This window comes from Nicotiana tabacum, chromosome 5 (assembly GCF_000715075.1).
Source record: "Nicotiana tabacum cultivar K326 chromosome 5, ASM71507v2, whole genome shotgun sequence".
NCBI lineage: Eukaryota > Viridiplantae > Streptophyta > Magnoliopsida > Solanales > Solanaceae > Nicotiana > Nicotiana tabacum.
The window spans coordinates 17,853,304-17,925,392 of NC_134084.1; the positions used below are offsets into that span (position 1 = coordinate 17,853,304).

The following is a 72,089-nucleotide window of genomic DNA, read 5'->3' on the forward strand; positions in this document are numbered from 1 at the left end:
GGGTCCTTAATCACAATAAGTAAAAGCGGTAGAAAAGTCACGTAACAAAAAGTATTTAATAAAAATCAAGATAATTAAGACAATAATAAAAACAGTTAAGCGACCGTGCTAGAACCACGGAATTCGGAAATGCCTAACACCTTCTTCCGGATTAACAGAATTCCTTACTCAGGATTTCTGGTTCGCAGAATAATAAACAGAGTCATATTCTCCTCGATTCAGGGATTAAAATTGGTGACTTGGGACGCCTTAAAATTCCCAGGTGGCGACTCTGAAACAAATAAACAAATCCCGTTTCGACTGTCCTTCAATTGGAGAAAACTCCCCACGCGCCCCGCGGGCGCGGAAAAAGGAGGTGCGACAACTCTGGCGACTCTGCTGGGGAAATTTAACCAGTGTTATTGTAACCCAGAACCATTGGTTCAGGGTTTAAAGAATTCGAGCTTAAAATATCTGTGTTAATTGACTTTATTTACTATATGATTTTCAACTGTTTATATGCTAATATGCTAAATGTTGTTTTTTACCGCTTTAATATTATTTGAATTGTGAATATATACAACTGCTACGAAACCCCCTTCTTTCTGAGTCTTCTGAATTTATGGTGTACACGTGCGCGTGACCCACCTTTCTGTTAAAGTCATACCAAATAAGATGGAGTTGGGACAAGTAACTAGGCCGGGCAGACTTTCGTGCTCCCGGTACGTTGCCCCCGCTTCGGCTCAAATTGTCCGTTTGGGTAAGCCAGGTTTAGAACAATCAACCTAAGGTTTTACACTTAGAATAACTCAGCCATGTACCGGATCCCTAGTAGGAACGAATATTTGCATCATATGCATTTGGCCTTGGAGACTCAACACAGGGGTTGGGTCTGTCTAGGACAGGTGAACCCAAAATAAAAAGACCATCATGATGCATCCTACTTGTTACTTGTGCATTCATTTGCCTCGAACATGCTTGTTGACCAGCTTAAATAAAATCATGGTAAGAAGAAAGAAATAAAATGGGTTGTTTTAAAAATTTCGAAAAAAAAAATATAGTTTTAAATTTTGAAATAAAGGTATTTAATAAATAAAAAAAATTTCGAAAATGATTTTTTTTAGTATAAATTTTCAAATGAATTTTGACTTTATCAAAATTAAATTTCAGATACAAAATGAGCACTACACAAAGCCCCTCATCCACAAGTACGGAAGAATTTCTATGTCAGCTTTAAATGTGGTGGTATGATTTAGGCGAAGATGGTCAAAAATGGGTCGTCAAGCATTTGGGAAATCTCACGGACATTATGAAAGTTAAACCCCGTGATGATCTGATTACGGCGTTAGTAACTTTCTGGGATCCTGTTCACAATGTTTTTTGTCCGTATATATTCGTGTCATTTCCGGTTAGTTTGATTTTGAGTTTTATTTTGTCCGTATTTTGTTTTGATATTCTCGAATCTAAAATCGGCAAATGTTTGTTTTGTTCATGTCTATCGTTTGAATTAATTTTTTAGTTTGTTCATGTGCTTTGTTAAATTAATTTTTCAGATTTCAAATGAAAGATTAATTAGTTGTTTTTCATGTTTGTATTATTGTTTAAATATTTGTTAGTTTGTTAGATTCAAATTGAAATTTAATTAATTATTTCTTCAATTTGTTTCATGTGTTGTTATGTATTTTCCAGAAATTATTAATGTTGTTTGAATCGTTTTAATCCGTCATGTTTGTTGTTTAAAAAAATAGATTTAGTTCATGTTCATCTTTGCTTAAAGTTCATGTTTAATACAGTGATTTAATGTGAGTTTATGTTTGTTTTTGATTTGTTGATTTAGTTTGAATCATGTATTTTGTTGTTTGTTTGCTCATTCATTTTTGGTCTAAGTTAATCTGGATTGGCTCCCGATATGGTTAATTTACTTCCATTAATTTTGAGTTGTGTTGTTCATCGTGTTCATATGATTTGTTGTTGAAGATTGTTGAGAAATTGGTCATCTTGGCTATATTTTGGTTAAGTTTTGATTAATTGATTGTTTAAAGCTGATGGGGGTAGTTTGGTAAATTGCAGTATCGTTCAGGGGTAAAATGGTAATTGCAATAAGGTCGGAGGGGTAGTTTGGTAATTGAACATTATTATAATTGTTTATGTAGGCATTGGGGACAAAATATAATGGGGTGATGTTTGATATAATTGTTTAACATAATGGGGGACAAGACAAAACATAATGGGGAAGAATATTGTATTTATTTAATGTAGGCATGGGAGACAAATTATAATGGGATTGGGTGGAGGTATTTATTTAATGTAGGCATGGGGGACAAAGTTTAAAATAAAGAAAACATTAAATAGTGGGGACAAAGCATGCCTTGGGAGAATAATTTAGGGTTGGGAATTGAAGACTTGTCTTGCTATATATATAGGGTCATTTGACACATTTTAGAGACTTGAAGATTAAGAGGGAAGAGGACCCGATTTGAACATTAAAAAAAAACAAATTTTTACACTCGAGAGCGGATAGACCTGAAACATTTTGAGAGTAAAAGAGAAATGCAATTTGAACTTTCACTCGAATAATTTCCGTTTGCTTTTCTCGAGTGTTATTCAAAAATCATTAAACTACTGCATCTTGTGTCGTTTGCTCTTCTGCTTTGACTACGATTGCACTTTGGTATTGCTGAGTTTTCAATCTGTTACTGGGTTATTCTACTGGTTGTTACTGGTTTGCGGTGTTGCTGTGGTATTATTGTTGCTGACTTCTCCTTCTTTTGTTCTTGTACTGCTGTTTCCAGGTACACATTTGTATACTCTCGGATTGATGAGAAATGAAATATTAATCAGGCGTCGTTCCTGTTGAATTCCTCCTGTTTAGATTTGTGGTTGAATATAATTTTTCTTTCTTTGTATAAAGATGTAGTTGAATGACTAATGAGTAATGAGGTTGCATATGTATAACTTCTTCATCTAATAATGTTAGTTTAAATTAATCGAAGAATAGTTAATCTGTTTTTGATATTATTGTGCGTCAATCTCATGTTCCAGTGTTATTAAAAATAGAATATAGAACGGAAGCAATCTCTCTTTGTACAAACTCGATTGCAATTTTCCATTTGCATTAGCCGTAAGTTAATAACTAATAAGTTACGTATTTTTCAGCATGTAATTAATTGAGGGATTTTTTTTATTTTTAGAGACAAACTTAATAGAAGAAATGTAGTCACTATAGGTTTATCCTTTTAAATAAAATGAGACGAGCCTCGACAAACAAAAATGCACAAGCTGTGGGGCCCTCTAAATGTATATATTAAAATACTTAGAATTCGGGACAGGCCGTTTAGCGAATTTTTATGGCCTTCCCAAAATAACAATACGCTAGTTGCTTTAGGACGCGCCTTAATAAACCTTACCTTCTTAAACTTGGGTGCACATTTATGTGACCCAAATCCAAATCTCAACGGAGTCTAAATGTGTCTCTAATCACGGGTACGTTGATTGTGACGTGGTTCGGGATGCGTGTCCATGACGTTGCAAATTCCTTTTAAAAAATAAGAATGAGATGAGCCTCGCCGAATAAAAATACAAAATTGCGGGGCCCTCAGTAAATATTTGCTTTAAAATTGCTTAGACTTCGGGATGGATCGTTTAGCAAAATTCCACGGCCCTACCCAAAGTAAATGATACGCTAGTCGCTTTAGGCGCGCCTTTAATAATTTAATTTTCCTAATCTCGGGTGCACATTGATGTGACCCAAATTCAAATCTCAACGGAGTCAAAGTGTGTCGACAACCACGTGTACATTGATTGTAACGCGGTTCGAGATACATTTTCACAACGTTGCAATTTCTTGTAAAAATAATAATAATAATAATTATGAAAGCGGTAAAAAGTTAAAATTTGCACATAAGTTCATATTTGTATAAAACCAGATAATCAAGCCGAATATAACAGTTGAGCGACCGTGCTAGAACCACGGAACTCGGGAATGCCTAACACCTTCTCCCGGGTTAACAGAATTCCTTATCCGGATTTCTGGTACGCAGACCGTAATATGGAGTCATTCTTTTCCTCTATTGGGGATTAAAATTGGTGACTTGGGACACCCTAAATCTCCCAAGTGGCGACTCTGAAATAAATAAACAAATCTCATTTCGATTGTCCTTTAATTGGAAAAAACTCCCTTGTACCCTCTCGGGTACGGAAAAAGGAGGTGTGACAAGCCTCAGACGGACGGACAGTCCGAGCGCACTATTCAGATATTGGAAGACATGTTGCGTGTGCGTGTCATTGATTTCGGAGGGTCGTGGGATCAGTTTCTACCGCTTGCAGAGTCTGCTTATAATAACAACTACTAGTCGAGTATTCAGATGGCTCCATATGAGGCTTTGTATGAGAGGCGGTGTAAATCTCTAGTTGGTTGGTTTGAGCCGGGTGAGGCTAGGCTATTGGGTACAGACTTGGTGTAGGATGCTTTATACAATGTGAATGTGATTCAGGAGAGGCTTCGTACAGTGCAGTCGATACAGAAGAGTTATGCTGACAGGAAGGCTTGAGATGTGTCCTACATGGTTGACGAGAAGGTTCTGTTGAATGTTTCACCCATGAAGGGTGTTATGAGATTTTGGAAGAAAGGGAAATTGAATCCTCGGTTCATTGGGCATTTTGAGGTGCTTCGGAGGATTGGGGAGGTAGCTTATGAGCTTGCCTTTCCACCCAGCTTGTCGAGTGTGCACCCGATATTTCATGTTTCTATGCTCCGGAAGTATATTGGGGATCCGTCTCATGTTCTAGATTTTAGCACGGTTCAGTTAGATGATGATTTGACTTATGATGTGGAGCCAGTAGCTATTTTGGGTAGTAAGGTTCGAAAGTTGAGATCAAAGGATATAGCTTCAGTGAAAGTGCGGTGGAGAGTTTGGCCCATGGAGGAGGCTACCTGGGAGACCGAGCGGGAGATGCGTAGCAGATATCCTCACCCATTTGAGGCTTCAGATATGTTTCTTGACTCGTTCGAGGACGAACGTTTGTTTAAGAGGGGGAGGATGTGACGACCCAACCAGCCGTCTCATGAGTTACCGCGTCGTTTTCCCCATTTCTGCTTCTTACTGCTTTGTCTATCGATTTTATATATGATCGGGCTGGTTGGCTCGGGTTCAGAAAGGATTTGGTAAGGTTTGAGACACTTAGTCTCTTTTGAGGAAGCTTAAGTTGGAAAAGTCCACTGGACATTGACTTCTGTGTTAGAGAGCTCGGATGTGAGTTCTGATGGTTCGGATAGCTTTGGAAGGTGATTTGGGACTTAGGAGCGTGATTGGAATGTGTTTTGGAGGTCCGGAGTAGATTTAGGCTTGAGTTGGTGAAATTGGATTTTTGACATTTTCCGGTTGATAGATGAAATTTTGATTTAGGGGCCGGAATGGAATTCCGAGAGTTGCAGTGGTAACGTTGTGTTATTTGGGATGTGTGTGCAAAATTTCAGGTCATTCGGGCGTGGTTTGGTTGGGTTTTTGATCAAAAGCTTAATTTAGAAGATTTTGGAATTCTTAGGCTTGAATCCGATGCGAATTTGGTGTTTTGATGTTGTTTTAAGTGTTCCGAAGGTTGGAACAAGTTTAAATGATGTTATGGGATATGTTGGCATGTTTGGTTAAGGTCCTGGGGGCCTCGGGTGACTTTTGGGTGGTCAATCAGACCATTTCATATTGTTGAGAATTGCAGAAAAACTGTTGAGTGTTGCAGAGAAATTTGACCTTCGCGTTCGCGAGCAGGTCCTCGCGTTCGCGAAGGATTAGCTGGTGAAGGCTGAAATTTTAGCCTTCACGTTCGCGAGGAAGGCTCCGCGTTCGCGAAGGGCTGGGTGATTATGCATCGCATTCGCGGGAAGAAGGAATTGAGGCCTGGCCAGAATGTTTAAATAGTCGTCCTGTATGCGATTTTGGGGTTTATTTTCACCATTTTTGAGCGATTTTGGAGTTTTTTGAAGAGGATTGAAGAGGTATTCAAGGGGAAACACTTGGAGGTAAGATTCATGGACTTAATACTCGATTTTAATGTGAAATTCTACCTAATTAATCATGGAAATTTAAGCCAAAAAATTGAAGAACCAGGGCTTGAAATTGAATACCTAGAATTTGGAATTTGAGGGGTCGTTTGTGGTTGGATTTTGATGCTTTTGCTATGAATGAACTCGGGGAGTGAAAAGGAATCCATTGATGCAATTTTTATCGGAATCCAAGACGTGGGCTCGGGGGTCGGGTTTGGCCAATTTCGGGATTTGTGTTATAATTTGATTATTTTCGCTTGGACTTCAATCCTTTAGCGTATTCTAATGTTATGATTTTGATTTTGGGTAGATTCGGCACGAGTTGAGGCCGAGGAGAGAGGCAAAGGGATCGCGGAGCAGTATTTTCATCCAATTTGAGGTAAGTAACCATTATAAATCTAGAAATGAGGGTACAAACCCCGGCATTTCGAATTATTTTGATAAATGAGTGACGCACATGCTAGGTGATGAGCGTGTGGGCGTGTACCGGTAGGGATTGTATCTTGGTCCGTCCCGTAGCGACTATTATGCCACGTATTTGATTTAAAATCTTATAATATTCTGTATTTTAGACATTTACACTGTATTATGGGTTGTATGCCATGTTTGGGGCCTTGTGCCAACTTGTTGAGATCCTTAGGGGCATTTTTACTGTGTTTCCTCACTTTATTTGTTTTAAAGCATATCCTCAGTCATGTTTTACCTGTTTATTGTTTAAAAACTAGTTTTATCACTGTACTTCTTAAAATGTGAGAAATGTTCGGATTGAGTTCCCTGATTTCTACTGTTATGCCCGAGCGGCTGTGAGGTTAATAACTGAGAGAGGTTGAGGACCTAATGGTGATATATATATATATATATATATATATATATATATATATATATATATATATATATATATATATATATATATATATATATATATATATATATATATATATATGTATATGTATATGTATATGTATATAGATGGAAACTTTTAAGTGCTTGGCGTATAATTAGTAACAGATCAACATGCTTAATTGCTTGATATACAAGTACTTGGTATAACATAGTAAATTAGAACGATGGGGTGACAAAACATGTTACTTTAGGTCCTGTAGATATATTATGGATTGGGCTGCCTGTTGAGACCCTTAGGGGCGATTTTAGAGCTTTTTGAAGAGGATTGAAGAGGGATTCAAGGGAAAACACTTGGAGGTAAGATTCATGGACTTAGTACTCGATTCTAATGTGAATTCTACCTAATTAATCATGGAAATTTAAGCCGAAAAATTGAAGAACTAGGGCTTGAAATTGGAGACCTAGAATTTGGGATTTGAGGGGTCGTTTGTGGTTGGATTTTGATGCTTTTGGTATGAATAAACTCGGGAAGTGATAAGGAATTCATTGATGTGATTTTTATTGGAATCCAAGACGCGGGCCCGGGGGTCGGGTTTGGCTAATTTCGGGATTTGTGTTATAATTTGATTATTTTCGTTTGGACTTCGATCCTTTAGCGTATTCTAATGTTATGATTCTAATTTTGGGTAGATTCGGCGCGAGTTGAGGCCGAGGAGAGAGGCAAAGACATCGCGGAGTAGTATTTTCATCCGGTTTGAGGTAAGTAACCATTGTAAATCTAGAACTGAGGGTACAAACCCCAGTATTTCGAATTATTTTGATAAATGAGGTGACGCACATGCTAGGTGACGAGCGTATGGGCTGCACCAGTAGGGATTGTGACTTGGTCCGTCCCGTAGCGACTATTACGCCGCGTATTTGATTTGAAATCTTATAATATTTCGTATTTTAGTTTACACTGTATTGTGGGATGTATGCCATGCTTGGGGCCTTGTGCCGACCTGTTGAGACCCTTAGAGACATTTTTACTGTGTTTCCTCACTCTATTTGTTTGAAAGCATATCCTCAGTCATGTTTTACCTATTTATTATTTAAAAACTAGTTTTATCACTGTACTTCTTAAAATGTGAGAAATGTTCGGACTGAGTTCCCTGATTCCTACTGTTATGCTCGAGCGGCTGTGAGGTTAATGACTGAGAGAGATTGAGGACCTAATGGTGAGGATATATATATATTGGATCAGGCTATGCGCCACAGCGATATGATGCTTGGGCTGTAGGAGCCCCTCCGAAGTTTGTACACCCCCAATGAGCGTAGTCGACTATAAACTATGGATCAGGCTGCACGCCGTAGCGGTTACTATGATTATTAATATTATGAGATATTAGTGAGCCTGAGTGCCGAGAGTGAGTATTGAGTGACTGAGAGGCTGCCCGAGAGGCCATATTCTGAGTGATACCTTGCCCGAGGGGCCTATTTATGATATTTCACTCTTCTTTTAAAATGAAGCCTCTGTTAAAAAATTGCTAAGTAAATGATTTCAAGTATTCCAATTGAAACTGAAGATTTTATGACGAGACTAGTTTTAAACTGTGGAGCTTGATCTGTTCTTCTGTTGTTTCCTCCTTTATATGATTTTAACTGCTCGTCACTACTTTCAAACCTTATTTACTTTAGTTACTTACTAAGTTGGCGCACTCACGTTACTCCCTGCACCTTGTGTGCAGGTCCAGGTGCCCGAGCGGCAGCGTGAGGGTCCTCAGCATTATCAGAGTTTGCCGGAGATTGCAAGGTAGCTGCATGACGTCCGCAGCCTTGGTTTCCTCCTTCCTATCTTGTTCTTTTCTGCATTTTAGACTTATGATGTATTAGACAGTTAGTTGTATATTTAGAGGCTCTAGACTCGTGACACCAGATGTTTGGGTCTTGTTGTTTTAATATTTTATTGATTTCCGCATATTTTTAGCTGTTTTAAGCACTTCTTATGAAAATTGGTATTTAAACCCGTGTTAGAAAAATGGTTTTATAAAAGGAATTCGTTGTGGTTATATGGTTAGGTTGGCTTGCCTAGTAATGTGATAGGCGCCATCACGACTAGGCATTTGGGGTCGTGACATACACACCAGCAATATGAAGAATAAACTTGCAATAATATAAAGGAAAATTATGATACATGATTAAATTATTATATAAAAAGGTAGGATAAATGATAAAATAAAATTATTTAATAATAATGAAGGGTGAGATCGAGAGAAAAAGATAAGGTAACAACGCGTTCCCACCAAATCGGTCGTTACATAAAGTGTCACATTTTGTTGTTATGTAATGACGAATTTAACGATACGATATAGTAAAATTTAAGTAACAATCAAAACAAATATCGTATTTAATGTAACAATATGATACAATACAATGGGTAACGACCATCCAAACAAACGGTAGTTAAAAAATCTAGCAACTCAGAAGTACGGGTCTACAAAGGCGAATTTGAATCTTTTTCCTTTTGTTTTTATAAAAGGGAATAGGGGAGAAAATAACGACTAGTATATATATCTTTCATCATACTTTGGAGTCATCTATATTCTTGCCATTACCAATCGTCTTGTATTTGTCAATAGAGGGTAATATTAAATCATTGTGAAAAGCAGAGGGATAAATTTAGATCCTTTTCTCAAGTATTTTGACACATGGAATCTACTCTGTCCAGAGCTCTATTAAAGTTAGAGGCAAATACATGATTTGCTAAAAGCAAGGGTTTCAATCGTAACAAAGGATAAAATTTAAGATATTTCCTATAGCACATCATACATGACTAAGATTAGATAATGAGGCAGTTGGTGATGAGCAAGATAACGATCACTGAAGCATGTGAATGTATTTTTGGATCTAGTAAATATTCTAATACATGGAAATCCATATATAATAAGTGTTGGATTTTGTTGTTTAATAACAAAAGAAGTGTGAATGGAAAATAGTGGGAAAAGAAATGGAGTAAAGTAAAATTTTGAATGAGTTCATTTCACTAATGCAATTTGTCCCTCATTGATAGAAGGAAAGAAAATATTTGTGTATATATAGAGAAGCTCATCTTTTAGCTCTTAAAGAGTTAAGAAGAAGGCAAGCCTCGCGTCGTCGTCGCTCGCTTCAGATTCGGATTTGGTCATTGATTGATTAATCTTTTTGGACAAAATTCTTTTCAAATATTTAATTAATTAGTTAAATTAATTAACAAAAATTCAATCCGAAATAACCCATGACCCGCTACCCTGTCCGGTTTAGCCCGTTTTTCTTTCCCGGATTATTTTAAATCCGTTTTACATTTCCCGCAATATTTTCAACAGTTATGGCTGTTCTGAAACAGCATCACACCTGTTCCAACAGCTATGGCTGTTTTGAAAGGTTGCAAACCTTTTCAGAAACAGTAACAAATTGGCTATAAATATTCCTTTAAATCCCAGAATATTTACTTACGAAATATATGTCCTTAGTATCTAAGAGCCAAGTAAGGCATAAAGCAGTATATCACGGAATTCTACAAACACAAATATAACATAATTCACCCCCGAGCATGATTAACCCTGGCACATACATATACGCTCGTTGCCTCATATATGTATTACCTCTGCATGTAGCAAACAATGATAAATAGGAGAAAAAATTTCCTCAACAAAGCTAGGCAAAATACTTATCTCGAACAAGAAAATTACAATACCGAGCAAGCCAAGCGATGTTTCAAAAATTCCATCACGCATGTAGTGACCTCTGAACAACTCAAAACTAGCCAAAAGCAACTCAAATACATCAAATAAAGCTCAAGGAAACAACTCCGAATGATAAAGATCGAATCCTGAATCAAATCCCAAATCCGGCAAAAAATCACACCCGAGACCATGCCTCGGAACCCGACAAAAACTCATAATATCCGACAACCCATTCAATTACGAGTCCAACCATACTAGTTTCACTCAATTCTGATTCCAAATAGATGTTCAAAACTCAAAAATTCATATTATAAAACTTTAGGCCAAAATCCCCAATTTCCTCTTTAAAATTAATCAACCAAAAGTTAAAATCGAAGATAGATTCATGGAATATTACCAAAATCGAATAAAACCCAAGCTCCCCAACTCAAAATATGTTAAATAAACAAAATCCACGTTTTAATATTGTTCTGCCTCGTTTCTTGTGTCAAATGATCTCGAAACTCACTTTTGATGCCTCCAATGGATTCCTTGTAAAGGTTTAGTCAAGTTAGGCTCTTGAATCACTCCATTTGACCTTATATTGAAGGAGATATGTTGGTTTCAATATTTGAAAATAGTGCAGATTTTTAAATACGAAGTCACTGGTAATTTCGTAATTAATCTGAAAAATTTGGCAACCCAATTCTTAATAAAATGACATAAACTCCTCATACGATGTCCAAATTCGACGATTCTTTTTGCTATGGATCCAAAATTACGATACAGATCTAATGCTTCAATAAAAACGGAAATTGGAGATCATTTAATGGTGAATTCTTTGAAAGCATCTATCCGTATAAAACTGAATGCTAGTCTTTAAGTGAAAGACCTAAACGACCTCGGGAAGAACCAAAGGAAAATACTCCAAGTATAGAAGATCCAAGGCGTAGCAAACGTCAAAGAATATCTACTTCCTTTGGACCAGATTTTGTGACATTCTTGCTTGAAAATGAGCCTCAAACTTTTAAAGCAGCTATATCGTCTTCTGATTCAGCATTTTGGAAAGAGGTAGTCAATAGTGAGATTCAATCAATTTTGGATAACCATACATGGGAATTGGTTGATCTTCCTCCAGGAAATAAGCCTTTAGGTTCGAAATGGATCTTTAAACGAAAAATTAAAGTTGATGGCACTATTGACAAATATAAGGCAAGACTTGTTGTCAAAGGTTATAGACAAAAGGAAGGCCTTGATTACTTTGACACTTACTCGCCAGTAACAACGATAACATCTATTAGGGTGTTATTGGAACTAGCGGCCGTGTATGGTCTTGAAATCCATCAAATGGATGTTAAAACAACTTTCTTAAATGGAGAATTGGAGGAAGAGATTTACATGGAACAACAAAGAAAGTGTGCAAACTTGTTAAGTCGCTTTATGGACTTAAACAAGCACCCAAACAATGGCATGCAAAATTTGACCAAACAATATTGGCAAATGGAATTAAAATCACCGAGTTTGACAAATGTATTTACATTAAAAATACTCCAGGTCATGAAGTCATTGTTTGTTTATATGTTGATGACATGTTGATAATGAGCAAAAGTATGACAGATATAAATGCTACAAAACGCATGTTGGCTAGCAAATTCGACATGAAAGGCTTAGGAGTTACTGATGTGATCTTAGGAATCAGAATTCACAAGACTTCACAAGGTCTAGCTAGCATTATCACAGTCTCACTACATTGAAAAGGTACTTGACAAGTTCAAGTATTTGGATTACAAAATTGTCAAAACTCCAATTGACGTGAGTTATGCACTTCAAAAGAATGAAGGTGAAAGTGACTCACAACTGGACTATGCAAGAGTATTGGGAAGTTTGATGTATATCATGAATTGTACGCGACCAGATATAGCATGTGCTATTAGCAAACTGAGTCGGTTTACAAGTAATCCTAATCAAATACATTGGATGGCAATGAAACGAGTTTTGGGATATCTGAAACATACCCAAAATTATGCTTTGCATTATAACAAATATCCTTCCGTGATCGAGGGATATAGTGATGCAAATTGGATCACCGGATCATCTGAAGTTAAATCCACGAGTGGATATATTTTCAAAATTGGGGGTGGAGCAGTGTCTTGGAAATCATCCAAACAAACGTGCATCACCCGTTCTACAATGGAATCTGAATTCATAGCTTTAGATAAGGCCGGTGAAGAAGCTGAATGGCTCCGAAATTTCTTGGATGATATTTCATTTTGGCCCAAACCTTTAGCACCTATTTGTATGCATTGTGATAGTCAAGCGGCAGTAGGTAGGGCAGGGAGCGTTATGTATAACGAAAAATCTTGTCATATTCGACGGAGACACAATACCATTAGACAACTACTCTCTAGTGGTGTTATCACAATTGACCACGTAAAGTCAAGAGATAACGTGTCAGATCCACTTACAAAAGGCCTATCTAGAGAGGCAATTGAAAGATCATCAAAGGGAATGGGGTTAAAGGCCTAGGATAAGTTATCATGGCGGTAACTTTACCTAGCAGACTGGAGATCCCAAGAGCTAGGTTCAAAAAGATCAAACAAAGTTATAAATGACGGTTCAACATTGTCAACTAACTCAACCCATTCTTGTGATAAAGACAATGTTCAAAAACGAGGTAAATCATTAAGGTTTTTTGATGAGTCAATAAAACTTAAAGCTTTTTAATGATTTGCTAAGTCTGGCAGGATATGACTAGATAGCGTGTCTTTAGGATTACACGTTTAGGAATCACCTATGTGAGTGTGAAGTGTAAGCCGCTTCAAGGAGAATGAAAGTAAAGGCCCATTCTCTAAGCACTCATGAAACCAGGCGGTATTCATGGTTGAAACGAACACAATCGTGAGAACCATGGATGGTTAAGGATTGATTGTGTGACTTATGTTGTGTAGGTATACAACAAAGCTCGATTTCAAAGATATCAAATCCACCGATTGACCGAGTATATCCGATATAAGTTCACTACGGAAAGTTCAAAGGGAAACTTACTTATCCAGATGTAATTAATTCTTGCATGTGAAACACACACACCCCGTGCATTCCTTTAAGTTTATAACCATTCCCCATTCATGTGGGGGATTGTTGGATTTTGTTGTTTAATAACAAAAGAAGTGTGAATGAAAAATGGTGGGAAAAGAAATGGAGGGAAGTGAAATTTGAATGAGTTTATTTCACTCATGCACTTTGTCCCTCATTGGCAGAAGGAAAGAAAATCTTTGTGTATATATAGAGAAGCTCATCTTTTAGCTCTTAAAGAGCTAAGAAGAAGGCAAGTCTCGCGCCGTCGTAGTCGTCGTCGCTCGACTCGGCTTCGATTTCGGTTTCGGCTTCGGATTTGGTCAAAGATCGATTGATTGATTAATTTTTTTGTACAAAATTCTTTTCAAATATTTAATTAATTAGTTAAATTAATTAACGAAAATTCAATCCGAAATAACCCATGTCCTGCTACCCGGTCCGGTTTGGCCCGTTTTTCTTTCATGGATTATTTTAAATCCGTTTTACATTTCCCACAATATTTGCAATAGCTATGGCTGTTCTGAAACAGAGTCACACCTGTTCCAACAGCTATGGCTATTCTGAAAGGTTGCAAACCTTTTCAGAAACAGTACCAAATTGGCTATAAATATTCTTTCAAATCCTAGAATATTTACTTACGAAATATTCTGATAATCTTCTTCTTCTTCTGCACAAAAATTCCAGTGTGTTTTGCAGTCTTCGAGTGGTTCGCTGTTCATCGGCGTTTTTGGTACCAACACTCCGGTGAGTTAAATCGTTCTATCCTGGGAGGATATATTCCAGAACCTCGGGTACAATTGATAACAGAAATCCTTCTGCGACTGTTGGTGCAACGACGATATCCTCGTCAAGCCGCACTGCTATTCCTCCGGTCGAGAAACCGGGGAGATTTTCTGGAACCAACTTCAAAGGATGGCAGCAAAGGGTGTTCTTCTGGCTTACCACACTTGGTATGCAGAAATTCACTAGTGAAGAGCCTCCAGTGCCTGCTGCGGACATGCCGGACAATGAAAAGTTCAGTGGGCTCGATTTGTTCCTATAACGTTTCAAAATTTATTTTGAAGTTCAAATACTATTTTTCAGAATTTATTTCTACTAATTTTCTGTTTCTGTTTTCAGAAAGATTACTGTTTTATTTATTTACAGCAATACAGATTAATAACAATAAGTTGCTACATCAATAATCTCAATCTTCCATATATAATAAGTTAATAACTATTCTTCTCCCCACTATTTTAGGAGATATACTACGTATGCCTATTCCTTAACCTTGGCAAGATTCTCTTTCATATCTTTCCCTATTCCATAAAAATTCTCTCATAAATAACATATCAAATATTCATAATTTTATCACACAGTATTATCTTCCGTATATGTAATATGTCTGGATCTTCACCAAATTCTTCTTCATTAAACAATTTTACAAAAATAAATAGTATACAACAAGTAAATGTTCTTTAACTAATATTTATCAAGTCAATATTGAGTTCTGACCATATTGATTTGTTGCCACACAATTACTACATATTTTCTTGGCAATCATGAAAGTTTCTCCAAAGAAACCTCACTTTTTTAAACCCATCTTGCCAGGTTTCAAGCACGGAATTGTAAGTAATAATTTCAATTATTTCATCTTTCCTTTGTTTAAGAAATGTTTTTATCCCATTAAAGAAACATGCTAAAGATCAAAACCGTAGTACATATGAATATTCTGTATAGAATCCTTACTTCTATCGAGACAAGGTAGCTACGCCTGAGTCCCAGACAAGTTGGGGTCGGCTATATGAATCCTTACTCTTTTCTTTAATCTCAACTCATATCATCATCATACCAAGTTAGGGACAAGCCTCCTCTAATTGTATGTGATTTCTTACTGCAGAAAATTCCTACAAGTTTCTTGAAGTATCTGAAGGGAAACAACCATATTGAACATGCAATACTAAGAAGGGCTGGTAAGAAGTGGCTGGTGAAGGTGAAGGGGCGACGCCTTGAAGATGGTTGGGAAAAGTTTGCAGAGGAGCATGATTTGCAATATGGGGATATCTTGGTGTTCAGATACGAAGGAGATATGGCGTTTGAAGTTTCCATATTTCATTCAAATCAATGTGAAGACGAACAAAAAGCCCATAATGTTGAAGAGACTTCCAAGAAGTTTGAATTCAAAGGTGAACTTCTTTAATTTTGGGAAAATTTGTTATCAATTTAGTACTCTTTCAACTTTGGAAGTTATTTATTCAAAATGTAGTCCATTATTGTTAGTTTAAGTTACTCATCCGTCCCAATTTATGTGATAGCATCCCGTTTTCCGATCCACAAAAGAATGACACATTTTTATATTTGATAATAATTTAACTTTAGCGAAATATTTAACCACACAAATATGCTCATCAGTTTCAAAAGTCTTTCTTCTTTGTTGAACTTCGTGTTCGATCAATCAACATACATAAATTGTAACAAAAGTTACCGGGGCGGATCCAGTGAATTAGTTAAGGGTTTCCGTAAACCCAGTAATTTATGTCTAGATCCGGTATTTGTATTGAAAAATTCATTAAATGTATACAAATATTTAGCATGAAACCCAATCTAATCCGTTAGTTCAGTTATTATTGTATATTAACTTAAAATTTTTGTAGGAATCCATAAACTTAATATTCTAGAACTGCATGTGCAAAAGGGGTTTTAATAAGCTATTCATATTTACAATAGTTTCTTTTCATTAGTTAAATTTCTTGACACTATACTACTTCTTGACATGAGTTTGTACACAATTAACTATGTACACAGGCAAACCAAACAACAGCATCAAGTCATCAAACAAGGAATTTTCCCATTCAGAAGCTGCTATTCACAAGCCTTTTGGTCATTCTCATTTTGTATGCACTGTTAGACCCTATTGCCTCTCAAAAGATATCTTGGTAAGTCTAAAAAACTCTACCAAGACCTTTTACAACACCATATTTCTAGATATGAAGTCTTTTTGATTATATTTGCAAATGAGTTTTCAGAGTATCCCTAAGCAATTTGCATGGGCAAATGGTCTCATCAACAAGAAATGTGATTTGATTATTAGAGATGAAAGGCAAAGATCGTGGAATTTAATATTACGTTCTTATAGTACTAATGTGTATATTAGCGGTGGATGGAATAAAATCCGTGATACACATTGCTTAAAGGAGGGAGATCGTATAATGTTTGAAGTTGTTGCTAATGAAAAGAAACCAACATGGAAATTTCATGGTAAGTTTTCTCATTTTAATCAACGTGATCTTTTTTTTTTAATTCTTAAAACCATCTTTTATATATATATAGAAGGGGAGCCTTGACGTAACTAGTAAAATTACTGTTATGTGACCAGGAGGTCACAGGTTCGAGTCGTGAAAATAACCACTTGCAAAAATGTAGGGTTTACATACAATAGACCCTTGTGGTCCGACCCTTCCCCGGACCCCGTGCATAACGGGAGTTTAGTGCACCGGATTGCCCTTTTATCTTATATACACATACAGTATGATTCCGTTTGGCTTAAATTTTGGATAAATTAAAGAAAATTATAAATGGAAGAAAGCATTTTGAATTCTAGGAGATTATTGTTGATGTATAATCTCTTATTATTGTTTATAGTTCTTCTTACCAATAGTTTATTTTGGAAAGAATTTACATGCTTTACTTTGAGAATTATATAGCACTATATATTAAAATAAAAATAAAAAAGGTAGTGCGATGCACAAAACATACAGCATTCACGTTGGGTCCGGAGAAGGATGCACCCCTAGGAATGTGACGTAAACAACCTACTCTAGTGCAAGCATTATTGGTTGCTTCCACGGCTCAAACCAGTTATACAACTTTACCATTTGCTCCAAGGCTCCTCTTCATGTAACACTATATAGAATTGTCATAATATATAGTGAACATTTTGAGAACTTAGGCTTCGTAGCAGAGATTTATATTAACTTACATAAACTAATGCATTTTTTGCAGCCAAATCTGGAGAGGATGCTAGCATCATTCAAGAGGTTGACTGAACAATGGAGCAATTGACGAGGGAAAAGGAAAAGCAACACTTAAGCAATTGAATCTTGAAGTTTATGCCTTCGTTTCTTCTATAAACTAGATTACCTTGAATACCTAGAACAAGATGAATTTTATAATTTACAATGTTCCAATGACTATAGATCGAAACTATTTAATTTTTACAGTTTGATGGTTGATCGTTAACAATAGTACTTTTTCTTTCTGGATCAATATCAGCAGTTTGAAGGGGAGCCTGGGAGTAACTGTAAAGTTATCTCCGTGTGACCTATAAGTCACGTGTTCGAGTCGTGAACGCAACAACTAATGCTTCATTACGGTAGACTGTCTACATGGCCTGCATGAATGCAGAATGCTATTTTTTAATCAGCTTATATAGTTCATCTAACATGAAAATTAATCATAATTATAGGGTCAGTGGAAAATTTTCATCATATCCAAATTAACATAAGATCAAGAATTATTGGCAAACTACACATAAAAGATAGAGATCATCCTAAACTTCATCCTCGTTCTTCCTCAAAATATTTCAAATTTAATCATGTACCATAAAATATAATATTTTTTCGGCTTAACCTATTTTCTTGCGAAACTCATTAGCCTGACTAATCTGGATCCATGCCGAGTAGCTCAAGGTAACCGCTATACTTATAATCCATTAATTTATTTAGTCAATCAAAATATTGTCCCATGAAGTACACATCCTTTAGGATTTTTCCCTTTCATATACAAACTTACATGATCCCTAATTTATAAACCAAATTCATGTATTATATTACATATTTTTTCCCATTCTACACAGAGTAATGAAATAGAAAATCACCCCTTTTAAAAAGCTGCAACCATTGAGGCCAAAACAACAAACAAACCAAAGGAAACCTTCAATTTTCCAGCAGATGATCCAGCCGGTGGGGGCGACTGAACATCGGCCGGAGGAGAATCATCGGCCGGTGACGGTGAACTAGCCGGAGAATCGGCATCCTCAGAAGGAGAAGGAGCCTCTGTTTCTTCAACAGGGGACTCTGCTTCTTCTTCTTCAGGGGACTCTGCTTCATCATCAGAAGGTGGTGGTGAACTCTTAGGTGAAGATGGTGCAGTAGCCTTAGGTGGTGGAGCTGAAACTGGTGCAAGTGTTCCATCAAGTCCAGGTGTAACCATTGGCTGAGAAATTCCAAGAATTGAGATGTTATAAGGCTGATTCATTACAGATTTTTCGAGCCTCGAATCGCGTTGAGCGCCTTTAACAGCTGATCCAAATACAAAACTACCATCTTTAGCTGTCACATTCAAGAAACCTTGGTCATATGCTGCTTTACCAGATTGTTGGTACATATTTGTCATTTTTGCTGTTTTTTCCTTCATACTTCTGAGTTTCGGGATATCATAGTAATCTAATATAACATAGGTTGATAATTCTCTCTTGAGAACATCATCTGATTTTGAGGTAAGATCACCAATTGCACCATTTGGAACGGCCAAAATTGTAATTGTGGCCCTTTTGTTAATTTCAGCGGCTAAGCCAGATTTAGAAAGAAGTTCATTGAAGGTGCTGTAATCTGAATATTGGCTTAGAATTTTTGTGATATTAAAGGCCGAGGCCGAGGTGGCGGCCAATAGGAGGAAGGTACAGAGGATTGGAGCAATTGAACGACTCATTTTTGCTGGTTATATTTTTGAGTTTTTTACCAGCAAAAATGAGTTTTAGTATTTGCTTTTTTTTCTTCTTCTTATGTTTCTTCCTTTAGAGAAAAAATAAACCAACTCCGACTTGTTTGTTTGAAGAAATAGAGGATTATATATAGTTGGAGTTATGGAGATGAAGGGTTGTTGAGCTTGTGGATGGGAGTGAACGTTTCTCTCCCATGCAAATGCATGCACGCATAAATAGCACGAGACAATATCGGTCAAAATTTGGATAAGAATGTTTATGTCTCATTACCTTAAAGGTTGGAATGAAGTAAACTTGTCATGAGGATATATCATTAGCTTTTTTCTTGATCACAAGTTTAATGATTAAGATATTATTTCAAAGTTTAAATATTGAATGATTAAGACGTTTTAATTCTTTTGACCGTCTATAATTCATATTTAGTAATAAATATAAAATTCAAAATAATAACAATAATAATAATAATAATAATAAAACACAATATTTAGAAAATATTAGAAAAAAATCTTAATTTACATGATATAAAAATTATTTATTTGTAGTAGTACAAGTTACAAGTTAGCAGTGGAGGTAGTTGGCTATGGTGATAGTTACAGAAAATTGCTAGTGATAGTTGTGATTGGTGAAGGAAGTTGACAATGGTGGTTGTGCAGAAGAGGTGGTGGTGCTCGTGCAGTGGTAGCTGGTGATAAATGTTGTTGGTGGTGATGGCGATTCTCCGATGGAGGTCAATAGTTAGGGGGTTGTTATTGTCGATGGTGATGGTGATGGTGATTCTCCGTTGGAGGTCAATGGTTAGGTGGGATGTGGGTATGTGTCTAGTGGTGATTGCACCATGGAGACACTCGAAAATGGGTGAAATTGTGGTATCTTTCATTATGAATCAGCTATACAATATATAGAAACCCATAGATATAGGAAGATATTTACAATCCCAAAGAATATGCTAGTACAATCCTAGCGAATATGCTAATTGATTTACAATTAAGTTTTGACACCTATTAATTGATTACAAGTCTGCTCTATCAAGGAAAGTCAATCAATTTACATAACTCACTCTAACACTCCCTTCGCATGCTTGTCTGGAAACAGCTTTAGTTAGGACATTGGCCAATTGTTGTAAGGTCTTCACATATGAAACCTCAATTGTTTTATCCTCAAATTTCTCATATATGAAATTACGATCAATCTCCACATGTTTAGTACAATCATGTTGAATTGGATTTTCTCCAATTTTAATCGCTGACTGATTGTCGCAAAATAACTTCATAGGTTCGTCAAACGAAAAACGAAGCTCCTCCATAAGGCATTTCTACCACAAAAGTTCTTGAATACCTTTGACCATTGCCTTGTATTCAGCTTCTGCACTAGACAATGAGATAACCTTTTGTTTTTTACTTTTCCAAGTAACTAAGTTTCTTCCAATGAAAGTGAAATACCCAGTTGTTGAACGTCGTCTTTCTCCTCTTGTACCCCAGTCCGAATCACAATAACTCATAATTTTTGTGTGGTTATGCTTAAAGAACATGATGCCTCTTCCAGGTGCTGACTTCAAGTACTGCAAGATTTTAATAACTGCATTCATATGAACTTCACTCAGATTAGAGTGCGGAACCAAAATGTGGTTTATTTTTACTCAAAATACTCAAATAAGTGTAAAAGAAAAAGTTACCAAACTATATATAACGCCACTAATAGTGGCGCTATACAGTAACGTTAACTGTACCGTTACTGTATAGCGCCACTATTAGTGGCGTTATACTGACAAACCTTACATAGCGCCACTATTAATGGCGCTATACAGTAATTACCTGAAGACATAGCGCCATTAATAGTGGCGCTATACCCCTTAATACAAATCCTCCATCTTCTTCTTCTTCGTTCCATCTCCCTCATTTTCATTTCTGGTCCCCCCACCACCACCACCACCGATTCTGCCCCCATTTTTAAAAAAAAATTTTTTTTTTGGGTCCCCCGTCACATAAAAGTTTAATATTTGTGGTCCCACTGTCGAGTAGAGCTTCGTGTTATTGTGGATTCACTCTTCCGGAGTCAAAATTTCGATCTATCTACATTTCGAAAATTCTAAATCGAGGTATTTCGATTTATTTTAAGTTGAAACTTTTATAACAATGCATATTACTTGATTTGTATGTGTTCTATTTCGGTTTGTGTTTATTTTTTCCGAAACTAGCATGTTAAATTTTATCCGGATTTAATTTTAGTGTTGTATAAAAATATGTAAATTAGTCTAAAAAATGTGTTTGTTAATATCCTCATGTATATTTATGTGTTTTTATGCCGTTTAGTTTAGATTATTTTTTAGCGTAGTAAAATGTATACTTTTTTAGCGTAGTAAAACGTAGACCTTTTTAGCGTAGTAAAACGTAGACCCCTTTAGCGTAGTAAAATGTAGAGCCTTGTAGCGTAGTATTGTGTAGTAATTGTTTAATTATCTTATATTCTAGCACGAAACCCATAATTATATATATATATATATATATAATTCTTACAATTAATTTATTAAAAAATATGAATAAAAATTATAAAAAAACATAAAATTATTAATGATAGTTTGGTACTACTGGGCCTCAGAAAATCTAGCACGAAACCCATAATTATAATATATATATTATTTTTACAATTTAGTTATTAAATAAATATGAATAAAAATTATTAAAAAAACATAAAATTATTAATGATAGTTTGGTACCACTGAGCTTCAGAAAATCTAGCACGAAACCCATAATTATAAAAATATATATATATATATATATATATATATATATATATATATATATATATATATATATATATATATATATAATTTTTACAATTAAGTTATTAAAAAATATGAATAAAAATTATAAAAAAACATAAAATTATTAATGATAGTTTGGTACTACTGGGCCTCAGAAAATCTAGCACGAAACCCATAATTATAATATATATATATATATATATATATATATATATATATATATATATATATATATATATATATATATTATTTTTACAATTTAGTTATTAAATAAATATGAATAAAAATTATTAAAAAAACATAAAATTATTAATGATAGTTTGGTACCACTGAGCTTCAGAAAATCTAGCACGAAACCCATAATTATAAAAATTATATATATATATATATATATATATATATATATATATATATAATTTTTACAATTAAGTTATTAAAAAATATGAATAAAAATTATTAAAAACATAAAATTATTATTGATAGTTTGGTACCACTGGGCCTCAGAAAATCTAGCACGAAACCCATAAGTATATATATAATTTTTACAATTAAGTTGTTAAAAAATATGAATTTAAATTATAAAAAACACACATAAATTTTAATGATAGTTATTAAAAATTATGAATTTGCAGTTGACGACATGGATGCACCTATACATCCCGGCCCTCGGACGTCGGAGCTACTACCCCTACAGCCCCAGCATAGATCCGAGCATATATGGGGGGGAGAGTTGCTTACGCAGACTTTTCGGGGCAGGAGAGTGGATTTATTGTGGGAGTTTTTGACTCCTCCCCGCGTTCTACATCCCCGTGTGGTCCATCACCTGGAGGAGATGGGATTATATAGGATCATTAGCATTGGCCGGATACAGCTCGACTATGCTTTGATCACGGCGTTGATTGGGCGGTGGCGACCGGAGACACACACTTTCCATCTGCCCATCGGCGAAGCCACCATCACACTCCAGGACGTCGAGATTTTATATGGCCTGTCCACCGATGGCTTGCCAGTTTTACTGCCTGGGAACATGAGATATTTTAACCGGGCTTCATATATGGATATGCTGCACAGGCTCACGGGCTTCAGGTCCGAGGACCCAGATGTAGCAATTGGGAGCAGTCGTATGCAGTTGGTCCCCATTAGAGACCACTTGGTGCAGATCCACGATACTATCACCGACGACTCAGCGGAGGTGGATGTGGAGCAATATACGAGGCTGTTGTTGCTCCTTCTATTTGGGGGGGGGTCTTATTCCCGAACACTTCGGGGAACCTAGTGAGCCTTCGTTTTCTGCATCATATTGTGGACTTTGATGATACTGTCAGCTACAACTGGGGTGGTGCTGTCCTATCTTTTTTGTACAGGCAGATGTGCCGGGCATCCATGAGCACATAGAGAGACGTTTCTGGCTTTCTGCCACTTCTACAGGTGACAACTTATTCAAATAATTTGTCGTTTAGTTCCAATTCTACCTAGTTATAGTTAATCTTTACGTCAACTTTCTGTTTTAGGTTTGGGTGTGGGAGCGATTTCTGCAACTTCGGCCACCTCTACCACAGCTACCGGCTAATGTACATATTCCTGATCTCCCTCTAGCTTGTAGGTGGGTATTGCGTCGTAGACTTGCACTAGAGTATCATGGCCATCATAATCTCCCCTTCTGTAGGGATGTGTTGGATTTTCTGGAGGATGCACAGGTGAATATCTAACTAAACTTACCAATTATTTTTTAACTAGGTGTTGCGCATACTAACGGTTTGTGTTATTATTTGATAGTTCATCTGGACGCCGTACAGTGAAGAGTTGATAGGTACCCTGCCAGCGTATTACACGCACGGTCGCCATATTTGGAGGGCTTCCGTCCCTCTCACGTGCCTCGATATTGTTGAGCATCATGCCTCAGAGCAAGTATTTCGTCAGTTTGGATTTCCGCAGTCTATACTGACTCAGCCTGCATGGGACCCTTTACATTATGAGAGGGATGATAGGATGAGAGTAGACGACACATTTATTGAGTGGCTGACAGCGCAGTTGGGTATTTGGGACAGCCGAGGGGACTTGACCCCAGCTCCGCAACACTTTCCTATCGAAGTTTATATGGCATGGTACCGTACTGTTTCCCGACTTTTTATCGGGAACCCAGTTCATCAGGTAGATGGTCGATACGTCTCATACGCCGGGAGACATGAGGCTCTGGTATGTATTCTGTTATTATCAATTACTTTAATAGTAATTTCTAGTCAAATACGTAGTTTATATTAAAAACTTTTGTGCAGGCGATTGGATTGCATACCGTATATCATATGGGGCAGTAGATGCAGAGTTATGTCCACGACCCTGTGATCATGCAGGACTATAGTCGTCGCTTAATGGATGTGGCTGCCCAGACACTGCAGCGAGGCCGATCGGATCAGCGTTTGGCACACCAGCCAGATTATGTTGACCCAGCCACATACCAGCGAGGTCGTGGTATGCCACGGGGTGGTGGCCGACGAGCTGCTGCTGCTCCACGACGACCTGCTGGTGTTGGACGACGTGGTCGTGGGCGGAGAGGAGGTCCCCAGCAAGGGGGCTTTGAGGCTCCTGCTGAAGATGTTGCTGCTGATATAGGAGGTGGCATGCATGAGACCGACATGCCGTCTTACAGCCTTGGCATTTATGACACTCCAGGGACGTCGCAGGTGACCCCATCGGGTCAATTCTTGATCATGGGCTCGGATTTTCAAGGAGTGGAGTTGGGTAGATATTTCCCTGGCCCGTCTACCACTGATGAGTCTCGACCGATCCGAGATTTTGATAGTGGGCACCGACTGAGTTATGGCAGCTCATCACATGCGCAGGTATGAGTTTATTAGTATTAATTTTATTACTGTTTTTACTATAACTTATTTATTTTGTTTTAACTTTATTAATTTACTTTTTTAGGCTTCATGCGATGCTGCGACAGATGACTACATTCAGGATCCAGACACGATTATGGTAAGACAATATAAATTTTTGTGAATTGTTATGTAGTTTTCTATACTAAGTTTGATATTATTATGTAGCCTTCTACTGGACCTGACAGCACCACCGATACATGTCATCCTGTGCCGCATCCGGCCATAAGGAGACGACTTGATGATGATGATCCTGATAGCGTACCCGGGCGGCAGGGGATGCGCCTCAGGCCAAACGGCTACTTTGAGACACACCGGATGCGGGACACATTGATTCGGTCTTCCATATTTTTGTTTTTTTGGTGTAAATAATATTTTTGTGTACATTAACAACAATATTTAGTCGAATATGACAATTACTTTTTTTTAGTTCTCATTTCGTTTTATAGTTTTTGGTATAGTAACACAACAACTTAAACTTAACTTCCACTTAAATTAAAATAAAATTTAGTACAACAAACAAGGAAAACATTACTACAACACAAACACAAACATAACAGGCCAACATAATAAAAATACATGACATATGAAAATGACACTAAACACATACACGTCAATGCTCCATCCTCAGTTGTCATTTATTCTTCGCTCCACCCACTTAAATCGTTCTTCTATTCGTTCTTTTTCTTCTTCTAACTCTTTCACTTTCGCCTTCACCTCCGTAAGTTCCCGTTTATATTTTTCGTTGCATTCCTTGTGTGCTTCACAATTCCATTCTGCTCTCCATTTTTTATCTTCCACCTCCTTCAGTTTCTCCCTCATTTCTGTAATAATTCTATCTCCCTCCTTTTGTATTCTATGCTGGTATAACAACATATTATGAAATTCCTGTAATCTATCCCTGTAGCTTTCCTAATAACATGGTTCCTCAGCCCATTCATCAAATTCACAAGTAGGTTCGTCGGGTTGCTTGTACAACTTGTTCATATAGCACCAATAGCGGCGTCCAACGTTAGCACCTTCCCACCCACAATCCATCATGCATGGTTTTCCACATAAGCAATTTGGTGGACGACCAGGTTGAGCCATTTGTGAACTATTTGCTTATAATAAAAACCTTACTTACTTTTAATGAAATATTTCTTGGGGGAAATTTTTAGCACACAAAATAACTACAATGACCCCATTATTTATAGGCTAAACAAGACACATATAGCGCCATATCTAATGGCGCTATATTAGATAGCGCCATATCTAATGGCGCCATATCATGATGTTGACGAGACGACTTTATGTCAGCCGGTCACACATATCTAATGGCGCCATATCATGATGTTTTCAGCTTTTTCAGTTCGACAAGACAAGACACACATAGCGCCATATGTATATTTTGTGTATTAAATATCGTGATAGCGACAAGACAACACACATAATAAATATACCGATAATTATATTAAATTATTATTTAAATAGGTAAAAAGGGAAAATACAAATCATAATTAACAAATAAGAAAATATTATTTCATAAATACTTAAATCGTATACATAACAACTAATTAATACAACATGAACTCATGGGTAGTTAGGTACAATAGAAGAACACCCGCCCTGACTTGATTATTGTTGCCACCCAAAGGACATTTTCTACGGTCGTGACCTGTTTGCGAGCATATACCACATTTGCGTGCATATACGATATCACTAACATCCATTTGGTTCCGTATACGCGTTCTCTTCTGCACCTGTCTTTTACGCAAATAGGACTCGTTACACACCATTTTAAATGGTTCTGGGGGCCAGTAATGCTCAAAACCCACTGGTTGCAACTGACCACTATATGTGTTTAGGTATTTGGAAACACTATATTGTTGATCAATATAGTTGGTCTCCGCATAACCAACACGTTGAAAACACTTGATGGCATGTGAACAAGGCATGTGGTAGATTGACCATTTCCCACATGAGCATAACCTTGTGGATTCATTTACAGTATGTACATTATTACCCCGATTATTATGGATAGCGGTGCGAACTTCAAAAATACCTCGTTCGTTATCATATTACAAAAAGGAATGCCAATGTGCTCGCCGTCTGTATTTCTCTAATCTCTTCATAGGCACTGGCATAAATTCAACACCCCTTTCCATCAATTCCGTTGCAGCTGCAGACCGTTGTACAAACCTCTCCGCCATCTGCTTGAACGACATACGCACCATGGCTGTGACGGGCAATCCTCTTGCCGACTTTAATAACCCGTTGAAGGATTCTGACACGTTTGTATTAAAAATTCCCCAGCGTCTGCCACCATCTGCATGCAACGTCCACTTTTCAGGATCATGTCGCATTAACCAACGATATGCTACATCGTCTTCTTGCCTGATAGAATCCATATGCCTCCGGAATTTATGTTGTTGGTGGTCTATTGCTGCCATCCACATCAAATCATGTAGATCTTTTTTGGGATGTGCCTTCTTGAAATTGGCCTTAAAGTGCCTCACACAGTAACGGTGGTATGCATAAGGTTCTTGCCAGGCAGGAAGGTTCTCCACAGAACTTAATATACCCCTGTGTCGATCAGATATTAGACAAATACCTGAATGATGTTTGACAACGTGCTCTTTCAAGTGGTTCAAAAACATTGTCCACGTCTCTGTGCTTTCATTTGCACAAATAGCAAAGGCTAGAGGAAATATCTGTCCATTAGCATCCACAGCCACGGCTATCAATAGCTTGATATCGTACTTTCCATAGACATGAGTTCCGTCTATGGATATTACGGGCCGGCAATACGGAAAACCATCAATTGCTAGCTTAAACGCCCAGAACACGTAATTGAATATATATTCTGGTTAACCCGGACTCCGCTCAAGCTTCCATTCAATAACTGTTTCGGGGTTAAAGTGCTGTAGTGCAGCCATGTAGCTAGGCAGATCTGCAAATGACTTATCCCAGTTACCATAGACTATTTCAAACGCTCTTTTGCGCCCAAGATATGCCTTTCTTTTAGTAATTGTGTGGCCATATTCCTGGTAGACTGCTGTAATGCACTCTTTGATTTTATACCTTATGGACGCTTCGATGTTCGGAATAAGTACAAGAGATATCAAGTCAATATCCAAGTTGAAGTGATTCCCGTTGAAAGTGTCCATTTCGCATGTGTGGGTGGGAATGTATTTACCCACTTTCCACATATCTGTTTTTTTCTTCGACGCACGCAACATCCAATTACATGGCCAAAACCACCTGCGGCAAATATCCTTGTATACCGTCGGACTTGACTCCGATACCTGCATCTCACGACACTCTTTAACATTGTGCATTTTATAAGCCCTGCTTACGCGTGCTTTATCAGGAAAAAGCATCCCCTTTGCAAGCACCGTTGGTCTAGACTCATCCCACATTGCTGTCCGGATTTCATCAAAATCCCTTGTGAGAGCTTCCACATCCGGCACGGCTGGAAAGTTATCAATATAAGGAATCTCCCTTGAATGAAACGGCACTTCAGACTCGTTCACTTTTCGTGTATGGGGGGCTCTCTTCAAATCGGATCCTTCCTCCTCGTCCTCTTCATCACCATCCTCACGAGCAAATGGTATCTCGTATCCCGATTCATCGGCATTGTTATCGTAATCGCTGTTCTCTTCCTCACTCTATTCATCTGCCAGATCCTGATGTAATACGTCATTTTCGGGCAATTGAGTGAGTACGGGTAGTTCAACTTGCTCGTTTTCACTGCACATTTCAACAAAAATATAAGCTACTAAATTAATAAATGCTTTATATATGGCTGTAGCTTTTCACTTACAAGTTATAATGTGATGACATTCCATGATGGACGTTTTTAGTTAGGTGATGACTACCGGATGGGCCACTTGTAAAATTCATATCCGGACGGTACCCCCTATTAAATATATGAGCGTTAAAATTAATTCAATACGCAAAAATATACATAATTAACACAAATGAAAATTGAAGTTTACCACTCTTCTTGTGAATTATGGAAAGCAGGGTATAAAATATTTTCTCGCTGCTCATTCGCCGACGTTGATAAATTTAAATCAAGAAAAATTCTTTCATCTGGAACATGTCCGGCAAAAACTGATCCAGAATAACCACCCGATGACTGGGGGTTATCTCTACTACGCACAACCTCATTTTTTGGAACGTCTTCGACCTTCACGTACATCTCCAACATTGTGATTACAAGAAATTCCCGGCATTCGTCCGGAGTCCTCAAGAAATCACTCAAAGTGTCATCATCGTCGATGTTAAACTCTGAGTAAAAAGCAACCCCTTGCGGCGTAACGGAATACGGATATCTTCCGGTTACTTTGAGTATCACTGAACGTTTTCTCACACTCATTTTTTTGCATAACAACGATATCAATGTTTCGTACTCCATTGAAAGTGGCAATTTAACATTACACTTAGCAGGTAAACTGTAGCCCACAGAGTTATTCTCCATCACAACCTCACCCCCCAATATAATGATACTCTTATTCTACGTTCTTCAGACATAATGAAAAAATGCTGGAGAATTTAACAACAATAGAAACCAACAAGAGTTAAAAAAAATTTTGAATGAAGTTGTGGCGATTCTACGATGTTTATATAGAAAATGGCTAGCCGGGTAAAAATTTGTATATAGCGCCACAAAGAGTGGCTTTATACGCATTTAAATTATTGAACCCAGACATTATTGGTGGGGTCAGGTAATTACTGTATAGCGCCATTAATAGTGGCGCTATGGAGGTTTGTCAGTATAACGCCACTAATAGTGGCGCTATACAGTAACGGTACAGTTAACGTTATTGTATAGCGCCATTATTAGTGGCGTTATATATAGTTTGATAACTTTTTTTTACACTTATTTGAGTATTTTAAGTAAAAATAAACCACATTTTGGTTCCGCACTCCTCAGATTATGCATATAATGACTTACCACACTGACGACATAAGAAATATCTGGTCGTGTGTGTGACAAGTATATCAAGCATCCCACTAGTCTTTGATATCTCCCTTTGTTGGTAGGAACTTGATCAGGAAATTCATCTAAGCCATGACTTTGTTCAATCTGTGTATCGATAGGTTAACAACCTAGCATATCAGCTTCTTTTAACAAATCAAGAACATATTTGCGTTGAGATAAGAAAATTTCGTGTTTGGATCTTATAATTTCAATACCCAAGAAATACTTTAATCAGCCCAAATCTTTCATATCAAAGTCCGTAGATAAGAAATTCTTCAATTTAGCCATCTTATCAACATCATCACTAGTGACAATCATGCCATGAACATAGATGATAAGAACAATTATCTTACCATTTTGTTTCTTCAAAAATAAGGTGTGATCTGCATTGCTCTGAGAGTAGCCATATTTCTTCATTGCTAGCCGGAATCTTCCAAACCATGCTCTTGGCGATTGTTTCAAATCATACAATGCCTTCTTTAACTTGCATATCAAATTTGTATGGCCAGAAGTGTCATAACAGGAGGTATGCTCATATAAATTTCTTCAGACAGATCTCCATGTAAAAAGGCGTTCTTCACATCATATTGTTGCAAATGCCAATCAAGATTAGTCGCTATAAATAATTGAAGACGAACAATATTTAACTTTGCCACAGGCGGCAAAGTCTCCTAATAATCAACACCATAAGTTTGTGTATAGCCACGCTCCACTAGCCTTGCTTTGAGCCGATCTATTGAACCATCCGGCTTGTGCTTCACTGAAAAAATCCATTTGCATCTGATGGGTTTTTTCCCTTCTGGTAAAGACACGATATCCTATGTCTGATTTTTCTCTACTGCTCGCATCTCCTCAGTCATGGATTCTGCCCATTTAGGATCACTCAATGCTTCTTCAAACCTTGTTGGGATTTTTAATAGATGACATTTGATTCACAAAGCCTTGAATAGCACTTGGTAAGTGTCTACTAGAAACATTATGAGCAATAGGATATTTGACTTTCTTTGAATTATCAGGGGAGTATCTCTCTGGTGCTTTACCTCGACTGGTCCGAAGAGGTAACTGATATCTGTTATAATCACTGGAAACCACTGGTGTAGTATCATCAATAAAATTACTAGTAGTTTTCTCAAAATTAATACATACCTCAGGAACATCATCAGCATGAGGGTCATTGGTGGGTACTATAGGTACTGGAGAGAGGGGCTCTTCACTTTCTTGTTGTACAACTTGATCAAGAGTACCATGATTTGGAGTTGTTGAGATAATCTCTGTATCAGCTGAAATTGTACGATTATTGTCAGGCAGTAACACCATGCAATTCTGTTCTTCAATAATATTCTCCCCCTGAAGAAAAGAATTAGATATCTCCTGAGAGAAATACATCTCAGTTTCAGAAAAAGTAACATCCGTAGTCATGTATAATCTTCTGGTGGGAGGATGATAACATTTGTAGCCTTTCTTATGAGGCAAATACCCAAGAAAGACACATCATAATGCACACGGATCAAGCTTGGTACGTTGATTTTTAGGGAGATGAACAAAAATAACACACCCAAAAATACATAATTCCAAGTTTAAATTAGATGTGATGTTAACCAAACTGGAGAGATAACTTAGGGGAGTCTTAAAATAGAGAACGCTACTAGGCACGCAATTTATTAAATAAACAACATACAAAATAACATCCCCCAAGATGTAAATTTCATATAAGCACTAAGCAAACATGCACGCGTGACTTCAAATATGTTGATTTTTCCTCTCCACCACGCCATTTTGTTGAGGTGTAAACGAGCATGTTGTTTCATGAATGATGCCATAATTTTGGAGATAAGACTGCAAAACCTAATTAACAAATTCTCCACCATTGTCTGACCTAAGAACTCTTAATTTAGCTGAAAATTGGATTTGTATCATCTTATGGAATGAGCAAAAGCATTCAGAAACATCACTTTTTCTTCATTAGATAAATCCATGTCATACAGCTACAATCGTCAACAATGATTACAAACCAACTGTCACGACCCCAAACCCGGACACGGTCGTGATGGCGCCTCTCGTGAAGACAATGTCAGCCGACACTTCCCATTATCCGATTATTAACAATTAAGCATTTAAGAAACAATCTAAACATGAATAAATAAACAAAAGTTTAAGCAAATGATCGTATAATATGCGAAATACAGCCCAAACACAACCCGAAACCGGGGTATCAGTAATCATGAGCATCTAACAAAACGGAATACTCCAAATATATATAACCACAGAGTTTAAAATAGAAACTAAGAACATGAATAAGATAGGGAAGAGCTTCGGGCTGCGAACGCCAACAGCTACCTAGAAACTCCTCGGATCCACCTGTGCCGGAATGATCAGCACTCGGGAGCGGGACCGGATACGCCTGAATCTGCATACAGGGTGCAGGGAGTAAAGTGAGTACTCCAACTCAGTGAGTAATAATCATAAATAAAGACTGAAAGCAGGAAATTACGTAAGGCACAAAAGCATGTTATAATGAAGCAGTAAAACCATTTTAAACAGTAAACCGGTGAAATATAGGTAAAAATCCTTTAACTCAAATTTAACTTTATGAAAAGCCTTTTTTCAACAATTAAGCATGGCAATTGACAGTAAATTATGAAATAAACACATAAAGATTCGCCGCTCGGGCACAATATCAACAACTCCACCCCTCGGCCAACATCTCAGAACAATACCAACCCCTCGGGAAATCACATAGAACAGCACCAGCCCCTCGGGCTCAATCTCACATCACAATGGGTACCCACGCTCACTGGGGGTGTACAAACTCCTGCAGGGGCCCCTTACGGCCCAAGCGCAATATCAAGCCGTCTCGTAGCATCATCACTAGGCCCTCGACCTCATATCAATCAAGCAACCTCGTTGCGTACATTTCTCAGGCCCTCGGCCTCATAATCAGTATGAAATATTTCGTCACAACATAGGCCATCGGCCTTACTCAGTCAAAATCCTCACAAGCCATTCGGGTAATAGTAAAACATGATTCTCAGCCCAAAATGTCATTTAAAAGATCATGTAAGTTTTAAAACAGAGTAAACCTGGCTGAGTACGAAAAACAATGAAATATAACATGACTGAGATCAGTAAAAGTCAAAATAGTGAGGAAATACCAGTAAAAATCCTTGAAGGGTTCAAATAGTTGGCACGAAGCCTAAATATGGCATTCAACCCAAATAATGATGATAGCAAATAAATTTTAATCAAATACGCGGTAAAATAGTAATTCGGGACGGACCAAGTCACAATCCCCAACAGTGCACGACCCCACGCTCGTCATCTGGCGTGTGCGTCACTTCAATATAGCACAACGATGTGCAATCTGGGGTTTCAAACCCTCAAAACATCATTTACAATCATTACTCACCTCTAACCGGTCAAATCTCTAGCTCGCGACGCCTTTGCCCCTCGAATCAGCCTCCACTCACATCGAATCTATCCAAAAATTAGAACTAGCACGTCAAAAATGCTAAGGGAACGAAGCCCAAGCGAAAACAATTAATAAATGACACAAATCCCGAAATTACTAAAACTCGACCCCTGAGCCCATGTCTCAGAATTCGATAATTTTTACATCAATAGTTTCCTTATCTCCCCGCGAGTCCATACATATCAAAAGTTCTGAAATCCGACTTCAAATGGTCCTTCAAATCCTCAAGCAAGGGTCTACGTTTCCAAGCCCTAGTTTCCCCAATTTTTGCCCTTAAAGTCCAAAATTTCTAGCTTTAATCTGTAAAATAATAGCATAGGAACGAGTTTTAGGTCTAAATCCCTTACCTCAATGAAGTTCCCTTGAAATCCCTCTTTCAAATCGTCCAAAAAAGCTCCAAAGCTGAAGTCAAAAATGGTAAAATAGCTCAAAATTCGCGAAGGCCACAATTTATACTTTCTGCCCAGACATTTTCGCATATGCTGACCCTTTAGCCGCTTCTGCGGTACCGCATTTGCGATCATTTATCCGCTTCTGCAAAAATCACTTACCTCCCCTTAGTCCGCATCTGCGACATCGCAGATACAGTCACTCTAACCGCTTCTGCAGTCGCTGCTCATCAAGCCCCTTTTCGTTTCTGCAACTAAACGCCCGCACATGCGGCATCGCACCTGCGGTCCCCAATTCGCATGTGCGGAAATACCAGAAGCAGCAAATTCAGCAGCTGCAACAAAGTCTCAAACTTCTCGTCAACCATCCAAAATCACCCCGAGGCCCTTGAGACCTCAACCAAAAGCACAAACATATCCCAATACCTTATCCAAACTTGTACCAATCTTCAAAACACCTAAAACAACATCAAATCTACCAAAACACATTGGATTCAAGCCAAACTTTCTAAGAGCTTCCAAATTCCGCTTTTGATCAAAAACCCAACCAAACCACGTTCACATGACCTGAAATTTTGCACACACATCCCAAATGACCCAACGGAACTACTGCAACTCTCGGAATTCCATTCCGACCCCTATATCAAAATCTTGCCTACCAACCGAAAATTACCAAAATATAACTTCGCCAATTCAAGCCTAAATCTACTCCGAACCTCCAAAACTCAATTCGATCACGCTCCTAAGTCCCAATTCACCTCCCGAAGCTATCCGAACCATCGTAACTCATATCTGGGCCCTCTAACACATAAGTCAACATCAGGTTGACTTTTCCAACTTAAGCTTCCTCAAAAAAGACTAAGTATCTCAAACCTTACCAAAATCATTCCGGATCCGATCTGACCAACCCGATACCACAAAACACGGATAAATAAAGCATAAAAAAGCAGAAATGGGGGAAAACGAAGTGGTAACTCATGAGATGACTGGCCGGGTTGTCACATCCTCCCCAACTTAAACAAACGTTCGTCCTCGAACGAGTCAAGAAACATACCTGAAGCCTCAAACAGGTGAGGATATCTGCTCTGCACCTCCTGCTCAATCTCCCAGGTAGCTTCCTCCACGGGTCGACCTCTCCACTGCACTTTCACTGAAGCTATATCTTTTGACCTCTACTTTCGAACCTAACGACCCAAAATAGCTACTGGCTCCACATCATAAGTCAAATCATCATCCAACTAAATCGTGCTGAAATCCAAAACATGAGACGGATCCCCAATATATTTTCAGAGCATAGAAACATGAAATATCGGATGCACACTCGATAAGCTGGGTGGCAAGGCAAGCTCATAAGCCACCTCCCCAATCCTCCGAAGTACCTCAAAAGGCCCAATGTACCGAGGACTCAATTTCCCTTTCTTTCCAAATCTCATAACACCCTTCATGGGTGAAACCTTTAATAGAACCTTCTCGCTAACCATGTAGGACACATCTCGAACCTTCCTGTCAGCATAACTCTTTTGTCTCGACTGCACTGTACAAAGCCTCTCCTGAATTACCTTCACCTTTTCTAAAGCATCCTGCACCAAGTCTATCACCAATAGCCTAGCCTCACTGGGCTTGAACCAACCAACTGGAGATCTACACCGCCTCCCATACAAAGCCTCATATGGAGCCATCTGAATACTCGACTGGTAGTTGTTGTTATAAGCAAACTCTACAAGTGGTAGAAACTGATCCCATGACCCTCCGAAATCAATGACTCAAGCACGCAACATGTCTTCCAATATCTGAATAGTGCGCTTGGACTGCCCGTCCGTCTGAGGGTGAAAAGTTGTGCTTAACTTAACCTGAGTGCCCAACTCTCGCTGCATAGACCTCCAAAACTGCAACGTAAACTGAGTGCCCCTATCTGAAATGATGGAAACTGGGACACCATACAAACGAACAATCTCTTGGATATAGATCTCTGTCAACCGCTTTGAAGAATAGGTAGTACACACATGAATGAAGTGCACGGACTTGGTCAGCCGATCCACAATCACTCAAATAGCATCGAACTTCCTTAAAGTCCGTGGAAGTCCAACTACAAAGTCCAAAATGATCCTCTCCCACTTCCACTCTGGAATATCCATCTGCTGAAGCAAGCCACCCGGTCTCTGATGCTCATATTTCACCTGCTGACAATTGAGACACTGAGCTACAAATCCTACAATGTCTTTCTCTCATTCTTCTCCATCAATAGTGCTGCCTCAAATCCTGATACATATTCGCGGCACCCGGATGAATGGAATACCGCGAGCTATGGGCCTCCTCCAGAATTAACTCTCGAAGCCCATCCACATTGGGCACACAAATTCGGCCCTGCATCCTCAACACACCAATGGTCACATCTCTGGCATCATCATACTGAACTCTGTCCTTAAGGACAAACAAATGTGGATTATCATATTGGCGCTTTCTGATGCGATCATATAAGGAAGACCGAGAAACCACACAAGCCAATACCTGACTAGGCTCCGAAATATCTAACCTCACGAACTGATTGGCCAAGGCCTGAACATCAAATACATGAGGTCTCTCCCCAACTGGAATATATTCCAAACTCCCCATACTTAACGCCTTTCGGCTCAAAGCATCGGTCCCCACATTGGCCTTCCCCGAATGGTACAATATAATAATATCATAATCCTTTAGCAACTCCAACCACCTCCGCTACATCAAATTAAGATCCTTCTGCTTGAACAAGTGCTGGAGGCTACGATGATCAGTAAACACCTTACAAGACACACCATACAAGTAATGCCTCCAAATCTTCAACGGGTAAACTATGGCAGCCAACTCCAAATCATGAATGGGGTAGTTCTTTTCATGGGGTTCAACTGACGAGAAGCATAAGCAATAACTCTGCCCTCCTGCATCAAAACATAACCAATACCAACTCTCGAAGCATCACAATACACGGTACATGAACCTGAAGCTGATGGCAAAACTAACATTGGAGTTGTGGTCAAAGCTGTCTTGAGCTTCTGAAAGCTCTCCTCACACTCGTCTGACCATAAAAATGAAGCATCCTTCTGAGTCAACGTGGTCAAGGGCGATGCGATAGATGAGACTCCCTGAACAAACCGGCAATAATAGCTTGCCAACCCAAGAAAGCTGCGAATCTCCGTGGCAGAGGATGGTCTGGGCCAACTCTGAACCACCTCTATCTTCTTTGAATCAACCTGAATTCCCTCGCTGGACACCACGTGCCCCAAGAAAGCCACTGAACTAAGCCAAAACTCACACTTGGAGAATTTTGCATAAAGCTTCTCCTCTCTCAATCTCTGCAACACAACTCTCAAATGCTCTGCGCGCTCCTCCTGACTACGCGAATACACCAGAATATTATTAATGAAGACTATGACAAACGAATCAAGATAAGGCCGGAACACACTGTTCATCAAATGCATGAACGCTGTTGGGGCATTGGTCAGCCCAAAAGACATCACCATGAACTCATAATGACTATATCGGGTCCTGAAAGCTGTCTTAAGAATATCTTAGTCCCTAATCTTCAACTAGTGATAACCTGAACGGAGATCAATCTTAGAGAACACTCTCGCTCCCTGCAATTGGTCGAATAAATCATCAATGCGAGGCAAGGGATGCTTGTTCTTAATTGTTATTTTGTTCAATTGCCTATAATCAATACACATCCTTATAGTGCCATCCTTATTCTTCATAAATAGAACTGGTGCACCCCAAGGTGACACACTAGACCGAATGAACCCCTTATCAAGGAGCTCTTGAAGCTATTTTTTAACTCTTTCAACTCCACTGGTGCCATACAATACGGCGGAATAGAAATAGGCTAAGTGTCCGGCACCAGGTTAATACCAAAATCAATATCCTTGTTCAGTGGCATGCCCGGTAGGTCTGCAGGAAACACATCGGGAAAATCCCTCACGACTGGAACAGAATCAATACTGGGAGTCTCAGCACCGACATCCCTCACAAAGGCTAGATACGAAAGACAACCTTTCCCAACCATACGCTGGGCTTTCAAGAATGAGATCACTCTACTGGGAATATAATCAGTCAGACCTCGCCACTTGATTCGTGGCATACCCGGTATAGCCAATGTGATTGTCTTAGCATGACAATCCAAAATAGCACGACACGGAGATAGCCAATCCATGACCAAAATGACATCAAAATCCACCATACATAATAATAAAAGATCCACACAGGTCTTCAGACCCCCAATAGTCACCACACACGACCAGTACATATGGTCTACAACAACAGCATCGCCCACCGGGGTAGATACATGAACAGGTGAAGCAATAAACTCACGGTGCATACCCAAATAACGAGAAAAGTATGATGATGCATATGAAAAGGTGGAATCGGGATCAAATAATACAGAGGCATCTTTGTGGTAGACTGAAACAATACATGTAATAACAGCATCTGAAGTAATAGCATCGGGTCTGCCTGGAAGTGCATAGAAATGGGCCTAACCTCTACCTGATCGACCTCCCCCTTTGGGGCGACCCCTAGCTGACTGACCTCCACCCCTAGCTGGCTGAGCGAGTGGTGGTGAAGTAATTGGCGCTGAAGCCGATGATTGTCCCCTCTACTGAGATGAGCTCGCAAGACGACAAAGGCACTGCCTCCACATGTGACCTATCTCACCACACTCATAACAACTCCCAGGTGCTGGAGAAGGAGACTTAAGGGAACCTCTCGCACCGGAGTGACTAGCAAATGAACCCGGCATAGAAGAGCCATGGACTGATGGGGCACGAGACTGAAGAGTCCTGCACTGAAGTGATGACTGTCCCTGATGAGAATTGTGAGAAGCATGACCCATACGATGACCCACGATAACCTGGGCGAGCTGGTTGAGCATGCGTGAATGGACGGCCTTTTCCATGTTGAAACTGACCTCTCGAAGGAGTACCACTGTAACTACCAAATCCTCGAGGCCTCTTAGCCTCTCTTCTCCTCACGCTCCTGGCGACGAACAGACTCAATCTCCCGAGCAATGTCAACAACTTCCTCAAAGGTAGCACCAATCACCCTCTCCCTGGTCATGAGAATACAAAGCTGATAAGTGAGGCCATCAACAAACCTTATAATCCTCTCTCTATCTGTCGGAACCATCCAAATAGCATGATGAGCTAACTCAGAGAACCTCATCTCGTACTGTGTCACAGTCATCTCTCCCTGACGCAACCACTCAAACTCCCTATGCAGTTCCTCCCTGCAGGACTGCGGCACATACTTCTCCAGAAAGAGAACGGAGAACTGCTTCCAGGTAAAGGGGTGTTGCACCAAAAGGCCTACGCCTCTCAAAAACCTTCCACCAAGTGAAGGTAGCTCCAGAAAACTGATAAGTAGTGAAAACGACCCCGTTGGTCTCCAGAATACCCGTTGTACGAAGCATCCTCTAACACTTATCCAAGAAACCCTGGGCACCCTCGCCCTCTGCACTACTAAAGGTAGGAGGCTGTAGTCTACCAAACCTCTCCAACCTACGCTGCTCATCCTCCAGTATGGCAGGAACTACATAGTCCTGAGCAGCTGCAACTGGCTGGGCTAGATGTGCCCCCGACGTCTGAAGTCCCTACATGACCTGATCAGGTGTGCGAGCGGCAGGAGTCTGATTGCCTCCCCCTGCTTGAGAAGTAGTTGCGGTTGTAGTTGCTAAAATCACCGGAGCTAGGCCAGTGAAAACTGATAAGATTTGAGCCAAGGCCTCCTGAAGACACAGAATCACAATGGGCACAGCTGGTGCCTGAGCTGGTGCTGCTAGAGGATCCATAACTAGGACCTGATCCTGAACTGGGGCAGCTGGTGGATCTGCAGGTGCTGCCCTAGCTGCTCTGCCCCTACCACGACCATGACCGCATCCTCGGGCTCTGGTGGCCACAGCTTGTGGTACTGGTGGTCGTCCATCCTGACCGATAACGCATGTCCTCACCATCTGTGAGAATAGAAGTTTAGTACTCGGATCAACAAATCCGCACGACGAGAATTTAAAGAAAATGAAGTTTTTCCTAAAGGTTCTACAGCCTCTCGAGGATAAATACAGACGTCTCCGTATCAATCCGTGAGACTCTACTAAACCTGCTCATGACTCATGAGACCTATGTAACCTAGGCTCTGATACCAACTTGTCACGACCCCAAACCCGGACCCACTCGTGATGGCGCCTCTCGTGAAGACAAGGCCAACCGACACTTCCCATTATCCGATTATTAACAATTAAGCATTTATGAAACAATTAAGCATTATTAACATCAATCAAGCCACCTCATGGCGTATATATCTTAGGCCCTCAGCCTCATAATCAGTATCAAATGTTTCCCCACAACATAGGCCCTCGGCCTTACTCAGTCAAAATCCTCACAAGCCATTCGGACAATAGTAAAACATGATTCTCAACCCAAAATATCATTTAAAAGATTATGTAAGTTTTAAAACAGAATAAACCTGGTTGAGTACGAAAAACAGTGAAATATAACATGTCTGAGTTCAGTAAAGAGTCAAAACAGTGAGGAAATACTAGTAAAAATCCCCGAAGGGTTCAAATATTTGGCATTCAGCCCAAATATGGCATTCATCCCAAATAATGATGATAGCAAATAGATTTTAGTTAAATACGCAGTAAAATAGTCATTCGAGACAGACCAAGACACAATCCCCAACAGTGAACGACCCCACGCTCGTCATCTAGCGTGTGCGTCAATTCAATATAGCACAACGATGTGCAATCCAGAGTTTCAAACCCTTAGAACATTATTTACAATCATTACTCACCTCGAACCGGTCAAATCTCTAGCTCGCGATGCCTTTAACCATCGAATCGGCCTCCACCCGCATCGAATATATCCAAAAATCAGAACGAGGACATCAAAATATGCTAAGGAAACGAAGCTCAAGCGAAAACAATCAATAAATTACACAAATCCCGAAATTACCAAAACCCGACCCCCAGTCCCACATCTCGGAATTCGATAATTTTTACATCAATAGTTTCCTTATCTTCCCACGAGTCCATACATATCAAAAGTTCTGAAATCCGACCTTAAATGGTCCTTCAAATCCTCAAGCAAGGGTATAAGTTTCCAAGCCCTAGTTTCCCCAGTGTTTGCCCTTAAAGTCCAAATTTCTAGCTCTAATCCGTGAAATAATAGCATAGGAACGATTTTTAGGTCCCAATTCCTTACCTCAATGAAGTTCCCTTGAAATCCCTCTTTCAAATCATCCAAAAAAGCTCTAAAGCCGAAGTCAAAAATGGTGAAATATCTCAAAATTCGCAAAGGCCACAATTTATACTTTCTGCCTAGACATTTTCGCATTTGCATCCCCTTTAACCGCTTCTGCGGTACCGCATTTGCGGTCATTTATCCATTTCTGCGCAAATCACTTACCTCCTCTTAGTTTGCATCTGCGGTCACATACCCGCATCTACGACATCGCAGATGCGGTCATCCTAACCGCTTCTATGGTCGCTGCCCATCAAGCCCTTTTTCGCTTCTTTGACTAAACGCCTGCACATGCGGTGTCGCACCTGCGGTCCCTAATCTGCAGGTGTGGAAATACCAGAAGCAGCAAATTTAATAGCTGTAACAAAGTCTCAAACTTCCCGTCAACCATCCGAAATCACCTCGAGGCCCCCGGGACCTCAACCAAAAGCACAAACATATCCCAATACCTTATCCAAACTTGTACCAATCTTCAAAACACCTCAAATAACATCAAATCAACCAAAACACATCGAATTCAAGCCAAACTTTCTAAAATCTTCCAAATTCCACTTTTGATAAAAAACCCAACTGAACCACGTCCGAATGACCTGAAATTTTGCACACACATCCCAAATGACCCAATGGAACTAATACTACTCTCGGAATTCCATTCTGACCCCTATATCAAAATCTCGCCTACCTATCAGAAATTGCCAAATATCAACTTCACCAATTCAAGCCTAAACCTACTCCGAACCTCCAAAACTCATTCCGATCACGCTCCTAAGTCACAATTCACCTCCCGAAGCTATCCAAACCATTGAAACTCACATCTGAGCCCTTTGACATATAAGTCAACATCTGGTTGACTTTTCCAACTTAAGCTTCCTCAAAAGAGACTAAGTGTCTCAACCTTACCAAAATCATTCCGGATCCGACCAACCCGATACCATATAACATGGATAAACAAGCATTAAAAAGCAGAAATGGGAGAAAACGGAGCGGTAACTCATAAGACGACTGACCGGGTCGTCACATCAACGATATCCAAAGGAACTAGAAACTGGAGAAGGACCTCACACATCAGAGTGAATCAATGCAAAAGGTTCAGTCACTTTGCTAGTACTCAAAGGATAAGTGGTGCGATGACTTTTAGCTAATACACAAATATCACAATGAAAATTAGAGAGATTGTGATCCAAAAACAATGTTGGAAATAAATGTTTAATGTAGCCAAAAGAAACGTGGCCAAATCTTTGATGACACATCCATATTTGGTGTCGTTTTGTAGAAGAGGAATCCTGACTGGTTAGATCAATACCACAACATACACTGTCTACATAATAAAGTCCCCCTCTTTTAGTACCACGCCCAATAATCTCCTTGCTGTTGAGGTTCTGAAAAATGTAGAAATTGGGATACATTAATACTAGACAATTTAATTGTTGAGTTACTTGAGACACAACTAAGAGATTATTTGATAGTGAAGGAAATAATGTATGCTCTAGAGATAAGGAGGGCGTCAAACAACAGTTCCAGCACTAGTAACTGGAGATGATACACTATTTGCGTTGACACATGTGAACGATGTGGTTTTTAGGAGCATGTAAAAGAGACTGATCAAAGGTCATGTGATCAGTGTCTCTGGAGTCAATAATCCATCCCGTATTTTTTCCTGAATCCATATTACTGAGAGCTGATCCAATATAACTTGATGAATGGCTAGGTATATCAGAATCGACAATTTCAGTTGAAACTAATGATGCAGTTCCACCAGTTGGTAGTGAAGTGCCTGATGACACCATTGCAATAGATTTTCCCTCATTCTTTCCACCCTCCTTTCGATTGCGTCGCTCCCAAAACTTCTTTTCATTCAAACCATTCCATCAATATGGATAGCCATGCAATTTAAAATAATTTTCTACACCATATTTAGGATTTCCACAATGAGTACAACCCTTTTCACCATTGCTGTGAGTTCTTAAATGGTAGTTTTGATTCTGGATCAAGGAAGTTTTTGCTACATATCAATACCGTGATTTGTAGTATTGCTTAGCATTGTATTCCTCCATTGTTCTTCACTTCGAACCATAGCAAAATCAAATTCTGGATTAGGAAAAGGACTTGTGCAAAGAATATCACTTCAGACACGATCATAAATATCATCCAAACTAACCGAGAAAATATAAACGTGTTCTTCCTCAATCTCTTTCAGTCGAGCATAAATAACATCAGGTTGCGTGGAAGAGATTGGCTTCCGATGATCAAGTTTCTGCCATATGTTGTGAAAATCCGTAAAATATGTGGAAATTAATTTTCAGTTTTGTTTAATACACATATCTTGACAAGAGAGATCATAAAGGACTGATCTATCAGCCCCTTCATAGTAGGTTTGAGACACGGTGTCCCAGATACTCTTGATCGTCAGAAGACGAACAAATAAACTCATAATTTCAGGTTCCATGGCACCGACAAGCCAACTCTTAACAATAACATTATATATACTCCATTTTTTATACGTGGAATCACTAGTGGAGGGTTCCTTAATCGTTCCCCACAAATATCCCAGTTTTCCACGACTTGCAATAAAGGTCTCAACAACTTGATATAAAAGAAAATAATTCTTGCCATTGAGTTTCACACCAAAAGGAATGGAAATAAATTCTGGTACAAGATTGGTGTTCTTAGATGAATCACCCATGGTAAAATAAGGATAAAAAAATGATGATAATCAAAGAAAGAACCATTGCTCTGATACCAAATCAAAAATAGGTGAAATTGTGGTATCTTTCATTATTAATCAGCTATACAATATATAGAGTTACACATATATGGGAAGATATTTATAATCCGAAGAATATTGTTGCGACCAAACACACTCACGCAAGTATACGTAATCGTCAAGTAATAGAGTATTGAGTAGAGTATCGTTCCCACGAAGACTTGTGATTAACTATTGACCGATTCAAACTTAATTAACTTATCAATTCAAGAGATTTCTCACAAAATATAGAAGTGACTAATTTACTACCTAAAATTATCAAGCAATGAATTAACTAGAAATCAACCGAAACAAATAGCAATTTCAAATAACAATCAGTAGGAGAAGATATTCTAGGGTTACGGGTTAGCTAACAATCATGTTGCATTCTTGGCTTAAAATGACTAATTGATTTACCTGGATTGTTGATTGACAGGGTTGATATTACTCATAAGAATCTGTTGAGTCCTTACTCGCCTATTCAAGTTAACTTAATGCCTATATATCTACGGAATTAAGATTAACAAGAATGCATTTACAATTTCTGTACTTCAACCAAGCAAGGAAATTAGGTATATGTCTATCCTAATTGCGAATCCGTTCCTCGATGCTTAGGTTCAAGAACTTGCTCTATTTAATTCTATATGCAATCTAGAGTTCCCATTTTCGAGTTTCAACTCTAGATTCGTAGATAGTATTTCACTGTTAGCTACTCAGCAAAATAATTAAAAATGAGTTAAATAAACAACCCAATATGATAAATTCAACTTCGTCAAATTAAACTTCAAACATCAATATTCATGTTTCACCCATGACCCTAGAACAATAGGGTTCTTAGCCACTTATGTTCATACAATCATAAAAAATAAGGTTTTCAAACATAAAATCAATAAGTACTAGAAACGGAATGAAAGAATTGATCAAATCCGTGCTCCCGAGTGTTTGGCTCTTTTTTCCTCCTCTCAAAGTCACGTCCCCCCTTCAAAATAGGTTTAGGTTGGATTTTATATCAGTTGGGGCGTCTTGGGGTTAAAATAACCGAGTCCTAGTCGAAATAGGACAACTTTGCGTTCTGAGCATCCAGGGCAGCATGGGGCACTGACCCTGGCGCCAAAAATATTTAACATTCTATAAATTGTGCCACTGTCAGCGCCCCACGCTGGTTGTGGTCCTCAAATTTTACTTTTTGCTTTTTCTTCCCAATTTCACTCCAATTTCGCGCCATTTCGTACCAAATTGCATCCAAATAATTCCTACACATAGAAATACCACAAATGAGCGCAAATCATCATATTATACATCTCAAATCTTCGAGACATGAGCAAAATGCGAGGCGATATATATCAAAATATGCATACATTAAGCCGATTATCAATACCCCACACTTAGACTCTTTCTTGTCCTAAAAAATGGAACTATATTAATCCCCCAAAACATACTTATCAATATGAAAGAGCACTTCACAATTTATTCAATCAAACACCCTACCTTTGGACTATGATCGATATCGACAATTAAGCATGAACACACGAATTTCACATTCTTCCCATTTTTAAACTAGCTCAGGTATATACAATGCTATTCAACCAACTCAAGCAACATATCCACAACCACCTTACCTCAAGAGATTACTCTTTACACTAAGCATTCTCAACTCACGCACTCACCCAACAAAAGAAAGTGTACGACATCACCAATCTGTCATGAGACCAAGTGCCCTCGCCACACACAAAAAATTGAATATCAAAGTAGTCCACAGATTCAAATATGTCATTGAACATAATTTAAGGACATCACAAAATTGAATAAAATTCACTCACTCTCACAAAGAGTTTATGTGCATTCCGTGGTCGTAGTATAAGCTTGCACGTAGTGTATATCTCTACTAATCTAAGCTAGCCAAATCTAGGATCAATTTGGACTTCAAGGTTGTAATGTAGGCTAAGATACATGTAGGATATATTTAGGAATAGTGACTAACCTTCCTAAGCACTTTAATACACTACACTCACAAATCAAACACCTTTTCTTTTCAACCCATTCACTTGTCATACACCATATATAACATAGCCCTCTTTTCAATTAAGCACCTCTATGGATTCACTAGTGCGAGTGAGAAAGATTAGGAGGTGTGTATCTTTTTACATTATTTAAACTATTATTTTCTTTTTCTTGTAACACTTTATTTTTCACACACTCCATGCACTGAAGTTCATAAGCTAGTGACTTTTATTCACAATTTTAGTGCATCTTAAGGGCCCTTCCATGGTTCCACTCAAAAGCAACTCCCCAATTTATCCCCTTACTTATTTTAGCGACTAAGTGTCTTAGGAGGTAAAGGTTCAAATATCTCGAATCAAGAACAAAGTAGGAGTACAACTTGTAATGTGGGTGCCAAGGAAACGGTCTATAGGCTCAAAGGGGCTAGCAATGGGAAAATTTTATTTGTCAGTGACAAGCACCTTCATGGTCAAAAAAGAAACGCCTACGTCATCTCCTAGACTAGCACAACTTAATGATTTTGCGTTGATTAACATACGGGGCAAGTTCTAGACTACACATGATAGCACAGAATATCAACAATCCTTACACACACATGGCACTTGACTCACTCAAGACGGTTCTGTGCGACTCTCAGGTCAAGCAAGCATAGCAAGTTGAGAATTTTTAAGCAACAATGCACTAGGTGGCATACAAGTCAATCAACTGAGAAAAAGGCATCACTGAGTAGGCTACTTACTTTATTTGGGCATTACAATTTAAATCATATATGCAGGAAGACAGAGCGCATGCCATAACTTAACTTTCCAACACCAAACATGTCAATATGTCCCTCAGAGCAATCTCAGTTTTCTCCTTTATCCTACTCCGAAGAAAAAAACTAAATTAGAATACCCTGTTTGAGCTACACCCTTGGAAAAGAATCAGTGTCGAAAGAAAAATCAAGGAATACTACCTAACTACCAAAAAAAATCTTTTTGATATTTTTAATCGGACTTTAATCCCTCAAGAAAATTGTCCAACAGATCAAGCGTCGGGAAAAGTTCAATCTTTTTTTATTTTTTATTTTATAATCTAGCTAAATTAAACTATGTTAATCTTAAAATAAGCTAAAAGGTGATAAATAAATTAAACAACAAGACTAAAAAAGAGTTTTTGTTATACAATTATAGTTCAAGGAGTATTCCCCCACCCCACACTTAAACAATGCATAGTCCCCGATGCATAAAAAATTCAAAAATATAGTAAGGTGGAAAGAAAGAACTCCCTGCTAATCGGAGGCTGCCTCTTCAGGCTGCGGTAATGGGCTTATCATCATCTCCTAAGGGTACCAAAGCCATCGGCCCCGTAACTTCATCATCATCTGCATACTCATCATTATATTCATTGTCAGTGTTTTCATTCTCAGACGGATGAATAGGACTACCTGGTGCTATGCCCAACATCTCCTTGGAAAAACTGGAGAGATCACTTTGCAATTGTGTGCGCTCCTCTTCTGACACCCTAGCCTGCTCATAATAACATTGAGGGTTTTGTAAAGATACCTGTTAAAATTTTTGTCCCTCTCATTCCTAGCAGCTTGAGTGAGCTTTGATGTGGACTCTAGCAAGGATGCGATGTCTAGAAATGCCTTGGGTGCCTCTACTACTTCATCATAGCCAGGGTACTCCAGTACCTAAGATATAGCATGTACTATGTCAGGATGTTGCCATAAAAAAACCTTTTTATCCTCCCTCCAAAACGGGTGCGGGCCATCTCCCCATGTATGAGCTCACCCACATTTATGGGGCAACCAATCATCAAAAAGTTGATCACGCACACTCAAGCTCGAGTGCACTCACTATTATGCTCCACATGCATTAATCTTGTCTGCACAAAGTTCTGCCAAACTTTAGCCGTCTTGTTGAAGTCAAACCGAAGCATTTCAATGTGAATATCAAACCTTAGTCCGTGTTCACTTTGCATTTTAATCAACGCCACAAAGTGTGTGACGTATTGCTTGGTAGCGTGGGCTTTTGACAGACTTTCGAAGCCTTCGTGGGTTCAGCCTATCAACTCCCAAAAAATGACACAAGGCCTGCCTATCCATTGGAATGTTCTTTCCTCTGACGCATGACTCATCCTCTTTCATATCTAGTTTGCATATAACTCTCTGACCATGCTTAGATTTGCAGGGCCCGGACATTCGAAGAACTTATCCATCTTCTTGTCGATCATTGTCGGAAGTACATCGAGGAAGCTTCGTTGGACTTCATATTTATCCCAATCTCAGACACGTATCTCCCATATGGAACAAAAGTATCATGCCATTTCTTGGCGTCATCTCCTACAAATTCCACCCGAGGTCGCGATTGCTTTGTAGATCCGCTAGCCACTTGCTTTCCCTTGGCTTGTCGGAAAGAGCTCTCGCCTTGCTTGCGTTTATTTGGAGGGGGAGCAGTAGTGGAGGATTTCACCACCCCTTTTCCTTTAGCGGCACTGTCACACCACATAGCAACCTACACATGACAAACACAAAGATGAGAGTGAATCAAGAAATTTCGTCTAAGGTCATTGTGAGGGATATTGAGGACAACACACTTAAAACCGAAAGCTAAGCATAACCGAATCACAATATTGGCTTAATATGCATCAATGTGTCATCACAAGGCTATAGGTACTCAAGACTTCCCTATGCCATAAAATTCAATTAGTCTAACATGGCCGTAACTGAACTATGGTGCAAGCATAACAAAGCTAAAGTCTACATTACTACACTAATTTAGTATATTAACTATGACTTACAAGAGTTTACAACAAGACACAATGCCCTCAAAACACCCCACACTTCACCCAAAATCATATACAACTACACTCGGCTACTTAGACTTCACCGGTGTTAAAATTTACTCTCTTATGCATTTTAGCAAACACCTTGTGGGCATCAATTTTGCTCTTTTATTTTAACAATGTCGAACAAGGTGGCCCTCCCGAATTTACATGAAGTAGAGGAAATTTTAGTTTACTACTTCAAACGCAAAGTCACAATCAATTTTGGCACCCAATTTTCGTGCATATTAAGGCCACCATAATCAACAAGATATATCAAAGAAACCTATGGGATTTTAGGGTTATTTGAGAAGAGGACTAGAATTACACTAAGAAAATTTAATATACAAGAAAAGAGAGAACAAGAAGAACATATCATTGAATCTTGAGATGGAATTGAGCAAAGAAGATTGAAGAATTTAATAACTTGAGAGAAAACAAAACAAAAAAATTGAAGAAGAAGCAAGAGAGAAGCGACAGAGAACGTATTTTGTTGGAGAGAGGGGATTTGGATTTAAGCTATTTTAATTTAAGTGGGAATGGGTTTGGGTAGTTGGATATGTGTTAGGTTGTGTGTGTATATGGGTATGTGGGTTGGGTTATTTGGGTTTGGGTATTTTAATTAAACAAAGAAAACGAAGAAAAAAAATTTAAAACAACATACCTGAGCCGCCAGCCCAGTGCCCCATGTTGGGGCTAGTGTTGTCTTTGTGGAGTATTCTAGAAATTGCGCCCCAGCCAGCGTGGGGCGCTGGGCTGGGCGCTCAATCCGAAATTTTTTGTTTTTTAATAAAATTCCGACCACCCGAGCACTCAATACATAATTTATATAAACCTCACATCATCCCCACCTAAGATTTTATACAACTACAAACAAAACAAAAAATTTAGTCTACTCTAACTAAAAGAAAACAAAAAATTAAGCTAAGAAAGCAGCAAAAACCGGGGTGCCTCCCAACGAGCGCCTAATTTAACATCGCGGCACGATTCAACACATTTTAAGCATCAGCCAAGTCCACCGAGGTCTTGTGACGTGCAATGTCACCACCCCAATAATATTTTATTATCTGCCCATTTATAAAGAAGGTACCACTTGAGCTCGTATCACGCAGTTCCACCGCTCAATGAGGCCTCACACTTACCACAACAAAAGGACCTGCCCAACGAGACTTAAGCTTTCCAGGGAATAGCTTCAACCTGGAATTGAACAAGAGAACTTCTTGACCTGGCTCAAACTCTCAATTTTGGATGTGCTTGTCATGCCACCTCTTAGTCTTTTCTTTATATAATTTGGCATTTTCATATGCGTGCAATCGAAACTCATCAAGCTCGTTGAGTTGCAGTAACCTCTTCTTACCAGCTAAGTCCATATCCATATTCAGCTTTTTAATTGCCCAATAGTCTTATGTTCATTCTCGACAGGCAAGTGGCACGCCTTCCCATAAACTAATTTATGCGTAAAAGTACCTATGTGAGTCTTGTATGCAGTTCGATATGCCCATAATGCGTCGTCTAGCTTCTCGGCCCAGTCCTTTCTATTTACACTTACTATTTTCTCAAGAATCTGCTTTACCTCTCTATTTGAAACTTTCACTTGACCACTCGTTTGGGGGTGATAGGTAGTGGAAACCTTGTGCTTAATTCCATACTTTTCAAGAACATTATTCAGTAATTTGTTGCAAAAGTGAGTTCCTCTGTCGCTTATCAACACTCATGGAGTCCCAAAGTGTATGAAGATGTGCTTCTTTACAAATCTTTCCACAACCTTTGCATCATTAGTAGGACGAGCAATAGCCTTCACTAACTTAGAAACATAGTCGACTGCCACTAAGATGTACTTGTGACCATTAGAGTATGGGAACGGTCCCATAAAATCAATCCCTCAAACATCAAAAAGTTCCACTGCTAGAATATTTTGCAGAGGCATCTCGTGCTTCTTCGTGATTGTTCTGGTTCTTTGGCATCTGTCACACTTCTTACCAAAGGCATGTGCATCCTTACACAATTTTGGCCAATAAAAACCTGATTGTAGCACTTTTGGGTGGTTCTATCCCCACCGTGATGACCTCCGCATGGAGAAGCATGGTAGTTATGTAGTATTGCATTCATCTCCTCCTCAGGGACACATCTTCGCACCAACTGATCTATGCACTACCTATATAAGAATGGCTCATCCCACATGTAGAGTCTCACATCATATAGGAATCTTCTTCTATTATCGGGTGTCGATTCTGGTAGTGTCACCCCACTTGCAATAAAATTCACATAGTCTGCATACCACGGGGCTTCACTTGAGGTAATGGCTAATAACTGCTCATCAGGAAATGTTTCTTTGATTGACCCTCCTTCAGCTATATGGCTCTGATTTTCTAATCTGGACAAGTGATCAGCCACTTGATTCTTTGTCCATTTTCGATCTTAGATATCTATGTCAAACTCTTGCAAGAGGAGGATCCAACGAATCAGCCTCGGCTTGGCGTCTTTATTTTCAAACAAGTATCTGATAGCTGAATGATCTGTGTAAACGATGACTTTGGTTCACACTAGATAGGATCTGAACTTGTCAAACGCCCACACCACCACAAGCAACTCTTTTTCAGTAACTGTGTAGTTTATCTGGGTTGGATTCAGAGTTTTGCTCACATAGTAAATAGAGCAAAAGATTTTATTTCTTATTTCCCCCAAAATAGCTCTGATTGCTTTGTCACTCGCATCGCACATCAACTCAAATGGCTGCTCTCAATCCAGAGCAATGATAATTGGTGCAGTCATCAGCCTTCCCTTCATCTCCTCAAATGTTTTCAGACAGGCATCATCAAACTTGAAGGGGACATTTTTCTCAAGAAGCCTGCACAAAGGAGAAGAAATTTTTGATTTTTTTAATGAAACGACGATAAAAACCCGCATAGCCCAAAAAACTGCGAATGCCTTTGACGGATGTCGGTGGGGGCAATTTTTCAATCGCCTCCACCTTCGCTTTGTCCACCTACAAACCGCTTTTGGACACCTTGTGCCCCAGGACTATACCTTCAAGTACCATGAAATAACACTTTTTCCAGTTTAGTACCAGGTTCGTCTCTTCACATAGGCAACGATGCCAAAAACTTGTTGCGACCAAACACACTCAAGCAAGTATACGTGGTCATCAAGTAATAGAGTATTGAGTAGAGTATCGTTCCCACGAAGACTTGTGATTAACTATTGACTGATTCAAACTCAATTAACTTATCGATTCAAGAGATTTCTCACAAAATATAGAAGTGACTAATTTACTACCTAAAATTATCAAGCAACGAATTAACTAGAAATCAACCGAAACAAATAGCAATTTCAAATAACAATCAGTAGGAGATGATATTCTAGGGTCACGGGTTAGCTAACAATCATGTTGCGTTCTTGGCTTAAAATGACTAATTGATTTATCTGGATTGTTGATTGACAGGGTTGATATTACTCATAAGAATTTGTCGAGTCCTTACTCGCCTATTCAAGTTAACTTAATGCATATATGTCTATGGAATTAAGATTAACAAGAATGCATTTATAATTCCTGTATTTCAATCAAGCAAGGCAATTAGGTATATGTCTATCCGAATTGCGAATCTGTTCCCCGATGCTTAGGTTCAAGAACTTGATTTTTTTAATTCTATATGCAATCTAGAGTTTCCACTTTTGAGTTCAACGCTAGATTCGTAGATAGTATTTCACTGTTAGCTACTCGTCAAAATAATTAAAAACCGAATTAAATAAACAACCCAATATGATAAAATTAACTTTGTCAAATTAAACTTCAAACATCAATATTCATGTTTCACCTATGACCCTAGAACAATAGGGTTCTTAGCCACTCATGTTCATACAATCATCAAAAATAAGGTTTTCAAACATAAAATCAATGAGTACTAGAGACGGGATGGAAGAATTGATCAAATTCGTGCTCCCGAGTGTTTGGCTCTTTTTTCCTCTTCTCAAAGTCACGTTCCCCCCTTCAAAATAAGTTTAGGTTGGCTTTTATATCAGTTGGGGGCATCTTGGGGTTAAAATAACCGAGTCCTAGTCGAAACAGGACATCTTTGCATTCCGTGCGTCCAGGGCAACGTGAGGCGCTGGCCCTGACGCCTAAAATATTTAGCATTCTGTAAATTACGCCACAGCCAGCACACTGGCTGTGGCCCTCAAATTTCACTTTTTGCTTTTTCTTTCTAATTTCGCTCCAATTCGTGCCATTTCGTCCCAAATTGCATCTGAATAATTCCTACACATAGAAATACTACAAATGAGCACAAATCATCATATTATACATCTCAAATTTTTTAGACATAAGCAAAATTCGAGGCTATATATATCAAAATATGCATATATTAAGCCAATTATCAAATATGTTTGTGCAATACTAGAGAATGTGCTAATTGATTTACAATTAAGATGACACCTATTAAATTTTTTCAAGATCTACTCTACGAAAGGAAAGTCAATCAATTTATATAAGTCACTCTAACAGAGACTAGAGGTGGCATATGGCTAGCGCTGGATGTGCTTCACAATGGTGATTGTGCGATAATGATTATTGGTGATGATTAAGAGTGGCAAACGGGCGGGTCGGATATGGTTCGAATCGAAAATGGGTAATGAAAAAATGGATCAACTATCCGACCCGACCCATATTTAATACGGATAAAAAATGGATTAACTTGAGGAACCTCCAATTTGAGGCTTTAGAAATATAAAAGTTAGACTCATTGGTTACTCATTGGTTATCTATTTTCTAAATGGATAATATGGTTCTTATCCATATTTGACTCATTTTTAAAAAGTTCATTATACAACTTATTTTTTAGTGGATAATATAAGTGATTAATTGTTTTCTTTTAATCATTTTGTCACCCTAGCGACGATAGTTGACAAAGATAATTGTGCAATGAAGGTTATTGGTGGTCGTCTAGTGATGGTAGTATACCACTGAAAGTAAACCTCTCTAATTCGGTCTATGTCTGCGTTGCTGACGTGCTCAAATGCGAGGGGTTTTAAAAGTGGATCCGATGGACCTGAGACTAAAGAAGCAATGGGTGCATTCAATTAGTTTTATGGGTCACAAAGGAGAAGTTCTTTCTAACTTGACTATTTACCTCACTATTAATTTAGAGGGCATTCTAAAAATATTTGCGATCGAGTAAATAGTTCTATGAATGAATTGATCGAATCGATTTCGAAGTGAAAAATGCGTTATAATCAAATTTAAGTAATTTCCTCATGATTTACCTTAGTGGTTAAATTTTGTTGCGATTGCTCATGTTTGTACATCATGATATTAGTACAATGGTACTGCGCGTTTACCCGTAAAATAATACAGTTGAATTTATATGTGATTTTTAGGGTACAATGGTACCGCGCTTTACCCGTAAAATGGTACAGTTAAATTTATATGTGATTTTTAGACAAGTAAATTAATTCGATCCTGAAACAATAAGACAATTGAAGAAATGCATAACACTTAGTCTTGATATGAAAACCGAGCACCGAAAGTGGTGATTTCGGGTGCAACAATGATAAGAGCAGAAAATATGAAGATAAAATTATATGTAGCTTTGAGTAGATTGTAGCACTAGTTTGCCAGAAAATCCGTCTCTTACAATGATAGTTGAGCTCACTATTTGTAGCTATACCTAGGGACAAGGTCCTGGGATTGTGCTCTTCTTTAATTTCAATTATGAGGGTCATTGATATAGATATAATGGTGAGTATAAATGACAAATTTTTTGTAACGGACAGCGTACTTAATGCTGCAAACTATTCTTCATTAATGTCATGGGGCGGAGGGTACTTATTGCTTCTTTATGAATATCATTTCTTCGGATATCAGAAGGGATAATTGTCCTCGGTTTCACGTATTATTCTTTTAAGCGGCTACCTGGCATAGCATATTTTAGCCTATGCATTGTGTACTTTTGTCAGTGAAACTACGAACTTATTAGTGGAATTAGCTATTGAGTGATATATGCATAGGTAGATTGAAAACGATGTAAAGGAAATACTGAAATGATTTCGGAATTACATTTTACTGACTTTAATATTTGTGTCGACTGTAGTAAAAGAAAACAAATTAGACACAAAGGAAAGAAACCAGAAAAAGTACAAAAATTTCTTGGTTATATATATATACTCTCTTTGATGATGTGTACCTTTTGATAATGTATGCTCTCTTTGATGATTTTTCACGTTATGAATATGTTTATTTATTGCATGAAAGAAAATCAGTAGAAGAGGTTCTAGAAGTGTTTCCAAATGAGATTGAAAGAATATTAAAATTAATCAAGTTGAATAGATATCGTGAGTAATATGAAAGGTATTATAATGAAGCTGGTATGGTCAAGAGTACGTTAAATATACCACAATAAAATGGTGAGACGGACAGTTGCAAAAATACCTTCTAGGTATGGTTAAGAGTACGTTAAGCAATTCATATTATTTTTTACCGTAAAAATAAATTTTTTTATACAGTCCAATTAGATAATGTATATACATCATTCATGCCATATATACAAATAGAGGTTAGTTAATTAATTAATACAAAAGTGAATTCATTCCGTCAACTCAAATTATGAAAGACTTTGTAAATGAGTGATTTATGCATGCATGCAAATGTAAGGGTTAGAGACATTCACTCCAATTCACAAGCTTCAGAACACTTCACCTCCATCAACTTCACTATATATAACCCTCCATTTTTTTCCTTTTTCATAAGTTCGAGGTGGTTGTTTTTATCTAGGAAGAAACATAACAAAAAAAAAATCTCATTTTTGCTGGTATAAAAAAACCAAAAATAAATAAATATATTTTGTATCTTTTTTCCTTATTTCTTTCTTTCTTTGGCTTTGATCATTGCCGGCAAAAATGAATCGTTCCATTGTTACCCTTCTCTGTTACTTCCTTCTACTAGCCTCCTCAGCCTCAGCTTTTAATATCACAAAAATTCTAAGCCAATTTTCTGATTATAGCACTTTTAATGACCTTCTTTCTAAATCTGGCTTAGCCACTGAAATTAACAAAAGGACCACAATTACAATTTTGGCCGTTCCAAATGGTGCAATTGGTGATCTTACCTCAAAATCAGATGATGTTCTCAATAGTGTTTTATCAACCTATGTTGTATTAGATTACTACGACATCCCGAAACTCAAAAGCTTAAAGGACAAAACTGCAAAAATGACAACAATGTACCAACAATCTGGTAAAGCAAGATTTGACCAAGGTTTCTTGAATATGACAGCTAAAGATGGTAGTTTTGTATTTGGATCAGCTGTCAAAGACGCTCAACGCGATTCAAGGCTCGAAAAATCTGTTATGAATCAGCCTTATAACATCTCAGTTCTTGGAATTTCTCAGCCATTTGTTACACCTGGACTTGATGGAACACTTGCACCAGTTTCAACACCACCACCTAAGGCTAATAATGCAACATCTTCACCTAAGAGTTCACCACCTGCTTCTGATGATGAAGCAGAGTCCCCTGCTGAAGAAGCAGAGTCCCCTGTTTCTGAAGAAACAGAGGCCCTTGCTCCTTCTAAGGATGCCGATACTTCGGCTAGTTCGCCCTCGGCTGATTCGCCACCGGCTGACGCTCAGGCGCCACCACCGGCAGGATCATCTGCTGGGAAATTGAAGGTTTCCTTTGGTTCGTTTGTTGTTTTGGCATCAATGGTTGCAGCTTTTTAAAAAGGGAGTTTTGTGAGGATGTCCAAGATTCTTGGATTGTAGAGAGGAAAAAATAAATGATGGAGTACATCTTATGTACAAGACTTTTAGATGTTAAAACAATATGATTTTCGAAATATATAAGAAGTGTATACCTTTATCCATAGATGATCTCTCTTTACGTTGTAATAACAACAACAATAATAAATACAGCGAAATCTCACAAATAAAATCTGGGAAGAATAGTGAGTTCGTAGACCTTATATCCTAGGAAGGTAGAGGCTGTTATGCTGAACAACAATAGTCTTTTCATCTTGCTCTCTTCTTTATTCCTTTAGTTAATTATATGTGAGGAAACGTAATATTCCCTCCGTTAGTCTCATTTTATGTGATCATATTTGATTGGAAACATAGCGAAGCAAGAAATAAATATTTTCAAATTCATTTATGATTTAAAACAAGCCAGATATTTGTGTGTTATATTTTTCTAAATATGCCAAGAAATAACTATAGATTATCTTATCAAGCGTAAAATAAGAATGTTAAGATTAAGCTGTTTCTAAATATAAAAATGTGTTATATTTTTGGGACAGTGGCCTATGATAACATTCTTTCTTAAAAAAAAAAGGACCACCTTATGGTGGGCTAGTTGTTGCTATTGAGCCAAAGCCAATTGTTGCTACTTAGCGAAGGAGATTTAATTAAACCCATTTCAAGGTAGCTATTGGCCGGCTGGGACAAGGCGTGATGGAACTGTGGTGGGAGAAGGCTTCACCTATTTCATCTCACCTCGATTTGTTTTGCCACATTTCCTAGACCCTGCATATAACGAGAGCTAATTTCACCAAACTGTCTTTTATTAAAAGAGAATGTAAATAGAGGATCTTTACACAAATAGTCGATCGAATTTAGTGTTTACTTTTCTTAGCCGATATATACAGATTATGCAGTGATTATACATGGTTATAAATATATTGTACATAAATTATACATATGCTATATGTCCATCGGCTATATTTAATTTAAATAGTTGAGTGGGCGGCTATATGAGTTAATTCTTTTTACTGAATTCGCAATACCAAAAATCCAAGTGTGATTCTCAATGGGCTAATTTAAGATCAGCCAGGCCCATGAGTTTGGAACAGGATGATCGATGCATCTTATTTTTGCAGTGATTAGAGATTCTTTAAAATATTTTTGAAATAAAATCACAATACTCTAATAATGATATTTACGAAATAATTTTACCAATGGACATATTGTTATAGTAAAACTCTTGACGCAAGAAAATTCATTACCGCAAGGCATAGAGTGAGAGATCATGAGCGTCTATATCGTAAAATTAAATTTTAATAAAATAAAAAACATATATATCGTATAAGATTTTATCATTTGTATGGCATACGTATTTAGATATATTTATAATATTACCCATTTTTCTTCTCCTTTATTGTTTGATTGTCATCTTAGAAAGAAAGGAGTAATAAGAAGGAAAATACTTTGTGTCCAAGAAGGCGAGAACAACAACAATAAACTCCAGTGAAATATTATAAGTAGAGTATGAGGAAGATAGTCTATACATAAACCTAGTCAGGGGCAGAGCTAGAGCTTCGGACGCGAGTTCGGCCTAATCCAGTAGCTTTGGTCCAAACTCTGTATTTATCTTTAAAAATTCATTCAATATGCATGAATTATTAATTTAGAATCCAATAACTTAAAAAAAATAGAATTTCGAACTCATCAACTTTAAATTCTGGCTCCACTTGTGAACCTAGTCCTTACCTTTTTCAAAGTAGAGGTATTGTTTTCTGTTTTCGATAGAGCGGACGACTCGGCATTTGTGTCTAAAGAAAGGAAATAGTAATAATAATGAAGAAGTGAAAGAAGCAAGAAACTTGTAATAATTTAGTTGGCACCGACAGCTGAAGAAATAAAAAAAATGTGCACTTGAAATACAAAGGGTGGGGAATTTTGTGGCCCAGGAGACCATAGCATATGCCTTATTTTTATGCCATAAGTTTATAATGGAAGATATACTCCTCTCCTTATGATCTGTCGGTGAAGCCTCTCCAATTTTCATAATTTATTTTCAATTTCCTTCTTACCTTTTAACCTTCTCTTGCTTTTGATTTATTCCAGTTATTCACAATAATCTTTTTAAATAATTTTAGAAAGTAAAATAGAAAATATTGATTTTAATAATTCAAATAAGGAAAAAAAGTTGAAATTTTGAAGATAGAGTACATTTACTCAAAGTTCGACCTAGGGTTTCAAAAATGCATTTTTTGTTGAAAACATTGGTCACTTTTGCTTCTTCTTTTTTTAGCTTCTTTGGTCAAGCTTCTTTTTGATTAAAAGCACCTTTTTTGGATCATATTTTTCTTAACGTTGAAATGTTTGGCTAAACTTTTAAAAGGAAAAAGTAATTTTGAATAAAAATAAAAATAATTTTTTTAGTGCAGGAAAAAGTAGCTTTTTTGAAACACAAACGACTTTTCATCAAAAATATTTTTTTAAAAAAATAATTGTTTTAAAAAAATATTTTTTTAAAAAAGCAAAATTTAGAAGTCTATAGCATTTACCATCGTCCACATAAATTGAGTCTTGATGCGATATGTAATTTAAGATGCCACCTGTCCGGATGTCAATTGTTGTTGTCATCGATAGTATTGTTGTTATTATCAAATAAGTTGATTTCACATTTGTTTGAAAAAATAAAAATTTTGCTTTCCTTATAAGAGACTAAAATACAACTGATATAACTAACTTTAGAATCTTAATTAATTGACTAAATAATAATTTCCTAAACCAAAATCATTGCTACCAATTTTAGCACTGTCATTTTCAACTATTTGTTGATTAAACAACGACAGCACTATTTCTCCAACGTGAGAAAAAAAAACACTTTGAACTCTCCCTACCATCTCCCCCCCCCCCCGGACAACCCAAACCCAACAAAGACACAAAAAAACAAGTTTTAAAAAAAATTATTTTTCTAATAATTAATTTCCTATGCATTTACTCCCACCGTTTCATGTGACTTTTAGATCTTTTTATTTTGGTTCAAAATAAATATTATTTTTACATAATCAAGAATAATTTAGTTTTGATTTTTCAAATTTATCTTTATTTACATATCTCGATATGTAGGTTTACAATATGTAAATTTTACTTAATAGTAATCTAATCAAAGTATTATTTTTCTAGAAATTAATATTTTCTTAAAAAATATGTTAAAGATAGAAAATAACTTATTATAAGACCGGGGAGTACTTACTTATTTTTTTATTCAGTAATAATTTATTGCCCATACTGTAACAGCCAATATTTTTTTTTAAATCAGTTATGGCCCCTATTATTTATTAATCCCAAAACAGCTCAAATCACCAGGCAAAAGAGGACAAGAAAACATTCTGCCACTGCAGTCTTTTATGTACTTATCCATATAGTCTATGGATAACAAAAATTTTACTAAAAGAGAAGCGAATTTTATGTGTCATTTTGTGAATCCCAAGGTAAAACAATTAAGTTAATAAATGCTAAAAACAAGTCTTAAGAACAACATCAGCAATAACAAACTGATAATGCTAAAGTACTTAAACAAAAGAATATTCATAAACAATACTTACTTTAACAACCATCTTTAGTCTAAAGTGCCTAATTATGAATTTGAGCATTCAAGATTAGCATTTTATACTAATGCTTTAATAGGTGGCTGCATATCCTTTTCCAGCACTGTAAGGCAACTTCATCCCCAAACCCAAACTCCAACCCCAATGGTACTGTTGCCTCCATCTCAAATTATTTGTCGTATTTCTCTTTTACACTTCCCTTACGACAACATTAATTATGAGAAGTTTGAATATTTTACCCTTATTCATGTCTTAAGATATAATTTCTCTTTATTGAATATTTACTCTATTTATATATCATATTTATCTTCAAGAACAATTACTACTAAGAATAAAATGGGAAAAATAACTAATTTTGTCTTGAACTTCTAAAATAACTAATACTCCATCCATCTCAAATTATCTGTGGTGTTTCTCTTTTACACGCACCTTAAGAAACGTTAATTAGTAGGAGGGTTTGACCATTTTACCCTTATTTATGTCTTATGATATAGTCTCTCTTTGTTGAATATTTATTCTATTTATGCATTATCTTCATCTTCAATAACAATTATTATTAAATGTAAGATGAGAAAATATAATTTATTTGTCTTGAACTTCTAAAATGACAAATAATGTGAGACAACTATTTTTAGAAAGCACGACAAATAATTTGAGCTAGACGGAGAGAGTAATTTGAGAAAGCTATTTTAGAAATTACGACAAATAATTTGAAACGGATGAAGTATACATATTTTATTCTGTTTAATCTCCATCAAACTAGTCTTATTCTTTAACCTAGTTTCTACATTGTTAATACAAGAAAACATTTTCATATTTAAAGTAATAATAATAATAATAATAATAATAATAATAGTAAATGAGAAAGCACTTAAAAAAGTATTACTATAAAAGTCACTTATTTAAGAGCGATTGTTTTGTCTAGACTTTAATATTATGAGTTTGAACTTTGAACAATTAACATTCTGGTTTTTATGCTAAAGTTAGTTATTAGTGGTTGGCTGCATATCCTTTTCCAACACTGTACTGCAACACCCACCTACCCCCAAACCTTACCCAACCAATTAAATTTTCAAAAGAGCAAAAGTTAATTAATAAAAAAATTTATCTCAAAGCTGAAATTTGGAATATTTTATATTTTTACTTGGTACTAAATGGATTATTTTTCAGTTTATTCTCAATTACACTGTAGCCTTATTCTTTCACCTAAACTTCCTTCTTTTCCACATTCAGTCAACACATGAAAACATTCTTTCACTATTTACATTTTACACGATAAGTTATCGTGGATAAACTTGTCAGCTAGTGATTTTTACTTACTTTTAATGCATTTCTGGTGGTACTAATATATTTCCTTTTACACAACTTTACACAGGTTCAACAGCTAGCTTCAATCCAAAAAAGTGGAAGTAAAATCTTGAAGAAAGGAGAGGATATTTCACAGCTGGTAATTGTATTGAATGATATATACTTTCCTCTATAATGGTGCTTTGCTTTTTTTTAGCTTGAGTAGCCTTTGAGAGTATGCAAAGAATAACTTCTTTTCTAGCTCTTACATTCTGTTGCATTGGTTGTAAAAATAAAGGGCTTTGAAATAAGTTCTTGAATTCTTGAACTATGCAATAGAATTCTTGATTCTTGCTACTGAATGAGCACAGTGTGAGTTTCTTGATTTTTAAGGATCTTGTAACTTGCTGTTTTTAAGTGGCTTAAATGGCTCCAAGATTGAATTTTTTTGACTGGTGGGGTAAAGAAACACATAGGGGAACACCAGTGATAGTGAAAATGGAGAACCCCAATTTCTCCATTGTTGAAATTGATGGTCCTGATTCAGCATTTAAGCCAATAGAGAAGAGTAGAGGCAAGAATGCTAAACAAGTGACATGGGTTTTGCTTCTTAAAGCTAATCAAGCTGTTGGCTTTGTTGCTTGGTTTGCAACAATTTTATGGACTTTGTTTGGTACTATCAAGAATAGGCTTATTTTTAGAGAAGGGGTTTCTCTTGCAAGTGAGAAACTTGGCAAAAGTAACCTACTTTTCAGAATAATCAAAGTTTGTTTGGTGATTTCTTTGATTATGTTGGCCTTTGAGATTGTTGCTTACTTCAAAGGTTGGGATTATTTTCAGAATCCAAGTTTGTATATTCCACATACTTCTGATGTTTTGGGGTTGTTCCATATAACTTATGTTGGTTGGTTGGATTTTCGTGCTGATTATATCGCGCCTTTTGTTCAAAATCTTTCCACATTCTGTACTGTTTTATTCCTAATTCAGTCGTTAGATCGTTTGGTACTTTGTTTGGGTTGCTTATACATAAAGTGCATGAAGATTAAGCCAAGGATTGAAGGGGATCCGTTTAAATCGGATGATCTTGAGGGATCATACAACAGCTACCCTATGGTTCTTGTGCAGATTCCAATGTGTAATGAAAAAGAGGTACTGCACCTAATTCCTTTTTCTGCTTCCCTTTGGAATTGTGAATATTTTATCTTCTTGTTTTTGTTACTATAACTAGGCTCTGTGACTTCTATTTAAGTCTTAAACTTCTTGTTAGGAGAGAACGAGTCACTTCCAAACTTTGAATTAGTTGAAATAGGTAATATATGAGTAAATTAAGGTTAACTCGACTCCCTCTTTTGTGGTGTTTTTAATCCATTTTTTATATATGGTTTCCTTTTTAGTTGGTTTCCTTTTTAGCTTTCTGAATAGCACTTCATTGGTGGTTTCTTTCTACCTTTGTTTTTTCCATAGTAGTCGTATCTTTCTTACTTTTTGTGTTGTAGGTGAGGGATGTTCTATGTCGGGATTGCTTAATATGGCATAAGTTGTTTTGCAATACTATTGATACATTTAGTATCTTATTATCAAATAAGGGAATTGAGCATTTTGGGATCTTAATCTGTCCTTGGCATATAAGTAGCACTTAAGACTTTCATTAGTCGCATTCAAAACAGAAAATTTCTTGTTAGTTTCTGCTTTTCTTTTCCTTATGTATTATGCATTCAAAACTTTTTCTCTATTACTGGTGTTGTGCAGGTATATGAGTTGTCTATATCGGCAGTCTGTCAACTTGATTGGCCAAAAGACCGTTTGTTGATTCAAATTCTTGATGACTCTGACAATGAGTGCATCCAAGATTTAATAAAGTCAGAGGTCGCTAAATGGAACCAAAAGGGTATCAACATAATTTATAGGCACCGTTTGGTTAGAACTGGTTACAAAGCAGGGAACCTGAAGTCTGCGATGAGTTGTGACTATGTGAAGGATTATGAATTTGTTGCAATCTTTGATGCGGATTTCCAACCAACTCCAGATTTTCTTAAGCAGACAGTCCCACATTTCAAGGTGAAAACATGTTTCTTTTTGTTTTCTCTGTTGTGAGAGTTCGTTGATATTGCTGTTGACAATTAACACGTATGTTCTGATGTTTGTCACAGGATAACCCTGATCTAGGATTGGTTCAAACAAGATGGGCATTTGTTAACAAGGACGAAAACTTGTTGACTCGTCTCCAAAACATTAATCTGTGTTTTCATTTTGAGGTGGAACAGCAGGTGAATGGCGTATTCTTGAACTTCTTTGGTTTCAACGGAACTGCCGGTATCTGGAGAATAAAAGCCTTAGAAGAGTCAGGAGGTTGGCTTGAGAGGACAACCGTAGAGGATATGGATATTGCTGTTCGTGCACATCTCAATGGCTGGAAATTCATATATCTTAATGACGTGAGGGTAAGTATTGTCCGCTTTCACATTTTTGTTAAATGTGCTTATGGTCCCATCTATTGCTTACTCCGACTGGCATTTTGTTGCAAGGGGGTCTTATTTTGAGATTTTCTTTCCAAATAGAATCAGTTTGCGGTCAAGGAATAGTAGTTGTAATTTTTATTGTGTTGCAAATAGAAGCTGGATATTATCGACTTAAGATTCAATTGTCAAATAACACAACGATTTATGGCTGGTAGATTGGTTTTCTCTTTTGGTACCGTTTCTTTTTCAAACAGTTCTCATATTGATATCCAGATTAATGAAACTTTTGCCTGGTCTTATTCCCATTAAATTTTGATTTTTCTTAAACTTAAAACTATTATTTGTCGTTTTATCAATGTAATTACATTGTTCTTCATGTCAATATGAAAAAATAGGTACTTTGTGAAGTTCCTGAATCTTTTGAAGCATATAGGAAGCAACAACATCGGTGGCATTCTGGCCCTATGCAACTCTTCCGAGTGTGTCTTCCTGCTATTGTTACTTCCAAGGTATACTCCTCTCTTTAACTTCGCCAAACTTTCTGATATATAAACATTCCAATGAAGAAAATTTCCGATGCTAGAGAACCTAAATTACTAAATATTGGAATGAAAAGGATTCAAACGAAACAAAGTTTGTAAGAACTCATATAGCCGATCCTAACTAGCTTATTTTGGGGTAGTTTTCGTCGCTGGAAAAACTTTGACGAACTCTTCATTTTGTAACTTTTGTGCAGATATCAATATGGAAGAAAGCCAACTTAATACTTCTTTTCTTTTTGTTGAGAAAACTCATTCTTCCCTTCTATTCATTCACATTGTTTTGTGTAGTTCTTCCTTTAACCATGTTTATCCCGGAAGCGGAACTCCCTTTCTGGGTTGTTTGCTACATACCTATTCTTATGACACTTTTAAACATTCTTCCGGCACCAAAAGCCATTCCTTTCATCGCCCCTTACCTCCTTTTCGAAAACACTATGTCAGTCACAAAGTTCAATGCTATGGTATCCGGACTTTTCCAATTAGGAAGCTCATATGAGTGGGTTGTCACCAAAAAAGCAGGTAGGTCTTCTGAATCCGACCTACTGGCCGCTGCTGAAAAGGATTTAAAAGTGTCGGGAGCACCACAGATTAGCAGAGGGGCTTCTGAAAGTGAACTCTCTGTGCTAAACCGATTGAACAAACAGAAAGATGAAACTTCTACACCTGTTAAGAAGAGCAACAAAATATACAGAAAAGAGCTAGCTCTTGCTTTCTTACTCTTAACGGCGTCAGCTAGAAGCCTTTTATCGGCTCACGGACTCCACTTTTACTTCCTTCTTTTCCAAGGAGTGACGTTCCTTCTTGTTGGTCTCGATCTTATTGGCGAACAGATTAGCTAATATTGCTCAACAGAGGAGAAACAGCCACCTACTTATCGTGTTCAAGAACTTATACACTTCGTCTCGTCTGAACTTTGTACCAGCAGAACAACAGAGACCAGGGAATAACTCGGGTATTTCCACTTATTGACTTCTGCTATATGAAGTGAAGCCAATTAGGATTTTGTACGCGAGATGATTATGCCATTGCCTGTGTGAGTTCCCTAATGTTGTTAGATAGAGTAATTGTTGTCAGTCTTTTACAGAGAAGTCAATTGTTTGTCAATAATACTATAGGTAGAAGCAATCTTATTTTTTTTACCTCCATTTATTTCTGAATTGGTATTTTTCAACCAGTAAGTGTGCTGTTTATGGCATTGCACATTCATCATATTGTGTATATAAGGATCTAAATGGCTAAATAAGGCCTAGTCAATACTTGCATTTCAAATTCTTGGAATTTTCTATTGTAATGAATGAGACAACCTACCTTCCATGAACATTTACTTTTATTGGCTTTTATAGTATAGATTGATTTGATTTCTTTATTTTACCTTGTTACCCTGGTCTAGTGTAAATTTTTACCTGCATCTTATCTTTAGATGACTTAGAAAGTAACTAATCTTGTATGCCTTTGAAAAGGGCAGCTCAGTGCACGAAACATTTCACGTTTACGCAGGGTTCGAGGAAGAGTCGTACCCTAAGAGGGTGTGATGTAGGCAGCCTATCCTGATACAAGTACCAGTGGCTACCACTGATTCCATGCCTATGGTCACATAGTGACAACTTTACCGTTGCTCCAAGGCTCCCTTTTCTTGTAGACCTTTATGATAAATATTTATGGCGAAGCCACAATGCTATAAGCGTGTGCAATCAAGTCTTCAATGTCCTTCTCTACTTATCACCTTAAGACATTAGCGAGCACTTTATGGCGTTTTTCACCATATACATGCTACCTCCCATCAGCGGATGCCAGGTAACTCTATTCATTAAGGTTTAGAGATAGGGGAATAAATCACCTAGCTTTTCTTGTCTCTTACTGGAATTTGAAGTCTTCACTCATTCTTTTGACCGCCCGGCTATGTTGCTCAGACTCTCCGAAAATGTTGTCGGATGCGTGTCGGATCCTACAAATGCAGTGTACTTTTGGAGGATCTGACACAAGTCCGGTAACATTTTGAAGAGTCCGTGCAATATAGCCGCTTGGTACACACTAGGGTGCCCAATTTTTGGCCCTTTTATTAAGACCATAGAATGATACTGCAAATAATGAGCTTCACCTCTCCTGGTGAGGGGAAAGGAGAGTGAGTTGAAGAGGGCCTCTTTTATGTTTGGTAAGGTTCAATTTTGTATAAAAGAAGTGTCGGCAATGCTAAAGGAGATAGACCACAAGAATGTTGAGTGGAAATTAGGGTCAGCTAAGGACTTAAATTTTCATGTATTTATTCCCTTTATACTTGACATGGCATTGTTTGCATAAGGGACCACAAATCTTTTTTTGGGCAATTTGCTGATATTGTGTTTTTTGAGTAAAGACACCATGAGTTTTTGTGTTGTATTGTTTTCTGTTGGGACAATGGGACATGTCTCTTCTTTCATTGACCATCCTTTTATGGTCCATGCCATTAAAATTTTGTCTTTGCAACTAGGAATGATTTTTTTCTGATTTGACAAGCTACCAAGTGATGACTCCCTTTGACATATGTCACATTAATTTGATTTTGATATTCTCCAGCTAGGCAGTGTGATTATTAATTTCCTTTTCACCTATTTGTCGATTTGTACTCACTTTACTTTCTACAACATGTTTTTGATAACCGAGAAAGCTGCTTCTCTTTAACTTCAAAACGCGGTAAATAATGAGTCTGTCTATCCTCTTTTTACTTAAATACCATATTTGGTTCACCCATCGAGGATGGAGCTTGTGAAGGTGCACATTTTTGTGGTCGAAGTTATCAGGTGGTTAATTTCTAAACAAATAACTATTCCTTAACTTATTTTAAGAATCTTTTTCGGTGGTTGTGGATGTGAATGATAACCACTATATGATTATTTTGGTAGGATAAAGGAAGGCTATATATGCATTTAATGAACCAATAATTTATAAAAAGAGGAGCATCTCTCAACTTCAAAAGTTAATAATGTAGTATCACCGTCACGAATTGTGGTGGCATTGATAGAATTCTTTTATTTTCAATCAGAAGTTTCGATTTCGAGCCTTTAAAATAAAAAAAATCTTTTAATGTGTCTTTCGGGATGCGAAGCATGAATCGAGTTAGTCGGGATCCTACGTGGGTGGAAAACAAAAAAAATATAGCATCCTTTATGTTGAGGTTTGTATTTTCCCTGCTTTTACTTTGCCCAAGCTTCTATCTAGCAGTGCCAAAGTACCAAGCTATTAAATTTGTAGAATAGTTCCATTAATAGCCTGTTTGGCCAAGCTTCTTTTTGGCTGAAAGTACTTCTTTTTTTTTTTTTGCCAAAAGTACTTTTGGCCAAATATTGAGGTGTTTGGCCAAGTTTTTGGAAGGAAAAAAAGTGCTTTTGAGAAAAAGCAGAAGCAGTTTTGGAAAAGTAGAAAAAAATAGTTTCTCTCCAAAAGCACTTTTTTGAGAAGCACTTTTGAGAAAAATACACTTAGAAGCATTTTTTTAAAATTTGGCCAAACATTAATTGCTGCTCAGAAGTGCTTTTCAAACTAATTAGCCAAATACAAACGGCTTCTCACCAAAAGTACTTTTGAAAAAAAACACTTCTCAAAATAAGCTGATTGTTGCAGCTTGGCTAAACGGGCTATAAATGTGTTTACTGTTTCTGTTTGTCCTTAATTTCTATCAAAAGGAAAGAACAAATCAATTTCATATAAGAGCTAGCTTTAAAAAACACAACTGTGATAGCTAATTGAGTTGCTATTTTTGAGCCTCTTTTTTCTATTAACCTCGAGGGTGCTTAAGGGAAATAGTTCTGCATAGAGATTAATACGAACAAAAGCAAGAAAGTTATGAACTTTCTATTAATTAAGGATTTAAGCTATATGTGCTCGATATAATATAACTTGTGATAGTAGAAAAGTTATAATTTTTACTAGGAGAGACATAAATGCTCCGGTCAGGAATTATGAGAGGTTGTCTATGGCAGGTCTGCGGAAGGGAAGGGGTAAGCCTAAGAAGTATTGGGGAGAGGTAATTAGACAGGAGATATCATTGCTTCAGCTTACCGAGGATATGGCCCACGATAAGAAGATGTGGAGGTCAAGAATTAGGGTTGTAGGTTAACAGATACTAGCGTGTTCCTCCTAGGGTAACTGTAGTACTAGGACTATTTTTGTATTTTATTATTCATGGTTCTTTATTATTACATGTTGTGTCATTTGCGTCTGTTACCATATTACATTGTTGTTACTATTGTTTGCTACTTGGTTGCTTTATCTCCATTGTTTCTTGAGCCTAGGCTCTATTGAAAATAATATTTCTATCTCTATAAGGTAGGGGGTACGGTCTACGTACACACTATCCTCCCCAGACCCTATTTATGGGATTACACTGTTGTTGTTATAATTTTTACTTGATTATCAATACCATTCATCATAAAAATTTATCTATAATTAACTTATAATTGACCTGGTTGTGTAGAATGAGTTTAAGTTATGTACGCTAATATATATGTTTTATACACCATCAAGTTAATTTGACTTACGACAACAAACAACTCTTCATATTATCAAATATGGTAACCTAAAATATAGATTAATAACTTGTTATTATTATTTAAATTACATTGATAGTGTAAAATGTAAATATTATATATATATATATATATATATATATATATATATATATATATGTTTAATTTTTAATAAAATCACCAGGACAAATTTTTTAGCTAGTTCATGATAAATTAAGGGTTAAGAATAGGGATGCTCATAATTTGATAAATACTGAATTACTATTTTGAAACAGAAAAGTTTAGTATTCGTATTTGATATTTTGGTATTTAGTAGTATAAATTTTTAAAAAATTTGGTATTTGATATTCGTATTCGGTATTTGAGAAAAAATGAAATACCGATATCATACGAAAAATATACGAAGTTACACAATGCACGTTTTACTTATAGTATATCATATATGCTCTTTATTGCACATGTAGAAGATGTTACATGAGACCATAAATGAGATTTGTGTTTGTGAAGTGCTTGAGAAAATGCTCAAGAGAATATATATATAGTGCAGCTTGGTCTTTGGACAACTATTTTCTTTGGCATTCATGGATGGAGGAATAAGGTAGGCAGATTCTGAGTCTTACTCTCCAGGTTGTCAAGCAGGTTAACGTAATGCTTCTACGATATCAAGGTGTTTTCTTACTCGTGCATTGTTGCTCGTTAGTTTTGTTCTTGTTGTATCCTTTAAATTTATCAAGACATGTTTAATGATCAAAGTTATTCTTTTATATACCTCGTTTCTCTCTATTATTTGCTGGTTTTGGATAAAGATTTTGTTAGCAGTCACTTGAGCTTATAACATTTTTATTTTTATATTTACGAGTACTTTAGCCAAGAATATTAGAGTCTATGGCTCTGTGTACTAATTAATATTTTGAGCCGAATAAACCAAAGTTATTGGATCGAGTAAATCAAAACCAAAAGAAAAAGACCGCACTGTACCAAATTTAATTAGCTATGGTATTAGTTTAACATTCTGAACCGAAATATCTAACCACCGACAAATCACCCTAGTTAAGAAGGCCAAGGACAAAGGTTAAAATTGAAAATAACAAGTTAATTCAAGTTTATACACTTTCCAACCAAACACATTTGGATTAATCGTATATCTCATTTTTACCAACGAACGAAACAAACATTACTATTAAAGAATCCTGAGATAATTAATCTCAATATTACAATTCTTATGTTGTAATCCCGGTTCTTTGTTTTAATATGGTGAGCCATATTATGATAGTGGTGAACAACAAAAATAATGAGGATAGGACTTGATAGCTATTTACCAAGAAATTAATTTTTTGGTAACTAATTTTTATTAATTGCCAAGAGCAATCTTTACACAAAGCTCAATAAGTTATCTAAAATTATTGATTGACCATTTCAAACAACTCATTTGAAGGTCTAAATCCATAAGATTTAGTCGGGCCATATTGCAAATAGCAAATACTTAACTTGGAAGACTATTTATTAAGCCCCTGTTTGTCCATAAAAAAAATTCCTTTTTTTTTTTTAAATGTGTTTGTCCATGAAATTTTTGCAAGTTTTTAGAAATTTTGACGAAAATTAATTTTCAGAAAAACTTTTTCCCAGTCATAAAACTGTAACATTTTTTCAAGTGAAATATATATATATTCAAACATAATTTCAAATTCAAATACCATTTTTTAACTTAACTCCAAATACTACCTTTTTTCAAAAATTATAATTTTTATGTCCAACCGCCTACTAAGTTGTGCAAAACAATTCAACCCCTTTTCTTTGTAACCTTCCAACTAACCAAAATATGTTTGAAAAATATTTCTTGGGGAAGATGGTTGATGATAAAAAAGAAAATGAATCAAAGAACATAATCACATTTCAAAGAAGTAGGAGACTAATGTTGAATGTGTAATTTCAACAAATCAGTTGTGAAATTTGCTAGCTACACCAATAAAATATTCTATGAAACTGGAGATACACAATGATCTTGTCTAAATTACAGCTAAAATGTTAACAAAAAACTAACAAGTAATAACTGTATGATGTGGTCCAAAGTTATTCACCATTCCAATCTGGGTAACTTGGGTGTTGACAACTACTTTCCAACCAGGGGTTTGGCCGAGCTAGCCTTCAGTACGAATTTGGCCAAAACCCAATAACTTCGGTTCAAACTCTGTATTTGTTTTAAAAAATCATTGAATACGTAAAAATCACTAACATAGAACTCAGTAACTTAAATAAATTAGAATCTCAAATTCATAGGCGTAGCTCCGCCTTCGCTTCCAACTTGGAGAAGAGGTGCTAAGTTGTATATAGGCCCAAAAGCCCACCTCATTGCAGCTCTTATCCTGTTTGCTTTTCGATCCATTTTGCTTAGTCCATTGAGGCCCAAACCGAAACTTTTGTCTGGTAAAGTAAACTTTAAAAGAGTACATCAGCTAGCAAAAAAATTGTAAAAATAGTATGGTCTAGCTAGTTTTCAGACTTTTAATTAAAAAAATAGCCAGTATTTACAAAGTCATTAAAAATAATCACTATTTTGTTGAAACACGGAAATTTTCAGCATAATATGCTGGATTATGAAGTTCCTGCGTATAAACTTCCAGCATAATATGCTGGATTATGGAGCTTATGCGTATAAACTTCTAGCATATTATGTTGGAACTCCGGCATATTATGAAATTCCAGCACATTATGCTGGAATCTCATATGTAAAAAATTCGAACTCTAAAATATTATGCTGGAATTTTTCCCTTTTTTAAGTGTGTTTTTGTTCAGATTTTATCTTTACATGAAAAAGTAGCTAAATTTCGATTACTTTTGAAACTGTGACTATTTTTCAATTATCAGTTGTAAATCTGCCTATTTATGTTTGTTTTTTCCTAAAAAATTAAACAAACAAAATAAAGGAAATAAAATTAATTCATAACGTCTCCCAAAATCCACAAATTGATAACATCTCCGGAATTTTTGCAGCAGCTCAGGACTGCTAATTTGCCCTTCAATTCTATCATATGATAGTTACATTCCCTTGGATGTAAAAAATTAGGAAGTGCGATAATTCTGATAGTTTCATCTTTGACATCAAACGCTACTCTTTTCAATCCGCCTGGAAGCAACTTGAGAGTAAAGATAGGAAAATCATGTTAGATCATACATACTTTAAGCATTTCCAACTTAAACCTTCTTAAAGCGCCGGTTCCCAAGTGGAGCACTATAATGATATAAAGTGAAAGTTAAAACTTACAGTACATTAAATGGAAGTTGCTGCCTCTTCGTCTTTTGTTCTTGAACCGAAGGACTATCAGAAATAGTCTTTCTACTTTCATAAGGTAAGGATTGTATTGATAAAAGAATAGAC

The 72,089-nt window shown here is 37.2% G+C and overlaps 4 protein-coding genes and 1 long non-coding RNA gene across 5 annotated transcripts; 4 read left to right on the top strand and 1 right to left on the bottom strand.

Annotated features, from left to right (window-relative positions):
- Positions 1-15,158: 15,158 nt before the first annotated feature.
- Positions 15,159-17,642, top strand: LOC107762955 (B3 domain-containing protein REM10-like). The gene is made up of 5 exons (XM_075252763.1): positions 15,159-15,224; positions 15,497-15,782; positions 16,453-16,532; positions 16,623-16,854; positions 17,599-17,642. Exons 1-5 carry the CDS (start codon positions 15,159-15,161, stop codon positions 17,640-17,642), a joined length of 708 nt encoding a protein of 235 aa, XP_075108864.1.
- A 652-nt stretch (positions 17,643-18,294) lies between these two features.
- On the bottom strand, positions 18,295-19,424 carry LOC107762954 (fasciclin-like arabinogalactan protein 14). The gene has a single exon (XM_016581357.2). It carries the CDS (start codon positions 19,303-19,305, stop codon positions 18,478-18,480), a length of 828 nt encoding a protein of 275 aa, XP_016436843.1. The 5' UTR covers positions 19,306-19,424; the 3' UTR covers positions 18,295-18,477.
- A 5,300-nt stretch (positions 19,425-24,724) lies between these two features.
- LOC142180587 (uncharacterized) lies at positions 24,725-25,251 on the top strand. The gene is made up of 3 exons (XR_012709195.1): positions 24,725-24,919; positions 25,005-25,058; positions 25,127-25,251. It is a non-coding gene; the product is annotated as an uncharacterized LOC142180587 (long non-coding RNA).
- Positions 25,252-55,344: 30,093 nt separating this feature from the next.
- Positions 55,345-56,457, top strand: LOC107813102 (fasciclin-like arabinogalactan protein 14). The gene has a single exon (XM_016638316.2). The coding sequence runs from the start codon at positions 55,491-55,493 to the stop codon at positions 56,310-56,312; it is 822 nt and encodes a 273-aa protein (XP_016493802.1). The 5' UTR covers positions 55,345-55,490; the 3' UTR covers positions 56,313-56,457.
- Positions 56,458-61,068: 4,611 nt separating this feature from the next.
- On the top strand, positions 61,069-65,529 carry LOC107813103 (putative xyloglucan glycosyltransferase 5). The gene is made up of 5 exons (XM_016638317.2): positions 61,069-62,359; positions 62,960-63,268; positions 63,361-63,651; positions 64,065-64,178; positions 64,406-65,529. Exons 1-5 carry the CDS (start codon positions 61,637-61,639, stop codon positions 65,048-65,050), a joined length of 2,082 nt encoding a protein of 693 aa, XP_016493803.1. The 5' UTR covers positions 61,069-61,636; the 3' UTR covers positions 65,051-65,529.
- The last annotated feature ends 6,560 nt before the right edge of the window (positions 65,530-72,089 follow it).

Excerpts from the sequence above, each read along its gene's own strand:
- LOC107762955 (XM_075252763.1), top strand. The coding sequence starts at position 15,159 with ATGAAAGTTTCTCCAAAGAAACCTCACTTTTTTAAACCCATCTTGCCA. Across the intron at positions 15,225-15,496 it reads CAGGTTTCAAGCACGGAATT|AAAATTCCTACAAGTTTCTT; the intron begins GTAAGTAATAAT and ends TTCTTACTGCAG. Across the intron at positions 16,533-16,622 it reads GCCTCTCAAAAGATATCTTG|AGTATCCCTAAGCAATTTGC; the intron begins GTAAGTCTAAAA and ends ATGAGTTTTCAG.
- LOC107762954 (XM_016581357.2), bottom strand. The coding sequence starts at position 19,305 with ATGAGTCGTTCAATTGCTCCAATCCTCTGTACCTTCCTCCTATTGGCC.
- LOC107813102 (XM_016638316.2), top strand. The coding sequence starts at position 55,491 with ATGAATCGTTCCATTGTTACCCTTCTCTGTTACTTCCTTCTACTAGCC.
- LOC107813103 (XM_016638317.2), top strand. The coding sequence starts at position 61,637 with ATGGCTCCAAGATTGAATTTTTTTGACTGGTGGGGTAAAGAAACACAT. Across the intron at positions 63,652-64,064 it reads TATATCTTAATGACGTGAGG|GTACTTTGTGAAGTTCCTGA; the intron begins GTAAGTATTGTC and ends ATGAAAAAATAG. Across the intron at positions 64,179-64,405 it reads CTGCTATTGTTACTTCCAAG|ATATCAATATGGAAGAAAGC; the intron begins GTATACTCCTCT and ends ACTTTTGTGCAG.